At 47.0% G+C, this 69,686-nt stretch overlaps 3 protein-coding genes, 1 long non-coding RNA gene and 1 other non-coding gene across 5 annotated transcripts in view; 3 read left to right on the forward strand and 2 right to left on the reverse strand.

The window, feature by feature from the left end:
* Nucleotides 1-16,118: 16,118 nt before the first annotated feature.
* LOC108639989 (ly6/PLAUR domain-containing protein 1-like) lies at nt 16,119-18,318 on the reverse strand. The gene is made up of 3 exons (XM_018074196.1): nt 17,798-18,318; nt 16,479-16,619; nt 16,119-16,315 (listed from the first exon to the last, which is right to left on the reverse strand). Exons 1-3 carry the CDS (start codon nt 17,871-17,873, stop codon nt 16,119-16,121), a joined length of 414 nt encoding a protein of 137 aa, XP_017929685.1. The 5' UTR covers nt 17,874-18,318.
* A 2,376-nt stretch (nt 18,319-20,694) lies between these two features.
* LOC112841138 lies at nt 20,695-20,822 on the forward strand. Its single transcript, XR_003212769.1, has one exon. It is a non-coding gene; the product is annotated as a U6atac minor spliceosomal RNA (small nuclear RNA).
* A 1,317-nt stretch (nt 20,823-22,139) lies between these two features.
* WDR5 (WD repeat domain 5) lies at nt 22,140-31,929 on the reverse strand. The gene is made up of 13 exons (XM_008927214.2): nt 31,739-31,929; nt 30,827-30,935; nt 29,454-29,527; nt 28,496-28,585; nt 28,005-28,094; nt 27,220-27,303; nt 26,262-26,317; nt 26,063-26,109; nt 25,828-25,903; nt 25,459-25,492; nt 24,655-24,729; nt 24,309-24,396; nt 22,140-23,293 (listed from the first exon to the last, which is right to left on the reverse strand). The coding sequence occupies exons 1-13, from the start codon at nt 31,817-31,819 to the stop codon at nt 23,193-23,195; spliced, it is 1,005 nt and encodes a 334-aa protein (XP_008925462.1). The 5' UTR covers nt 31,820-31,929; the 3' UTR covers nt 22,140-23,192.
* A 2,000-nt stretch (nt 31,930-33,929) lies between these two features.
* LOC115307568 lies at nt 33,930-40,159 on the forward strand. Its single transcript, XR_003915874.1, has 3 exons — nt 33,930-34,273; nt 36,104-36,253; nt 40,093-40,159. It is a non-coding gene; the product is annotated as an uncharacterized LOC115307568 (long non-coding RNA).
* Nucleotides 40,160-59,383: 19,224 nt separating this feature from the next.
* BRD3 (bromodomain containing 3) overlaps nt 59,384-69,686 on the forward strand; it is a 16,539-nt gene continuing 6,236 nt past the window's right edge. Inside the window, 7 exon segments of the mRNA XM_018074280.2 lie at nt 59,384-59,584; nt 60,211-60,348; nt 61,306-61,453; nt 62,928-63,060; nt 63,062-63,140; nt 64,841-65,212; nt 69,396-69,524. Coding sequence (XP_017929769.2) covers nt 59,384-59,584; nt 60,211-60,348; nt 61,306-61,453; nt 62,928-63,060; nt 63,062-63,140; nt 64,841-65,212; nt 69,396-69,524 — 1,200 coding nt within the window.

Consider the following 69,686-nt stretch of genomic DNA (forward strand, 5'->3'; position numbering starts at 1 on the left):
ACTGAAGACAAAGCACAGCCAGATTCACAGCAGTTCCTCCTTTCTCCAGCCCAATTCCCACCACCGGGAGCATGGATTTGGGGCGGATACCCCTTCCAGGCACACGCACTGGTTTCCTCCCCCAACAAATTGAAGCTGTAAATATTGATAGCCTTCTCTTTCCAGGGCTTTTTAATGCCCTCTGATACTTAGAAACTATTAAGTACACCCATCATTACTAACCTGCGAAGTAAATGCGTCCTAATGGGCAGGCGAGCCACGCTGGCCCCAACAAATCATTCCTAATGAATAGTACCTGGCACATCCATCACCCTTAAATGCCAAAGCAAATCCATCTGCGTTAGCCGCTGAAAAGAGCCAGGCAGATCTCGCCCTCCCTTTCTTCCCAAGGTAGGGGAGGGTTTGCCTTGTAACACGTAAGTGTGACTGTTTCCAATCTTCTCCCATTCCTGCAGTCAGGACCTTCAAGGCGCATTTCTCAATCGCCGGGCTGCTCCCGCACACAATGCCGAGAGGGCTCTGGCAGAGGCATGAAAGGCTTTAAATAGAAACCAGCGTTTCTCCCTCGCGCACACACAATGCTTCCCTGACCCTTTCCCGACCTCACCCTCAAATCTGGGGTTCACAGCCCCAGCCTTGAACCCGGCTCTGTTTTTTCATGTTTGGCCTCTCTATTTCCTGAGGTCAGGCAGCCCACCGCTCCATTAGCATGAAGCAACTCAGGGCTCATTTGCCAAAACTGACATCCTGGGAAAGTCCTGATGAATTTATGAATTAGAGGCTACAGATGCCAGTAAAAGAATTAAGGGCTTATTTATTTATATATGTATTTATTATTACTATTTGCAGGAAATCAGCTGGGGTGCTGCTGTTTGCTTTTTCTGAAAAGCGCCATCAGCCTTGAACGCTGTGTCAGCAGTAGTTTTCTTTTGAGGAGGAAAAAACACATTTTTTAAGGTCTGTTGTTTTCCTTTCGTTGTTGCTTTTTATTTTGCTTTTTAAAGGAAGGGCCTGAGGAAGAAAGTTCTGTGAGCAGGAGGCCGAGGGAGCCAGCACGGCATCCCGGCGGGGCGAGGTGCTCTCACCTTGCGGAATGCAGCGATTGCGACACCGAAGCAAGGAGGTAAAATTTATATCCCATAAATCACATGTCAAGTGCCTGCAAGGAGAGGTCATTAAACAGATGTATGAGGCAAGAGGCAAAGTCCATCCATTTCAGAAGACGCTCCCAGTGTCAGCAGCTCTCCAGAAGTCTCGAGAGGCAGAGGGATCCAACCGGTGCAGCAGAAGCTTCCCTGATAGTCTTATTTATTTCCTCCTCTATTTATTTGATCTCATTTGCTTTACTGGAATAACTTCCCAGGCTTTCCCCTGTCAGAGCTGCCTGGTGTGGGGGTTCCTGGATGGGAGGGCAGAGGGGGGCACATCAAACAGCTCAGGAGGCACAGAAGGGATGGAGTGATGGATGGAGGCCGCCCTGTGATTAATAATCAAACCAAGAGCTTTTACTGGGTGTCATGTGGAAAATGTGGCTTTGGAAACATTTGTCTTCATCCCACAAACAACAAGTGGTGTTTCTTTCCCTTTCTTTGTTTCTCCCCCCTCCCGCCCCTTTCCTCCCTCCCTCTCCCTCTTTTGGCTTTTCTTGCCCAGATTCACTGATTAAAATCTTTTCCATCCTTTACCTGCTCCAAGTGGCTCCTGTTCTGGTTTGATTTATGCTTTGCTTATCTCAGGCTTCAGTGGAAAAATAATGACCAGATAATAAAGAGCACTAAGTAGCTTTTCAAGTGACATGGCACCCACTGCACGGGACTGGGTTCTGCAGGAGCAGGGAGGGAAATGCTGCCATGGCCTCGGGCCAAAGCAGAGGGAGGATAACAGAGGATAACGGGAGGACAGCCACAGCCATGGTCCAGTGGTTCCCTGACGGGTGAAAGCTCTGAGCACCCTCCAGTGGGTGCCTCAGCCAGCCCCTCCGTGACCTGCTGAGGGGCAGGAAATTTCACTTGGCAAATTGATCTCGTGATTTTCCCAGGGCTTTTGGCCAGTATTCCGGTGGCTGTTGGTCCTGCCGGGTACACACAGTCCAGGACAACTGCTTCCCTCAAGCAGGATGCTTCTTCCCACCTCCTTGTTTTTTTCCTGCTACTGAGAGAGGAGACCACCAGCTCCATCGTTCAGCTGACCAGGAGTGCCCAAACCCCACTACCTCCTGCAACCTCTGAGTCTTGCTGCTCCCAGTGGATCTGCAACAGCTCCAGATCTGTCTGGCTTCACCCACAGCATTAGGAATCAGGCTTTACTATAGGGCTGGGACCTATAGCTTTCCCTGCCTTATTCCTTACTGTCTGCAGGGACACACAGCTTCACTATTCCAGCTTTCCCCAGCCCCTTCCCCAGTGTCATCTGGTTAAGGAATCGCCATTAATTTTAGGGTAGGAAGGACCCATTGTTTACTGTATGCTTGGGGAAAACGGAATGGTTTTGTTGCCAAGAAATTATTTTTAATTGTAATGTGGATCCAGTATGGCCCACAAGGTAGCTGCTGCGTGGGAATAGCAGGTTGTTGGCAGTAAAAGTGGGATGGAAGGCTGTAGGGACAACTGCTGGTCATCGTCCCACGGAAAACCTGGAGACGTGGGGTGACACGCAGCAGTGCTCCCTCAGACTGGGAGGCAGCAGTAGCCAGCCCTGTCCCTTCCAGTACACATTTCCAACAAATCATCCCCAAAATATGCTGCTCCCTTCAATTTAAACAGGAGAAGAGACACAAGCCAGCGCAGGACTCGCAGCGTGAAATTATTACAGAGGAGGGATAGCAGAGGTCCCTTCTGGCTTTAAATAATCCTGGAAAAAAAAACAAAAAAACAAAAAAAAATAGGGGCCTGTGGATTGCCTCCTGGGTTTTTCCAAGGGGTAAAGGGTGTGAGTTTGTCAGGAAAGGGGGGGATGCCCGTTTATTCACACACACACCCCCCGTCCCTGGCAGGGAGCCAGCACCTTGCACCTACGGCAGCGCCGGAGCCGCTCCGCCGGGCGCACATTCCCCGCACCGAGTGCTCTATAAATACGTGTGCACGACAGAGCTGGCACCGCGCGTTCCTGTAAGTGATGTAATCTTTGGGAAGTTACTTAGCAACCGTGGAAAATGTTTTGGAGGCTCTAATTTTTCAGTATGGTAAAAAAAAAAAAAAAAAAAAAAAAAAAGTGTATTTATGCAGCTCGGCTAATCAGCTCGCTGGCGAGTCAGCGCCGATGAGCTCATTTTCTTCATCATTATTTTATGTGAATTGGGCTTTTAGCACTAAAGAGACCACAAAGATTTAATTCAAAAATGTGATTGCTTTATGTTTCCAGGGTATCATTAACATGGCATCTACGCAAATAACCATGGTAACAAACTGGTAATTAGTACATATATGGCACTTATTATTAATACAGAAACAGGACAAGTTCCAAATCAGCACAGATTACAGTACATTATTACCATAGTAATTACCTGCAGTAACACACACAAATTGAACTAAATGGCCAATTGAACAAGAGTGAATGGCTTTTTATTCCAGTCCCTAAATAATGTGCATTCTTGGCTGAGTAGTTCAAGGTAAATAAAACTGTTTTAAATTTATTGCCAAGGGGGATGGGGGGGTTCCCCTTTGGTGGGAAGGGCTGGGAATGGCAGGAGTCAAGAACTTTTTTTGCCATGCTTACAGTATAATTATTGTACAGACTAAGCCAGTCCTGATTCCCATAGAAAGACAAAGAGGGTAAAAGTTATTAGTTTATTTTATTAGCGGGTTTATTTCTGTAATTTCAGCCATGAAGTAATGTTCAATGTATCTAAAAGAGTCGATGCCAAATAAAGTAGGTTGAAAATCCAGTCTTTTGGTCTCTGGGTTTAGCTTTTTTTTATTGACAGAGAAGGATTTTCTGCATTTGGAGCAGGCTAGAAAACTAAACTTTCTTGAGATGATCACATTTATTAAAATAATGGAAAAACAAGGGTTTGGCCTAATCCTTCCCCCATGGGTTTGAGGTCTATAAAAGCACCGAACCCACAAACCCTGAGTCAAACGCAAGAGGCCAAATGCACTGGTTGGAGCCAACAGTGATGAAGCCAAGTACCAAAAAAGAGAAAAACTCAAAATTTCTTCTTATTCTCCCCATTTTTCTATGTTGCATTTGGTGCCTGTCACAGCCCAGGGAGGGCTGGAAAGCTTCTCTTTCTGGGGTGTCAAGATGCTGAAGACTCCGGGCTCAGAGGAGCCGAGGCAGCAGAGCCACGGGGAGGAACCCTTGAAAGGTGAAAGCCATCTATCCATCCTAAGGGTTTTTTTTCCTATCTAAATGGAAATAACATTTAGAGAGACACACTTTCAAAAGAAATCTCTGTCTGGCCTCTAAGTCTACAATTTGTGCTGGTCTGGGAGCAGGAGGCACGGGCAGCCCGTCCTGCAGGTGCATGGTTCAAGGCCTCTTTTTCCCCCCCCCCCCCCTTTTTTTTTTTTCCCAACTTTGCCTCCTGAAACAATTCTCCTGGGTTGTTTGCATGATGATGATGATATTACCATTCACTTCTTACTTGGAAGGGTTTTCTTCCAGCTGACATTTTTTCCTGTCCAGAGCCCCGCTGAGCAAGTTCTCCTCGTGCAGGAATGGCCTCAGATGAGGTGCCTCCCGTCTCCCCAGCACCAGCAAGCAAAAGCAGGATGAAAATTGCAGCCATTCCCAGACTTTTTTCCCCCATTTCCTTCCCTTTCCTCTAGACAAGCATTTATATTTCCACTTGCTGTCGGTAATTCAGACAACACCATTCCTTGAGCTGTTGAGCAGCACAGGATTGTATGTTCATGGTTTGGGATGGAGACAGGCAGTTCGTGGGGGCTTCAGCAGCTGGCACGGACATGGAAAGCATCCTACACATGGATCTGCATGAGGGAAAAGTGGAGAACCTTCCCCACCAACAAACCTGCTTTACTGTGCTCTTTACCCGTGTGCTTCTGCCAGGCTCACTGGGGAATCATCCTTCCTTTATCAGGACCATCTCTCATTGTATTTTACCCTCCTCAATTCATAAGAAAATTATTATTTTAGCAGGCAGGCATTTAATTAAGTTTCACTGTGTTTGCTTTGGCTCTCACAGCATGGAAAATCCCCTTTTAACAATGATCCTTTGAACGTGGGTTCTGATAAAGCCAAGTTGCAATCCCCTCTCCCAGCAACTCCCTTTCTCCCTCCAAACCCCAAGCCCTCCCTCCAAACCTACCCTCCTCACTGGAGTACTCTCAACCTGCCCAGCCATGCCAGGAGCACACATAACCCCTCTCAGCATGCAACAGAAGCTCAGCACTCCTCATCCCAGCATCATGCTGCCTGCCCACTCCTCCCCTGCACCCCTGCCTGACTCACAAACTTCCCACTTCAAATTAACACCCATTAGGGCTTATTTCCATCATGCTCTTCCTACACACCCACAGCAGAGCACTGCCTGGGTTCCAAACAGGGTTTGAGCCTTTGATGCTGAGTTTATGCCAGTTTTGCTTCCTGAAGGGGTGTTGCCCTCATCAGAGCTGAAAGCATCCTTTTGGGAGGTGGGAGCACAGCTTTGCTCCTGGGCTGGGTTATTTAATCCAGCAAGTCCATGGCACATCAGTCCTGAGGAGTAAAAGGCTCTCTTTCCTCTGCAGTGCCAACAGCTCATCTTTGTGAAGTGACTGTGAGCTGCTGCTGAGGTTTTTGTTTAATTTATAAAAAAAACCCACAAATTGGATTTGGTATCCTCAGCTCCCTGCCCTGCCCTGCTGGCAGTCATCAGGACCTGGGACCTTTCTCAGCCTGAGCAGAGGGTCAGGAACCCCCAGAGAGCCCCAGCAGCCAGACCTGCCCCAAGTACAGCCTGGGAAATGCTGTCAATGCAGCCTCAGGCCACAGCCCCTGCCTCACTGCAGCCCCTTCCAAGCTCCAAAAGCCAGACTAGTCATTTCAGGATCCTCCAGGACCCCAGGACTGGAGGAGAGCTGTGCAGGGATCGATACAGGACCACACAGCCAGCCTGGTATCAGCACCCAGACTATGTTCTGACTCCCCCACCTGGGGTGCAACATCCCACTCGACCTTAAAAACCCCCGGAGGCCAGAGCAGGGCTTTATTTTCTCTCTCCCCTCCTCTCCTCTTGTTACTGTTTTGTTTTGCAGCAGTTGCTGCTGTTGCCATGCCATCTCCTTTTGTTGCTATGGATTAATAGTGTTTTTTACTTATTTTTATGTATGTCCTGGGAACATGATTGCTTAATTTGCCCTGCAGGTTTGTAGGCCTGACAGGCATTTCCACATCATCCCAGCAGTTACCTTGTCTTAATCCAGTTCTGGGCTGCTTGGAGGATAAATACCTGCAGAAATACCTGTTCACACAGAGGCTTGGGACAGGTATTTGCCCCAGCAAGAGACCAGGGGGTGTGTGCTGGGGACACGCTGTTCCTACAGCCTGTGCTGAACCCTCTCTGATGTCATGGAGCTGTTTTTTATCTAACCCAGAATAACATCTCAGAAGCCACCAAGCCTGGGTGGAAGGATGGGCTACAGCTGTCCTCCAAGGACCCCCAGAGCCCAAAGATGATACAACGAGGGATTGCATAAAATATGTTCATTTATTTTATTATAATGGGCATTACATCAGGATTTTGCCTCCAGCTCTTTCTGTCCCTGGAAAATCCAGATCACCAGAAGGGGGGCCAGGAGTCCCCTGGGAGCATCTAAGCTGTGCTGTGGGAGAGCCTTTAGTGTCCAGCATGGAACATGGTAGTGGGAGTCAGGGTGTCAGAAAGAGAACAGGAACAAAGTGCTTTCCAGTGAATTTAGGAGGGTGGTTTGTGTGCTGAGGCAGAAGATTCATCAGATCCCAGTTCATTTATGTCCCTGCAAGCCCCAAGGTCTGGTCCACCACTAGCCCTGGCCACCCCTGCAGCTTTACTTGCTCTCAGCCAGTCCAAAGAAGGACTGTCATAAGGAAACCAGTGCAAATCTGTGGTTTGGTTGTGTTGTACAAATGGGACAGCACACAGGGGGGATCAGGAGGGATCTGCTCTGGGTCCTGCTCCACGCACACCCCTTTGGGACAGCCCGTGTTATTTTGTCAAGGCAAACCTTTAATTGCCCTGTGTCTCCATCCTCCCCACAAGAAATGAGGAAAACAATCCATCCTTTTGTCCCATTATTGAAATCTTCTGGGCAGTGACTTTGTCTTATTTGTTCATTTGGCTCACCACAGCAGCCACCAACCCTAATGTGCTAACGAGTATGGATACAGGGATACAGGGATCAATCTCTTCCCTTCAGCAATTAATCTTGCCTCCATCCTACTGGGTCATCTAATGAGCAGTACTCAGACAAATATGCCCCCAGAGTAGTGAGCCTCAGAGGTCCCTCAGTTGCACACATCAAAGGGGAGGTGGTGACATCACGGAGATCACAGAAAACATCCAGTCTGTCTGTCTGGGGGGCGAAAAAATAGCTTCTCGTGGATCCACAGCTGGTGGGGCTTTTAATTACACAAGGGCCGAGGAACATTCCAACCATAACATCCTGCAGCCTCTCAGCCACCAGACAACGCGCCTTTTATTAGAGTAGGAATGTATTTTTAATAAACTGGAGGTTTTTAACTTGTCAGAGGGTGCCGGGGACAGGATCCACCACAATCTTTTTTGGCTGTCCCAGGGCTGCCCTGGTCCCCTGCCTGTGCTGGTGCCGGGCTGGTGGGACTCTCACTGCTCTCTGTGCACCCTCCAGCCCCAGCACCTCACTCTTACAAGAGGGTGAATCACCAGGCCTTCCATGGGCACCTCACAGCATCTTCCCTGTGGTCCCACTGAAATCCATCCTTGTCCCTGCCAGGAGAGGGGCTGGCAGCACGTGTGAGCCCCATCCCTGGAAGTGTTCTAGGCCAGGTTGGACAGGGCTTGGAGCAGCCTGGTCTGGTGGAAGGTGTCCCTGCCCGTGGCATGGGGGTGGAATGAGATGACCTTTAAGGTCCCTTCCAATCCAAACCATTCCATGATTCTATCATCATCATCGTGGCTGGGCTTCGCAAACGAAAATTTGGGAAGGACTCTACCCACATTTGCTACAAGATTCTGTGATTCTATGGTAAATGAGGCTGAAGTCCTCGTGGCACAGGAGCAAGTCCATTCTGCAATTTAATTATCTCAGCCCTTATCAATACTCACGTGTTTGCACAAACTGTGGTTTGGGGGGGGAGTTCCGTGCAAATAAATATGTTTTCTCTGATTCCAAATCTATTGTCACCATCTTCCTCACCACTGACTGTGTGTTTGTATGTGCAGATGTATGATCCCATGGAGTTCAGCAGGGTTTGGGGCTTTATTGGGGTTTTTCAAGGTTTTCCTTCACCCTGCTTAAAGCAGCACTGGAGGGAAGGTGATGCTGAGTGATTGCTCCACCGAGTAACAAATCTCCCATATTGTTCCCTTTATTTATCCTTACTCAGAGCTGTGCAGCCCTGGGAAGGGCTGTTTGCTGTAATCAATCCTGGAGGAGCCCGTGGGGGCCGGGAGAGGTGCAGCACCGGAGATTTGTCCTATTGATTAACCCAGGAAAGGAAGAATCAAACACCAGGAGAGAATAAACACCTGGGAGGAGAATAGAGCCATTGTCAGGTTTGTTTTGCAGGTTATTGGGTTTTGAGGATTTTATTTTACTTTTCCTACCTGGAGGCTGAGACAAAGCAGTAAAACTTTTCTAAATCCCTCCCCACTTCCCTGTTTCAAGTTCCCCAGTTAACTCCACACGCCAGAGAGAACCCCCCCTCCGCCTGCCAGCCACGAGTGAGATCTCACATTATTGCCTCTGACAGCTCTCATTCCTCAGGCACTTTCTTTTTCCTTCCTCAAAGGAGGGGGGAAAAAATATCAAAGGTTTCCAAACCTGAGCACCTTCCAAGACTGCCAAATGCAGCCCTGTGGCAGGAGGGATGCTCCAAGCAGGAGGGAGGATGGATGCGATCCTTGGGAAGAGTTACATGTGTTTGCCACTACATTTGCCTTGGGCCCTTGGAAAATGTTTGTAGTTTTCAATTAATCTCATTAGTTTGGAAGTAGACGGAGGGGCGGGAAATCAAAATAATTTCATGGGGAATTCTCTTTAATGACTTTTTAAAAACATGTAATTGAAATTGGTGCTGGTGGAAAAGATTTTAATAGTGCAGAAATCAGCTGAGGGGAAGCAGCAAAGAATGTTCAGAAAGATCCTTGTACAAGGGGTCTGTTGGGACACGACTGAGCTGTGGGGGCACAGGGCTGCCAGGGGGGGCTGGCACAGGGTCAGCAGCAGGATTGGGACCCTCAGCCGGGTTCCCTTGTCCTGGGCTCTGCCAGCGAGCTGCCCCAGCTGCTGCAAAGCCCCTGGAGATCCCTACTTGCCATCATCAAGTGAGCTTTTAATTTCCTTTTGCTGCTCTCCTGAGGTTGAATTTGCAAGTCTGGAAAGAGTCAGGGATTCCTGCAGCTCGGCTTTGCCTCTGCCTCACTCACCAATAGACCCCAGGGGTGCTGTGGCCACTCCTGACCCGCTGTGGTGACCCTGGGATGACTTGGAGGGTGGCCTGGGGTGAGGACAGGGCATGGTCTGGATGGGCTCCAGCCCCTCCATCCCTGGAGGGATGGCCAGAGAAGGGATAGAGCCTGCCCACGCACTCAGGGCATAGAAACCTCTCTGCCCCTCAGTAACCACCTCCTGCCCGTCAGAGCTGAGTCCAATGCAGTTTGGGGGACAGGGGACACACTGAGCATCCATCCCACCCACCTGCATCCCAATTAACCACGTGTTCTCCAGAGAGGGAGAACTGCCCCCCTGAGAGAGCTTGGTTTTCAAGGAGCATCCTATGGCAAAGACCCCCAGCATCCCCCGCTATCCCCCCACATCCCCGGAGCCGTCCCAAGCCCAACACTGTGTCCCCGCCCGGCCACCTCTCCGGCAGAGGTGTGCGTGCCCTCCTCTGCAGGCTGAGCACTTAATTGATCGGATTATCCCTTATTTACTAATTAGCAGCCGAGTGCCCAGACGGCGGGAGGGGGGCCAGCGGCGCGTTCCCTTTATCCCCGAGCAGTTGGTGTTTGACGGCGGCCGAGGCTCCGTCGGCAGTTTGCCGTGATTCATTTCTGCCCTGTAAAACTGAAACTTGGCACGGTGCTTTCCCCGGAGCCACCGCCGGGAAGAGGCAATGCCAGGCTCTGCCCACCTTTTAACTTGCCTTATTTTTTTTTTTCCTTTTTCCACACTGCGTTTGTTTTCCTGTGTTTAACGAGGCTCAGTAATTACCGTCAGAGATCAAGTCTGCTGCTCCGTGGAGGCAGCACTAACAGAGAAGACAACTTAAGGGGAGGGACATGACTCTGACACCCAGAAGACCTGGCTTTTTTCCCAAAAGAGTTACCCACTGCGAGGACACATCCTCTTGTCCATCACTTGGCTCTCTCCATGTGCTGATGCCAGTGCTGTGGTCTCTCCCTCTGGGTGTTCATCCATCCTCCCCCAGACCAGCACTCACTGGCTAAAGCCACCAGCAGTCAGATGAGGGAGTGTGTCCACATGCCTGGGGAGAGGCAGACTGCAGGATTAGGCCCACTGTGTCACAGGATGGTATTTTTATTCCCCCCTAGCTCTTAATTAATAAGAATTTGGGGAGTCAGAGTGGGGGGAAAATCACCTGGCACCACAGTGTCTTCCCTTTCCTCCTGTTGTTTGCTGTCGTATTCCTGTCATGCTCCCAGCCACTCTACTGAAGGACATCAAAGAGCAAACTGTGACAGACACATCCATCCTTTGCACCAGAGCCTGTGAGGTCAGCGAGAGTGGCCCAAGGGTGTGAGATGCTCAAACCACCGAGTCGAAGGAAAAGGCTTAAGGGTGTGATTCCAAGCTGGAAAAACCAGACACCTGCGAGGAAGGACACTCAAATCCACTGATGATCCATTAGCAGGCTCCACAAGGAGATGTGAATCGAGTTTCTGAGTCAAAGAGCACACCTTTTGACTTCTTAGCAGCCAAATCCTTGTGTGCACTGCTTAGAGGTGTCCCAAGGGCACGTACGACCCAATTCTTCTCCCTCCCAGAAGCCCATTGCAGGTCTGCCAGAGGAGAACATCCCAAAATATGTGTCCATTGGGGCAGGTTGCTCTGTGCAAGGGCTGTTGAGCATGCAGGGTGCAAGGGAGGGATGCTGCAGCTGTGGGATGCACACGGTGTCCAGCAAGGAGGACAAAATGCTGCCGTGCTTAGACACCACAACATGGCCATGGTTCCACCAGCTCCCATCTGACCAGGGGGCCATGCTGGTTGGATGCAGTGGGACAGGCCCTCCCCCACACTGTGGTTTCTCTCTTTCCAATGGATCAATTGTGCTTGGAGGGCTCTGGGCTGTATGTAGGTCAGGCACATCGCTGGCTCCGGCACTGCCACCGATTGAACAAGGATCCCCCCTTCTCCCTCCATCCAGCCCCCTCAATGCCCAGCCCTTGGCAGAGGGCAACCTTGGCTGTCATCCTAGAGAAGAAGAGCATTGCTTTGAGGCTTTGGGCTCATTTGAGCACAGCCAGTGTGTGTGTGCAGCTCCCAGACCAGTACGGACACGGTGCCCGGTACATCCCCCTGAGCAACACTCTCCCTGTGTGTCCGTGCATGAGGAGAGCCTGGTGCTGGGAGGGGAGATGAGCAGCATGACCCAGTTCATGGCCTTCTGTCAATAAAGCTGGCACTGGTCCCACTCATCTTTATGGAATGGATGGGGCTGGACCAGCTCTCAGAGCAGGGGATTTCTCTGTGGGGCCCCACTGCAGCATCGGGGGAGCTGTGGATCTCCCACACATGATTGCTCTGCTGCTTGTCTCTCCATGGGAGTGGAGTAGATAAGAGGCATCCTAACTTTCAGCCTTGGAAGCTGGTTTGGCCACCCAGCTTAAATTCCTCCTAGAAGCCCTTATCACTCAAGGAGGAAACCCAAATCCTCTGGCACCTTGGGCTCCCCCCGAGCTGGCGAGCTGAAGGGAGGGGGAGGCCTGGAAAGGGAGAGAGAGCAGAGGAAAAACTTTCTCAAATAAAAAAAATATTCAGTAGTTCAGGGCAAACTTTGCACTAGTTGAAGATTTGACCTTGTGTTCTCTACTAAGAACAAACAAGAGAAAAGGGAGGATCATATTATTTTGCCTGAAATTTGGAGTGGATCAAACCCCTGCTGTTCCGAGCCCCTGCAATGAATGGCTATAAACAAGATGCATTTCCGGAGGATGAATTAAACAGTGAGCCTGAGTACTGACTGTGTTTTGAGAGATGTTTATTTGTCCTTGCTGCCTCTCCATAAAGAGTTGCACAAGGACTTACTAAATTTTAACCCCACATTGTTCTTAAGTAAACACTGCCCTTTATCCAACATGAGCAGCACTTGGAGCTGAGATAAGCTCAGGTTAGCTCACGTTCTCTGGAGCATCCAGCCTCTTGGAAGCATTCCTGAAGCAGCCCTGGGCACCAGCTTCATGCAGACCCCAGGGCAGCCTCAAAGTTCTCGATTGCCTGCAGAGCTCTGGCAGTTTTCTGCACTTTTCTGCCAGAAAGTTGTTTGCAAGAAGGTGGGGAGCAGCCTTGGCAGAAGCATAAGTTACATCTCAGCTCCTCTCCTCATTTTACGTGATGGAAAAGGGAAGGGTGATAAACCATGAACACTGGCCAAGGAGCTGTGTTGTGACTTCCCACCAAGTCATTGTCCTGGGGTCCTCCCACCACCACATGGAGCAAGTGCATGCCCATGGCAGGGAGGTTGGAATGAGATGATCTTTAAGGTCCCTTCCAAACCAAACTATTCCATGGTTCCGTGTACCATGGTCCATCCCTTTCATGTCCTTCCACAGAGATAGCGAAGCACTGAGATCTTCCTGCTCCCAAATCCACACTCTGTCACTCCCAGCATCACTGGTGAACACACAAAAAAAGGCTAAAGGGGGATGAATATCACCACAAACTTTCCGTCTTCTTTGATTTCCAGAGTCTACACAGCCTGCACTTTTGGACCATCTGCTGGCATCCAGCAGAATGGGGAGTTAGGTCTGCACAGCCATCGGCATTCAAGCATTTTCTGGGGAAAAAACAGTGCTTTTGATGCTCATGTGGGAAAGGCTGAGTAAAAAAGCACAAAAAATAAACCCCAGCACCTTGGTGTGAAAGCCAGCCCAGCTCTCCCTGCCTTACGGGGAGCCTCAAGAAATTCCCCCCTCTTTGCTTTCGGGGGTGTTTTGTGGTGTTTCCTCCACTTTGGGGAGATGTAGCCACAGGATGTAAGATGCTGAACGCGATTCTCCAAAAAGAAGAAGGATCTGTGCCTTGTAGAAACATTTCTGAACTCGTGTTTGTTCCCTCTCATGGGTCTGGGCAGAATGTCAAAGCCTGCTCTGAGCTGGAAATATTTTAAGACTAGCACTCACTGGAGACCGAAACAATGGCAATTCTTCAGCTACTGAGGCTTTTATAAAAGGGCTTTTGACACAGAGGCTGCTTAGGGTTGGGTTTTTGGGGTTTATTTTTTAGTTGGTTTTCCTCCCAGCAAACACTGTGCCAGTGTCCGTGTGCGCGCTCGTGCGCACGCTTTTGCGTGTGCAAAATAATCCCTCAGCTTCTGGGGGGAATGGCAGTCGGTGGGAATGCCCAGGAGGATGCCTCCAGCCCTGCTCCAGCAAGGAGAAGGCAGAGGCTCACACGGGATGCCACGCAGCGATGCAGGAAGAAAAAGACATTTTAGAGTAAATGTCAGCTTTTGCGTTTCTGGGTTTGGGGCTTTTTTTAAACATGTGGGTGGGACTTTTAATGCCCAGATGAAGCTGAGACGGTTTCAGTCTCCAGGGCTTATCCAGAAGATTCACACAAACACTATGGAAAGTGTCTCTTTGCTTAGGAGGATGAAATTTGACACTGCAGAGATTTTAACCCAGTATTTCAGCAAGGAGCCTCAGTGGTTAGCGTGTCATATCTGATAAAGGCTAATCAGCCCTCCTTCAGGCACCATTCAATTCTTATTTCCATCTGCTTCCCATGCAGATTGCATTATCCATGATATGTACTCACATGCAGGCAAACCAGTGCGAGTTCTGCTCAGCTCTGGTCTTCCCTGGACACAGGATCAACGGTGAAGGATGGACACGATGGATCACACAACCAGAGCCCTTGCAACCAGCCCAGGCAGTCCCTAACCAGGTCTTCAGCACTGTTGGGAAACCAGCATTATCCAGCACCAGTTTGCACTGGTGTGGGGATGGGATCCCAATGGGGACCGGGTTTCCTGCACAGCCCTGCTGCTGCCTGCCTGCCCCAAGCTCAGCATTCCCTGGCCCCAGTGCCGTCCCACCCAGGCTCCTCTCCCTGCTCCGTGTCTGAAGCCTCCTCAACAATTATCCCCGGTCACTGTTTGTTCAGGCGATGTGGATTTAGCTCTCCAGCCTCATGTGCAGTGTGTGTATAGGGAAAGATAGATTGCCACTACTTTCCAGTATAAATCACATTCCTTACAACACTCCAAAGTAGCATTTTCAACCTCAGGGTGCTAATAGGATCCAGCAGGAGAAAGAAATGTCAGCTAAGTAGCAGGCGCTGTTTGGAGAGTGCAATGGAGCTGATCCACAGCCCCGGGGCAAAAGGAGCAATCCCAGGGCAAAGGTTAAAGAGTTCAGGAGCACTTCAGCCTACTTAATTGCAACAGGGCTCTTACACGGTGCAAGATGGATGGCTCGAGCCGGGCAAGGGGGGCAGAGCGGGGGCAGCAGCATCACCCGCCGGAGGCACACGGACCGGGATGGAGGGACGGAGGGACGGAGGGATGGAGGGACCACAGCCACCCCTCGCTCCTCCCCAAAATGCTGCTGCGTGGCAAAGTGGCCCGTGCCACAGCAGGACCCCCCCGGCCACCACCTCCACTGGGAGCCCATCCCAATCCTCGCCCGATAAATGGGAATTTATATTGGAGCAGGCTGGTGCTGCGGAGGTTTTGCAACAGCTCAGCACAGCACTCGCCCAGGCAGATAAATAACCAGTAGCGAGAATAACTCCAGCTGCCAAGGAAATGTTTCCTGCTCCCCTGAAAATCATAAGGAACGTTTTAAGGGTGGAAAAAAAGGAGGAATTGGTTAGCGTTGCAGATCTTGTCATTTTTCTTACAGGATTTGTTTTCTTATTTCCTTTTATTTTGAATCTTCAGAATTTGAACATGTTTTCTATCAATCCCAAAGTGCTTCTGCTGGGAAGGTGCCTCAGATAATATTTTTAGAAGAGTTTTGGCTTGTTTTCTGACACATCTGAGAAATGTCATCAAAAGCTGATGTTTTGCATGGAAAAGCTCTTCTGCATTATTTTTTTTTTTAATCTAAAGAAAAAAATAGAATAAAAACATTTCATCCATTTCTCACAGGGAGGTTTATGCTGTTTCCCTGGTGATAAAAGCACAGGGCTGGCTCTTGAGACACACGCGTTTAATTCCCAGCTCTGCCTCAAACCCCCGCGATGACCTTGGACGAGCCACTTGGGCTCCGATCCGTACGGGATGGGATTTTTCCCTTAAAACTCCCGTTTGGCCTCTTCGACCGGGATAATGTCTGAAAAAAAACAACTCATTTCACTCGGGCCCCTGTTCTCCCACCCCATCGCCCACCCATCCCGCTGGGGATGCTGCCCTGCGTGGGTGCTCCATCCCCGCATCCCGAAGCCCCCGCGGCGGCCGGGATGAGGAGCGAGGGCCGCGGATGCCCTCTCGTGGGAAGAGCCGGGCTCGGCTGCGCTCTCGATCCCGGCGGGAACATGGATATACCCCCATGACCCTGCTGCCCAACCCCAGGCTGCTGCGGGTACCCCGATCCCCCCGAGCCCGCAGGACAACCCCCGATCCTCCCCGGGATGCAGCGCTGCCGCCGGGCATCACCGAAACCTTCCCAGGGCAAAACATTGGGCACATTTTATTGAGGAAAGGGGAGAGGAGGGCGTCCTGCCCGCCCGCCGGAGCAGCGATGGGGACATCCCTGCTCCCAGCACCCATCCCACCAGGATCCCGCATCCCCTCAAGCCCCGGGGGGCTCAGGAGAGGAGCAGGGCAGCAAGGACGCAGGGCAGCAGGAGGTGGCCGCCCGCGAGGCCGGGGGGAGGCCGGGGGGCTCTGGGGGAGCCGTTGCAGAGGTCGGTGTCGCAGCAGTGGATGCGGACGCCCGGCAGCTCCTGCTGCTGGCAGTGGCGGGAGGTGGCACAGCCGCTGGTCAGCAGGATGCCCAGGACCACTGCAAAGCAAGCAACAGGGCGGGACGTCAGGGCGACGAGCAGGGTGGAGGGGGGTGCTCTGCCAGCTTTCCACCGGGGGCAGGCCCTGCTTGGGGGCTGCGAGGGTGGATTTGGGGTGTGAGCATCACCAGCTCCACCCTGCTGCCCCACGGGTGGACTCACCGCTCTCTGTCTTAATGCAGAACCGGTGCTTGAAGCCCTGGTGGGACTGGGAGCAGGTGATCACCTCGGGGTTAGAGCACCCCATGTCCACGTTTTTGGTGCCAACCACGATGTTGCAGCCATAGCACTGGAGTCCAGACACTAAACAAGAACCGTAAGAAACACAGCTGGATTTTTCCGGGGGGGGGGGGAAATGCTTTCAACTCGTTCTGAGCTGCTCTCTAACGACGGCTTCGCAGCGCTCCCTGCCTTGCCAAGTCGCATTAAGCGCTGAGCCAAGAGCCCGGAGCTGCCCGTCACTTGTTTACCCGGTGGGCTCAAAAATACGGAATCATCTCCCACTAGAGGTCAGTGCAAATTCAGAGATTAGCCGGAGATTTGCGCTGGGATCAAACAGTGGGAACAAGGGAGCTTTGAAACAGGGGGTGTTAAGAGTAGGTGAAACCTCACAACGAACACCACTGTGTCAGGGCTCGGTTGCACTCAGAAACGGCTTTTCCCTTTTTCACCAAATTTCTCCAGTTTAGCTGTGCCCATGCCGGAGGCACTCGCTCCAGAGGGATGGTTTCATCAGAATGGTTTGGTTTTCTCCCTGAACACAGTCCTGATTTTATCACAGGTTCTATCAGGGAGGCAAACCAGCTCGGAAACAGAAGAGAAATCCTCATTCAGAGCACTGTGACCCCGGGACAGCGGCCTCAGTGTGTCCCCAGGGCTTTGCACACTTGCACTGGCGGCAGCTCAGTCCTTCCCTGCAGGGTCAGCAACTGTGCCTGAGATTTGCTAGACTGGGAATTAAGCCATTTCTCAGGTTTCTCAAAAAAAGAAAAAAACAGGAGAAAAAAAAGGGAAAAAAAAAAGGCCTCCAACAATATTAATTTACACTGACCACAGAGTTTAAGGCAACCTCTGTGTTGATGGATCAGGTTGCACTTATTGCTGCCATTACCTCTCCTCACCTCCAAAGGCTGACCCAGAGCCCTTCCCAATCCCAGCCTCCTCTGCTCCCACAAGGTTTTTGGGAGGTGGGTGAGACCCTCACACCACCAGACATGGTGAGGGGAGTCCCTGCCCTGGCCAGACCAGGGAAGGAGAGTCCAGGAGATCCCAAATTCTGCCACACTGCCCTTTTGTACAAATCATGATGATTTCAGCTCTGTCCTAAAACCACCAACACACAGCTGTACCGCTTAGGGCAGTAACACCCCCAAATTCATCCCGAGGATAAAACACACCTGAACAACCAGGCTTTAGGGAGGATGCAAACCAGACTCCAAAGCGTGGGGTACACACCACACCCCGGGAACAGCAGCACTTACCCTCTGGAAGGACGAACACCACAGTCATCAGAGACAGGATCCCATGGGCACCTCCAGGCATGTGTCTGCAGAGCATGGGGGGCAGCTCCTGGAGTCCACCCAGGGCTCAGAGGACGAACACCGGGGTCTGGGGGAGCGGGCAGAGGTTTCCTCTCCTCCGAGCTCTTTTTCCCAGCCGTGCTCGTCGCCTCCTCTTCACCTGCAAACCTCTCCGCCGGGATAGAGGGAAATGCCGTCGGTGCAGCAGGGCTCTGGCTGCTCCAAGCTTCTCCAGCCAGCCCCGTGGCACCCAGTCTCCTTATGTCGATGCTTAATTTCTCCCTTTTCCTCTTGAGAAATTCTCTGATTCTTTCAGTTCATGCACAGACCTGAGTGCGTATGTGCTACCCTCAGTTATTTCTGTCCTATTTCCTCTGTCCACGATCACTTCCCATTAATACCACCGTGCAGCAGCTCTTGGAGAGAAATTCTCCCTAATCAAGATTTAGTTTTAAATCCACTTCGAAATCCTCTAATTCAGTTGGATTAGGCAGAAGGGGTTTGGGGAGATGTATGGTTTTACTTTTTTTTTTTTTTTCCATCTCTTTTTCCTCTCTGAGCTGCCTCATCTTCATGAACGGACCCACCGGCTTTCTGTGACATATTGTGCTATTTAAAGAGGGCAGGAATAATTTTATTAAAGAGAAGCAGTCAACTAATTTTAAATCCGAGACTTGAGATCCTCTAACAAAGTACAGCCCTGGGGATGGCCGTGGGGTCAAAGGGAAAACCTGGAGGAGAGAGAAGGTTTGAATGTAGTGTGTGTATTTACAGACAAAAAAACAGTTGCCTTAATAAAGCAGGGAGAGACCAAATAGAGCCAGCCCCAGGCTTGGATTGGCTCTGGAGGGAGCTGGGGCTGCCAGGGGCTTGGGAAGGGGATGGGGGTGCAGTGGAGGAGAGGACTGAGCTGTGACAGCTCTATGGGGCCAGGGTTGGACCCACATCCACATGGGACACCACGGATGTCACCAGCTGCAGGATCAGGCCCCCAGACCCCTGTTGGCTCCTCCACCACTGTCCCCACAGGCAAAGCCTCAGCTCTCAGCGGAGCTAATGAGACTTGGAGAGCTAATGCTTACTAATAAGAGAGCGCGACCGAACGCAGGGGATTAAAAAATTAAAATGACAAAATAAGCTGCTTATGTAGCTCATCCAGCAACTGCCTGCTAGCAGCACCTGAAATCCCCCACCCTGGGCACCCCAGCCCACCGGGCACCTCCTCTGCCAGACACAGCTCCCAGACAGGCAGGCTTGGACGTAATCTCCGACAGCATCTTCATTAGCACGCATCCTTATCAATATTTCACCAAGAAATAGCACAAACTGGTCCAAGTAGGGGCATCTACAGCTCAGGAAGGGCAATTGGCACCTGGGAGATGCACCCAAGTAATGCAGCTCATGTATTCAAATCTCCTAAACCACCCACCGTGTCTCGCTTGCCTCAAAACAATGTGATTGTAACAAATGTCTGACACAGTAAAGCCTGAAAGCCTGGAGGAGAAGGGATAAAACGCAGGAAATGGGATTGATTTAAACGCATGCATAAATCAGAGCATTCAATAAGGAAGGGAAACTAACTTTTAATCCCTTAATAAACTCATCAGTATCTGGAAGGGGCGGCCAGGAACAGCCTGGGGTCTGCAGCAGCAATGTAGCATCCGTGGAAGTGTCCAAGGCCAGCTTGGACTGGGCTCGGAGCAACCTGGTCTAGTGGAAGGTATCCCTGCCCATGGCAGGGGGCGGGAATGGGATGAGCTGTAAAGTCCCTTCCAACCCAAACCACTCTGTGACGCTGTAATGCGGCAGATGTTGCACAGCTGGCGGGGCCGGGGCCGCGCACACCTCTGGGCACTGCACCTGGCTCCGCAGCCTCACCCGGCAAAGCGGCTCCTCTGCCAGCGGCACAGGGCACCGGCTGGTCCTTCCTGCCGGGAACCGAGCGGGAGGGTCTGCGGGACGCGGTGGGGCCGAGGGATGTCACGGTGCAGTGAACCTGGGGTCGGTGGGACCGGCAGTGGGATGCTGAGGGGGGGGTAATCCCAGTAGGAACATCAACTCCCAGCGCCGGTTGGAGGAGATGCAGCGCTGATTTAGCCAGATGTAGATGTTTGTCTCGTTTTATTCCTCTGGGATGCAGAGGAGAAAGGCCTTGAGAAAAGGGAAAAAAAACCCCAACCCAACCTCTTCGACCGCTTCCACGTCTGGAACCTGTAACTCGTCATTAGCTCTGATGGAATTCGGAGAGATTTAACTTCCCGGGGTGGCGGGAACACGCCGGGAACAGGCCTCCTTCCCTCGGCTCCGGGAGATTCTATCAGCAAATCTCGCGGGACACTCCTGCTCCCCATTTAAACCTGCGGGGCAGCTGAACCCTGCGCAGATTAGGCGGGTCCGCCGGCAAATCCCTCTGGGAGTTCATCCCGCGGCCGGGCGGCCGGGAGCGCTCAGCGGCACCGCCCCGCATTCCGCCCCCTCCGAGGCGGGACTCGAACCTGCGCACCCCGGGCCCGCCCACCCTCCGGAAGCAGAAGTGCCGCCCCCCAAACGGGCCCGGTGACTGGGAGCACGCCCGCCCGCCAGGGGGCAGTCAAAGAGACTCGATCGGCTGCTGCGCTCTGATTGGCTGGAAGCGATGAATACATTAAGAAGGCAGGAGAACGCGCGCGTTTGTGAGGTTTTCCCGGGGGTTTTAGGGGATTTTTAGCCGCAGTTGGAATCAGACTAAATCTATAATATGGAGAACAGTAAGGAGTGTCAAACTGACGTGAAAGAGAAGAAAATTATTTCCTCACTCTGTTCTATGTAGAAGTGGCTTTCTGAAGGTTTAAATAGCCTTCGGCAAAAGAGTCGCAGACGTGTTGTATGAAAGGAGAGAAGGTTAGCACTCCCCTTGATAAGGATGGAAGAGGTCCTAGTGGCCTATACAACACACATACGGTTAAGGCACTGCCACCTACTTCGTGGCATCTAACCATGTTTTTCGGTTTTCTCTTTTTGGAGGGGCGGACCTTAAAAAACCCGCCAACAGCTTTTGTCACCCAGCTTCTCCTTTTCCCTCGGCCCAAACGCACCCAGAAAACCAGAGAGCCAAAGAAAGAACTGGCCCTCCCTCAGCACGCTGCAATGTGCTCCGAACACCTCCCCTACTACAGCCCGTCCACAAACCTTTTCAGTGCTCTGCTTTAGGTGATCCCAGCCCTCAAACCACCACGGCCATGCCAGGCTGCATATAATTATAGCTAAGTAGAGCTCATGCCAATAGGCCCCAGCATTAATCCCAGGTGGGATATTAAGGATTTAAACATAACCCTTACAAAGAACAGCTTTCCAGCAGATCCTTTACATCAGGGCTCCATTAGCCCTGCTGTTCAAGAGATTTCCTCCTGATAGCAGAAAAATCATCTCCCTTCTCCATAGCTCTTTGGCTCAGAGGGCAGAGAAAGCCATAGCACAGCTGGGCAAAGCCACTCACACACAGAGACACGAGAAGTACTGTGCCAGAAAATATTTCTGAATCTACATTAAAATGCTCTGCTGGAGTAAAATACCCTCTTCTCCACACTGCAAAGCAGCACAGCCCCACCTTGCATTGAAAAGTTTCATTGGCCTGCAAGAAGACTGAAAAAAAATCATGGATCAATTATTTTAGCAGTGACGCTCACAAAGTCTAGACACACAGTGTCCCTTCCTGGTGGTAATGAAAAGCTTCAAAAGCCAGTGATATTATTAATAGCCATTTTAGCACCAGCTCAACATGAACTCTATTTTTATATTTTTAAAAGAAAAGCTATACCTCATGTCTCACAGCTCTTTTTCTCTGAGGGCAAAGCCAGGCAGCCTCGGGGCAGCACTACAGAGGTCTGTACTGTAATTGATTTTGTGTTATTACCAAGCATGAGGTCAATACCAAAAAAATTGGTCTTTGCTTCACCAGGAACAAAACATCCTCTTCCAGCAGAACCCTTTGGGTGCAATAAACTTGTGCCTCCATGCATTTCTTAACCAGCACAAGCTAAATCCTGGATCCCTGCTCAGCCTGCAAGGAGAGGGCAGCCAGATTCCTTTCCCCTTGGCTAAAGCTCTCTGTGAGGGGTTGTACTCATGTCTCTGCTGAGGACACCCTCACTTGAATCCTCTTAATAAACAAATTTTGACCTGTGTTCCTCTTTTTCTCCACAACTGATGTAAAACACCATGTTGCTGTTCCTCCTCCTCCCTCACTGGAGCTGCTACAGAAACACTTCCCTCAAAAGGTGGACACAGACACTTCACATTAGCACACTTACCACAAACGTACACATAAAATCCCACCTTTTTATTATGGCATATGGTATTTTTGTTTTGTTTTGAATGTGTAAATACCACATGGGTATGACAAAAAGGGAAAGAAATACCAACGCTGCGATAGATACAGAGTCATGCCATTAGCAATACAGCTTCATACGATGGATTTCCAAGATACAAAAGTCTGGGGTTTGTTTCTTTTTACATTGAAATAACTTTACAGTGTCCTGTGAGCATTGCTTTAGAACCAGAAGAGGAAAAAAAAATAATTAAGGTATGCTGAGAACAACTACAAGCAGGATTCATTTTAATGGTTAACAGAAGAACTGTAACTTTGCTCTAGAACAGCATCTATTAAACACACGTAACAAGAGGTAAGCAACTATACAGAAGGTAAGAGATTCCACCACAGGAGTCAAGTCAGGGGCAGGAAGAGGGAAATCTGGAACTGCATGGTTTTATTTGGTCACAAAGTTTGAGCTGAGTGTTTAAAATGAAGCACCCTTAAAGATGCAGTACTCCTATTTAAAACAATACAGAAACTTCCCAAGAGACTAGAACCTACATTCTGGAAAAAAAAAAAATTAAAAAAAAAAAATTTTAAAAAAATTAGACATTTTAAAAAAATTCCACACATCTCTAGGCTCGTGACTTAACTTACTGGTACAAAGTAGGCTGGCAGGTCTTCCTGAAGCAGCATCAGTGCCCAGAAGCAATGCCACCATAAAGTACAGTATCTTTGGGGTGTCCAAGACAAGGCTGACACTTCTGACCCGACGTCAGAATAATCCATTTGTCTGCCAAAACATTAGGCAACAAAAGGAGACACTGCATCTTTATTTTTATTTTTTTTTCCCACCACGTTGCCCGGCTCTAGCAGAGCTGAGACCTTCTCTTTGGGCCAAGACTAACAGAAACCACTTTGTCAGATATTCTTCAGGTTTCCTGCCAAACTGGATTTATGGGTGGCTTGTTTGGTTGTTTTTTTTTTTAAGTAATTTTTTTTTTTTAAAAACACTTTTTTTTTTTTTTTAATTTCCTGACAGTCTCTAAAGCAATCCTGGAACGTTTAACAGTCACTCTTCCACAGTTTAATTGTTTTGTCGTTTTCTAGTGCCGCCGACGCGATGATGTTTTCTGTTGGGTGACAGGCTGTCGAGATGACAACATCTAAGCAAGAAAGAAAAAGATATAAAACCACAATTACTTGCAGCAACAAAGCCTGGTTCGTGGCAGGCACTTCTGAAAATTAACATGTGCTGCTGCTGTGTTTTTAAAACAGCAAAGCCAAGTTATTATTAAAGCAGCAAAGCCAGGTTGTTATTTCCTTGTAGCGGAATTCAACGCATTATTTGTAAATATTTTACAACTGTTGCTCTTCTGTGAGAGAAAATACAAGTAAGAAAGAATTAAGAGCAGTAGTTGGAAAGCGTCTGACAGGTTTCAAAATGTAAGAACTCTTTAGATTCTAGTTCCTGCTTATATCTTATGTCTCACACAGCTCATCAAAACCCAGGTCAGTCTTTTCTTGCCATGTAAAGTATTTCCAACGTGCCAGTCAATGCTCAGGCAGCACTTCAGAGCCTTGCACTGGCCTGAAAATGAAAACCTGCTGCCACTGCCCCCACTTACAGTCTAAATCAATGGAATACAGCCCAAAGCAAAGGACTGAGCACACTGAGATGCCACAGCACAGCCTCTTTTATTTGGTACAGTTAAAACTCTGCTCTTTCTTAAGACTCAGACTTAAGTGTCCATCAGGTGACATCTCACCTCTGCCTTCAAGACCAGGCAGAGTCTGTCTGTCTGAAAAGTACAGACATTTACAGTCCACATCAGCCCTTATCCTTGACAGCTGCAGCTCTGGAAGGTGTTAACAGGCAATTCAAAGCCACTAACATTATGAGTCACTTAAATATCTTGACCAGGTCTGTCCTCAAGGAAATCTCTTTTGCAAGCTGATGTCAAAGTTCTCACAGTGAAAGAATAAAACATTTTCAATGCCCATAAAACCCCTTCATAAAAAGGAGCAAACTCCCAGGGTTCAATTAAGCTTCAGCCAGTCAAAAATTTACGGGTCTGACAGTCAAAACTAAACATCAGAGAGAAAATGCTCAAGCTAAGCCCTCATTACAGGCTGACATGAGGGACATCCCATCAATAAACACAAAATCCCCTTCCACACCTGTGTGTCCTTGTAATTTCTGTACAATCTCTTTTGTCTGAAGGTTCCAAATATAAACCAGGTTGTCTTCTGACCCAGACACGATCCACTGGAGGGGCAGAGAGAAAACACAGTTATTTTAATCTTTCTGATCTGTAACAATAAACATTTCATTGTCATCATATGAAAGGGAAAAAGAGGAAAAGTCAGGGAGCCTGCAATGGGAGAGAGGGCCCACCTAGAGACACAGATAACTGTGAACCAGCACCCCCCAAAGGAGGTTTCCAGCCCCAAACTTGTTTCATCTACAGAGAAGAGCAGTAAAAATGGCACACTGGTAAAAATAAAGAAACAAATAACCACCAACCTTTCCACCAGTAACAGAGAAATTGGCAAATATGCAGTACTTCTCATTTTTGTGTCCTGTGTATGTCTTCAGGCACTGGAAGTGAAGAGTCACAAGTCATTAATGCAGCTGGGAGGGAGTTTTCTCAGTCAAGGACAAACTCTTGGCAGAAAAGACTAAACATATCTGCCTTGTTTCCCACCCTGCCACTTATCTAGAGGATGCAGAGGGCATCTCTGCCCTAGAACACAAAAAAAATAAAGCTCTAAATTTGTCCCATTACCACAGTGAAAGAGATCAAAGGCAATGTATTGTTCATAAAGAGAAAAATGCAGAAATATTGCTGTACTTAATGTCCCAGGTCTATGTGGGAGCCAAATATTTTAATTTCTTTTCTTTTCAAAGGCATCTTTAGCCAGAGAATCATGGAATGGTTTGAGTTTGAAGGGACCTTTAAAGGTCTGCCATGGACAGGGACACCTTCCACTATCCCAGGTTGCTCCAAGCCCTGTCCAACCTGGCCTTGGACACTTCCAGGGATGGGGCAGCCACAGCTTCTCTGGGCAACCTGTGCCAGGGCCTCCCCACCCTCACAGTAAAATATTTCTTCCTTAAATCTAGTCTAAATCCACCCTCTTCCAGTTTAAAACCATCCCCCCTAGTCCTATTGCAACAGGCCCTGCTAAAATCATGTCCTCTCTAAGAAAGAAGTACTAACACTTTTTTCTATAGCACTCATAAAATGTTAAACAAGTTCAAAAAGCACAAATGAAATCCAAGTTTTCCTATAAGCATAGCCAAGTCTACATAGTGAGACAGAATTACCTTTCCTTTGCTGTAGTCCCAAAGTTTAAGAGTGCTAAAAAAAAAAAAAATAAGAGAAAAACCAAAGATTTTAGTTCTTAGGGATTTTTTTAATCTGACAGTTTCTTACCAGCAGAAAAAAATTTCTCCACACCAGATTTCTTAAAGTCTACATGGATCATATTAGCCTGGTTTCAGAATGCAGGGTTAGTTAACCCCAAAGTATCAATTTTACTGCCATACCATTCATATTCTCCACTATGAAATCCAGTATATATAAAGTCATGTAGTAGCATTACTATGGTAGCCAAAGAGGGGCAAAATAAAGTATTATCTGCTACCCAATACTCAAAGTTTGTGTGTTTTTCTCTTTTTTTTTTTAATACTTACTTGTCCAAAGTTGCAGCTAATATGTATTTGCCATTTGGTGAGAATTTCACAAAAGACACAGGAGGGTTGTCATCATCTACAGCAAAATTAAAAGCATTGTTAGTGCACAGCTGTATTGTCTCACTGGCAGAGAACTTCTTTTGACATTAATTTGTTGTTAAGAGTTTCATTGAAACAGAATATCTGTGTCACAACAGCAAAAAATAGAGCACAGACAGGAAATATTTCTACTTACCAATCAGTGTTTTCAAGCACTGGCCTGATGCTGTATCCCAGATTCGACTATTAAAAACACACAACAGCCATTACTATTGGTTTTCAAATCTTTGTTCCAATTTCAACATTACAAATACAAAGGCTTTTTTTTAAAAAAAAGTCTTTTTTTGAAATGCAAAAGGTTTGAAGAGTGATGCAGACAAGAAATAATCACTTACCACAGTCCATCGTAGCTACTTGACACTATCAGGGATCCATCACGATTGAAATGCACCTGTAATGTTATTAATACTAAATATTAATTATTAAAATCAGTAACTTTACTGGTGTTCATAAACATTTGATCTTTAAGTTCCACTGAAGTCCTTATCCTCCATCACTGACATGGAATACATGTTTCTTCAGAGGCTAAGAACACATGACCACACAGATACTCTGTTCAGACAGCATCAGCAGGTTCCAGCCTGGGGATTGTACCTTATCATTTTAAGGGTGTGGTATTTAACCTCTTATGTAGCCACTTGTATGTTTTATGGCCAATTTATTGCCTTTATACACCTCAAAATGCAGTTATTTTAAAGAATTACCACTACTAAGGTATATTTTTGAGCGTGAAATATCTTCTATGCAAGGCAGAATGATCACGTTACTGTAGCCGCGATTCAACACATCTAAAGCTCAATTTTTTTCCAGTTTTCTCCACTTCAAAAGCATTTAAGAAATGAACACCTTTTGTTTTCTTTCATTTGAATGGCCAGTGTTGTATTCTGAGTTTATTTCACCTGTTAAATGAATGAGATTTCAAACAAGAGTGTAGGGAACAACCCCGCTCTGGACTTTGGTAATAGGTTGAAACACGAAGGCAAGAGACATCCAGGTTGTTCTCTTGAGCATCAAGAGACCACAAATCTGTGTGCCAGCATGACTGCCAGCCTCAGGTATGACTGGCACACCTCTGGTCTATTCACATTAACACCCAGGACCAAAATCCATACAGATCTCAGAGAAAACACTGTTCATTTCATCCCCACTGAGCAATGAGCACAGCCCAGCCTCTCCGCTGTGTAAGGGTTTGGTAACAGTCAGAACACAACCCCCTCCTCTGGAGAGGCAGGACAGGAGCTCTGCTGAACAACATAAGCATGTTAGTGTGTTCATTTATTGTGAGGCACTTACAGCTGAAACTGGGTCAGAATGAGCAGGCAACGTCTTGAGGCACTTCCCTGTTTTCACATCCCATATCCTCACGCTCTCGTCAAACTGGAGGTGGAAGAAAGGCACAAGGTGGTTTTAGTGAAGCACCTACTCAAGGCATGCAAGATGTTACAGCTTGGCTATGGCACGTGCCTCCCTCCAGCTGGATCAGAAAGCCCAGGACACAGGCACTGCACAGAGCAGGAATGACAGACTGGGAACAGCTCCCTGAACTCCTCTCCGTGTAGGAAACCCGCACGTTCAGGATGGTTGAGGGCTTGAGTATGTCCCCAGGCAAAAGCAGCAGTTCATCTAACTACAAGATGTGCATGTGGGGGAAGACAGAATTTAAATGGGTTGGATGACTCATATTCTTTCATTTTATATTACTTTCAAACCATGTACTAAGGTCTGACCTGCTCTGCAGAGGGTCCAGGTGATTAGAAGTCACACTTGAGTTAAATTAGGGTCTAGGTGATTAGAAACTATAAGTACAGTTGTATTATAAATTCTGTATTCACTATTTATAAATTATAGTACATTGATTCAGCTTGTAGAAATCCTGTGCCATTCTAATCATAAATGTGTGCTGTATTAATCATAATAACATGTTAAGAAAAATAAAGGTGTAATTGTAACTATCATTTAGTGCTGCCATCATTCTGCCAAGGATCCCTAAAGAACCTGTCTGTCCCTTTAGTGACAGGTGACAGAGTGTGCAGTACTTGCTTTCCACAAAGGGAAAAAAAGACAAATAAATCACTCACTGAGCCAGAAACGATGAGGTTTGACTGAGGGTTGAAGTTGCAGCAGAAAACGTAGTTACTGTGCCCTTTCAATGTCTTTAAGCACTTACCCTGTAATAAAATTTCAGTTAAATGTACAGCACCCTCCAACACCACAAATGCATTCAGGTAAGCCACATTAAGGTTAATCACTGTGCAAGACATAAAGAAACCACCTCTATCCCCAGATTTAGATGGGAAGAGCACCAGCTACAACTAAACAGGAAAGAAAAATTTCAACATATTTTTAATTATTGCAGATAATGTGCAATAATTAAATTGGGTCTCCTTTGGGCTACTAAGGAGACCAAGCAGTTTAACAGACCTAACCATCCCCCTCTTTCCAAGAGCAGAGGAGCCAGAGCTTAAAACTCTACCTCTCATCAAAGCACATCAGGCTGTCTCTCAGAAAAACATGAGTAAAGAAGCCAGTGTTGGAGAAAATGAAGGTAAATAACAATTCCTGCTCTTACCGAGCTTACATCCCATATTTTGAGAGTTTTATCATCGGAGGCAGAGACAAGAAGGTTGGAATCTGATGACCAAGCAACATCAGAGATTCCCTAAAACAAAGGAAAACAATTCTCAGCTCTGTTTGTTCAGCGATACAGAAAAATGGAAAACACAGACTGCATATTACACTCACAGCTGAAGCCTGAATGAAAACTCAGCCCTGAGAGTCAGGAATTCAGTGATTACACTGGGTTAAGGGCTCCTTTAACATATGTTCATTTTAAGCTGAGCCATATACTCTGAAAACACCAATGACTTGTTCACACAGTTCTTGCTGTGGCCACAAACCCCTTTGTTGGAATTCATAAACAGAATGCTATGAAAATTAATCTGAGTAAGTGGCATGCTCTTTATGGTCTGAGTCCCAAAAGGCTGGGGAAGAAGATTCTAGTGGTTTTTCTATTGGTAAATCTTCATTTCTGCTCATAAAACTTTAGTGCTTGAGAAACTTTAAGAAACAACACCAAAGGGTTTGGGAGTTTGTGTTTTCTTTAGAACTTTGCAGAATGAGTAAGTGTTGTGTTTATGTAGGCAAACCCACAAGAAAAATTCAGTCTCCTTAAAAGGCAAGTCATTTTGTTCCATACACAAAGGAAAGATGGAACAGGACACAGTGTTACATGGATTTTCACCCAGGAATGCCCTGCCCCGTGTCTGAGGTGGGTTCTCCTTAAATTCAGGGACAGAAGGAGCTGCCTGGGCAGGGAGCAAGCAGGTACTCCATCATCAGCCTGCACTTCACCCATATTCCCAACATTACTCCAGCAATTCCAGGACTGTATAAACAAAGAACTACAAAGCAAGACTGAAGAACAAGCCTTTTACACGAGTCAAACTAACACAGAATAGAAACTTCTGGAGGAGGAGAAAGCAAAATTCTTTAGAAGTAAATTCACATAGCAACCCCTTTACACTTACCAGTTTATGACCAGATATTGTTTTCTCAAACTTGCCATCGTACGCTCCCCAAATTTTAATGAGTTTGTCAGCAGCTGGAAAACAATGTGGCAGTTCAGAGATTAACAGCACGGGCAGAGCTGCCCCTTCCAGGTGGGAGGAAATACAGTAACTCCATCTCTGCAGACACTGGGCAGTTCTCCCTCCCCGAGTAGACCTCCATGAATAAGGTGATATGGAATTGGTAAAGAACAGCTTCCTACAGGCCAGGCTGCAGCAGCTGAGGTTACATAAGCTGCCTGGAATGCAGAGAGTCTCCAGCAGCTTTAGTTTCTCTCATGACAACTTGGGTTTCTACTTTTGTTTTAGATTGCCTCTAGTAAAACAGTGCTGGTCCATGGGAATGCTGAAAGGCTTTTGCCCCAAAAAGAGCTAAAATCACACCACAAGCTGGAATGAATTAATGCCTGCAGAAACCCAAACATATTATCCATGCTAACTTGCAAAACGTACTCCGGAGAAAAAAGTTGATATTTGCCAGATGTAGAGGTTGGAAAACCTGGGCAGGGGAGAGAGGGGGACTCTTATGAGGACACTTGAACATAAGAATGATTTATATGTGGCACACTGCACTGGTCTTATCGAGGCTGTCTGCAGTTAAGTCAAAGCCCCAAGTCATTCCCATGTCTGGAAGATGTTCCAGGGGCCCTTTTCAACTGCCCTTTTCCTTATACATGGATCCTCTCTGGATCACTGAGGGTCATCTAAACACATTTTCAAGGGAAAGCTGTCAAATGCTGAACACCAAAAAAAAAAATATTATGAAATACCAAAGCTAACAGGAAGAGGACTCGTTCTATCACTTAGGAGAGCAAGAAGTGAAATACTATTTATAACAACCTTCTGCATTTCACTGGGGTAACCAAAGGCTCTGACTACCAAACACCACAGGCACACAGGACAGAAGCACGTGGCCAGTCCTCTGTATCACACTTACAGCCCAGAAGCACCTTCCTTATTTCCCAGAGCTCAGCTTTGCCTGGAGATACTGGACACAAAGTTTAAATTAAAAGCTTAAGCAATACAGAAGAGCCCAAGGGTTTCCTTTGCACAGGGAAAGAACCCTGCCTGGTTTTGCCCATTTGCTCAATAAAGCAAGCTGAATGGGATTCTCCAACCTGGCAATGCAGAGAAGATCCAGTGTTCAAAGTAACAGAACTTAAACAGCTCAAATCAGATTATTTCAAAGACTGACAGCTTTGGTATCACTCCTTTGAGAAAAACCATGACACTACACCCCTTCTCTACCTGATGGAGGCAACACTAAAGGCAGGCCCTTCTCCAAGGCTTATGTTTGCATGTTTGAGATGAGTTAAAAAGCAAGCAATACTTACAGGAGCTGGCAAGCCACTCTCCATTAGGACTAAACTTGACTGATGACACTGCCTTTGTATGTCCTGCTAATGTGAACTTCAGAGCATAGTTTGGTTTTACTGGAGCAGGCTGTAAGAAAAATGCATGTGAATGAGTTAAATTCCAAATTTAGCATCTCAGTGACCAGCTCTGGTCAGCACACAGGAATGGATCATGGGGATATTCACCACAACAGAGATCCCAGCATTTACATTCCTCTTCCCTTCTTATTCCAAGCTCCCTTTCTGTCTAGGGCCTTAATGATTCAAGTACAACACCAACTCATCCTTGATATGAATTCCATCCAAGCCAATAACAAACAGCTGAGAATAATCCAGCAGTGCAACCACAAAGTGCTTGGCAGTTCAAAATAACACTCTTGGTTATTGATCCTTGCAGCGCTTTTAAGTGTTTGCAGTTTTCACCTCTACCATGAATTAAATCACAGGCCAACTTCTCCGTGCCCCTGAAATCCCACTTTTACCCTTTCCACCCTTTGCAAAGGCTTCATGGTAAGAGAATAGCATCTCCTTTGAGCATCTGCAGGCTTCAAAGAACCTGAATAACTGTTTCCCCACGCTGCAACTATGATCACACATTCACTGATTCTCCAGTCACCTCCAGGCATTCCAAGGATACAAACAACCTGTCTTTGTCACACTCAGAGTGACAAGAGGCAAGAACTTCCTTAGGACCAAAAAGACCCCGAGCACTACAGGAGAGCCTACACTCCATCCACTTTTCCCATAAAATCCTCAGCACAACAGCAGGAGCAGAGACATGGAGATCTTAATCTACATGACAATTCAAATCCTCAATTGTGGCCTGGCTGTTCAATATGCAGGTAGTTCCATGTGTATTTACAGGGATATTGTTTGGAGCCCCACACACACCTTGCTCTGATTGGTGGAGGAGGAAGGAGTAGATTGTGTTTTGGTGGATTCAGCATCTGGCTTCTTTTCTTCTGTTGCCATGGTTCTGGAGCTGGCAAATGAGACTTATGGGTGCTTGAAGGGGAGAATGAATGTGCTGCTTCAAAAGGCAGCTCTTGCCACGGAGAGGAGAACCGCACTGAAAGGAAAACCTGGAAGGAAAACAAAATATTCTCATTAGCTGTCAAAAAGATACTCAGCAGCCAGAAGAGTGAGAATGGTCTAAGTGCAGATTGCCAGAAACAAGTATGAAAACCCTGTTTATTATCTGTTGAGCAACACAGCAGTATTTTAGGCCTTCAGACCTACTCATGCACAAGGCCAAGAACCCAAGCCATGTCCTTTGATCGCTCCTTGGAAAGCTTTTTCCCACTCTGCCCCACTCCAAACAGAAATAACGCACAATAGCTTTGAGGTGTGGCAGGGTTTCTGTATCACATAACCCAAAACACTTTTAGCAAGCACTTAGTACACAGTAAATACAAAAGTCTGCATGAAAGATGGAAGGAACAGTCCAAGGCCTTTTTATTTTATTAAGGTAGAGAACACAGGACCACAACGAAGACAAAAAATAGCCATCACTTCCAAAGCTTAAGACCCTGCTAGATTCCTTTCACCTCAAAATGCAAATATTTTGGTCTCATGTTTCCCTCCTCAACAGTTTGACCATCAAGCTATGCCCTTCTACACCCAAGACTTCCCCCTGACTGGAAGCAGCCTTGGATCAGTCCCTCCACACTCGCTTTCTGTAACAAAACCTGACGGAGTGCAGTGCCAGGATTTGGTAATCAGGGCTGACGCTGCAGAGGGAACAAATCTCCACTGCAGCTCAGCTACATTTCAGCTCAGGATCAGAATCACCCCCAGCTCACACTGTCAGGATTTGCCTTCCAAGTGCGCTCACAATATCCCAGCACTGCTGCCTCTCCTTTTGCTGGTGGCAGCACATTTGGGAGCAAGAGCATTTGCTCTCAGGATCCACTGGCATTCCAAGCATCTCCTTCCCGGGAGGGCGCAGACCAGGGTGCTACCAGTTGCCTGCGGGCACTACCCAGCCTTGTGCACGACAGGGGAGACCAGAGAACCCCAGGATGGGCGAGGTTGGGTCATCTGCTCCCACCTCCCTGCCTAAGCAGGGCCATCCCAGAGCACATGGCACAGGATTGCGTCCAGAGTATCTCCACTGAGGGAGACCCCACACCCTCCCCGGGCAAATCTGGGAGGGGGGGCCAGACGAGAAATTAAACTTTCCTAACGCGGATCTGCTCCTTTTCACATGGAGCTAATCTGGGCGCTGGGGAGAGCGTGGACACCGACTGCCTGGCCCTGCGGGAGGAGGGCTCCACTCCCAGGACGGTCTCTCCATTCCCGTGGGAAGCAGCTCCATTCCCGGGAGGGGGGCTCCATTCCCGGGGGAAGGGGGGGGTTCTCCCAGCACATCCCAGCGCATCCCCCGCCACCAGGCACGCGGTACCGATAACACCCCTGGGCCCCTCCTCTCCTCCCAGGCCCCCGAACGCCCCTTCCCTGCCCGCCCTCGCTCTGGAAAGGGGGTGTGGGGATGCCCAAATTCTGGAAGGCGGGGGGGGGTCTGCAGGCGGGGGTATCGGGGGGGGCGGGCGGGCTTCCGCGCGCCGCCTGCGGGAAGGGGAAGGGGAGCGGAGGGAAAGGGAGGGGAGGGAGGCGGCGGCGCCCGCGCGCGGGGCGCAAACGGCCGTGAGGGGAGAAACCCCCCCCGGGGCGGTGGCGGGAAAGATGGAGAGGCCGGTGAGAGAGGAGCCCGGAGAGGAGCCCGCGGGCTGCTCGGTGACTTACCTCGGGGGGGATGGGGAAGGGGAGGAGGACGAGGAGGAAGGAAAGAGGAGGAGGAGGAGGGGGGCGGCCGCCGCCTCCTCCGCGGCTGAGGGAAGGAGCGCGGCCGCGGAGGGGAGAGGGGGGACGCGGCGGGCGGGGGTCCCGGGTCGCCCACAGGCGGGGAATGGCGGGCAAGGGCGCCCTGCGCGGGGCGGCGGGAGCCGCACAATGCCGCTCTCTCCCGGGAGCGCTACGGCGCGGCCCGAGAGCCAAAAAGAGCGCACGGGCGGGGCCCCGGCCCGCCCCTGCCCTCCCTCCCTCCTTCCTTTCTTTTCCCTCCCCTCCTTTCCTTTCCCTCCCTTCCCTCCCTTTTCTCCTCGGTTTTCCCTCCCTTCGCTCCCTTCGCTCCCGGCGCCCGCTGCTGCCTGTGCCGCGTGGCCCCCGTGGGTGCGGGTCACGTCCAGCCCGTGCGGGGAAACCGGGCACAGGCGGACACGCAGACAGACAGACAGACAGGGAATGGGCGGGCACGGCTCTGCGGTCGTTGGAGCTCCGTTGAGCCCGGCTGGGAGAGGGTTGGGTGTCGTTGGGGTGCATGAGTGCAGGTTGGATGCACACAGCCAGCAACCTCCGATGAAAGCTGCTGCGGTATGAGCAAGCAAATTCACACGGCAGCAGTGTCTCCATAATGCCTGTAATAAGGTCTATAATGTCCGTATAATGCTTATAATAATGTCTATATGATGTCTGTAATAACCTCTGTAAGGTAGGAATCAGCCTCTCTTCTCCCAGGGAACACGGGTCGGGACGAGAGGACACGGCCTCAATCTGTGCCAGGGGAGGTTGGGGCTGGACACCAGGAGGAATTTCCTCATGGAAAGGGTTGTTAAACACTGGAATGTGAGGAACTGCCGTTAAACATTGGAGGGAGTGGAATCACCAGTGCCCAGGGAGGTGGTGGAATCACCACGCCTGGAGGTGTCCAAGGAACAGCTGGATGTGGCACTCAGTGCTCTGGTCTGGTTGACAAAGCGACGGTCAGAGGTTGGAGCTGATGATCTTGGAGATATTTTCCAACCTTAATGATTCTGTAATGCACGAGCCTGATGTGTGAGCCATTTAACACTGTAATCTTTGCCTGGGTGAGAAGATATCTAAGGCAAGAGTATGTAAGATGTTTTCTCAGTGTATCGGCACACAAAAGTCCTGACTCAGAAAAGTGTTTAATTCATTAAGCCCAAACAGCCAACTTACAACTAAAGATGTGTTTAAGCACTTTTCTGGAGAGCAGTAGGTTTTTCTGAACCCACACAGCACACATTGCAGTCTGCTTTCATTTAAGAGGGAAGAAAAAGAGACGCGTGTCATCTACTGGCCCTTTAACACAGGAAGATATTTAGGTTCCAAAAATTCTAGTGGCAGTCGAGAAAGGAAAAGAAAAGCTGAAAAAATCCTGTGGTAGAGTGAAGCCAAGGCCCTTCTTCTTCAGGCTGGAATCCCACAGCAGAAGTCTGGAAAATTAGCCCTGCCTTCTAAATTCAGGGAGGTAAAACAATTAGAAGATACTGCAAAGTCACCAGAAGAATATTAAGAAATAAATCCAGTTTGGTTTCTGCTGGTGATTCTTCCACATGGTTTTAACTTAAAGTTTTCAGTTTTTTAAAAAATAAATATGAAGTCAAATGAGAGAACACAAATCAAATCAGCAGTATAATGCTATTTATAGAACTTTCTTGTGACAGAGTGTTTTTGTTTCTTTCATATTGGAGATAAAAGTTTGTATTTTGCCTCTCAGTGTCTGCTTTGGAAATTTTTGCCTGATATATTTATGTATATGGATAATAAAGATATATGCATGTATAAAACCCCTCACCTATGATGAATAATATCTCTCTGGAACCTGAAAAATTACAAATTAATTGTAGTCCTAAACAACCCTTTAGCTTCTAAGTGTAATAGAGATATTTTTAAACAAGTTTCAAGTGTGATAAACTCCCATTTGGCCAAGTACCTGATCCCATGCCAGGCTGGGTTTTTGACAGCATGGAGCTCGCAGAGAAAGACAACTCGGAGAGCAGGGACATTGCTTTGGGACTGCAGAAAGTGAGGACCCAGGGCTTTGCATGGACAGGAATTTGGATGAAATTTAACTTGATGGTTATGAGTCATCTGTGAGGGTCTTTCTTGCTCCTCCAGCCAGGCTGCCACAGCTGGGATCAGCAGGATGTGACATCTGTCCAAATTCCCTCTCTGGAAAAGAGTGGGGCTTGGCAGGCTTCTCCCTCACAAAACCTTCCATTCCATTTGGTTCAAAATAGCCTGAACTTGGTGACCTGCCAAGTGCACTGGAAAAGACACCTGTCTGAGGTTTTTTGGGGGAGAGCAGCTTCCCATAATGATGAAAGGGAAAGAACAGTCCACGAGTGGCTCAGATTGGAAGGAAGTACCTGCTTTTGGGATGGCTTTAGGGTGTCAGGAACAGAGCTGGGGTCGTGGCTCCTGCTATGACTAACGTATATGATTTTGTCACAGGTTCTGCCAAGACCAGAACTAACCCAGTCCTGCAGATTTGATTCAAAGGACATTATTGTTTGTGGAAAAGCTCCCAGTAAATTCAGTACACGCTGGACCTGCTCTTTAGACCTGCCTGCTGCAAACCAGCTCGTGCTTACGTTTGTAGTGGTGAGTAATAAGGCACTAAGCTCACAAGCTGTGTGAGTCCATGTTTATGTTTTGGCACAATTGGTAATCTCAGCTCAGAGTTTTGTTTGCTTGGGCCTCTCAGCAGACAGAGGAGGCGCAGAACAGACTTGCAGTGTGTTACACTCTACTCAAGAAACAGGGAGGAAGAAGTCACGAGAGACCTGCTGCATCTTTTAGGCTTCTAAAGAGCAGCTGATCCCTGACACAGAGCTGTTTCTGGGTGGTTCCTAACATGCTGCTACGTGTTTTTTTTTCTAAATCCCAGATACATCACATTCATATGTTTCTTCTGGGATTTAAAAACAAACACTGAACCTTTTCCAGGATGATATTTCTACCTCCCCCACTACACTACGAGCTCTGCTTGCATCACTGCCAACATTTGTTCATTTAAAACTAGGAAATCTTACCCCAGTGGAGAGCAGGTGGGATTGGATTCATTCTGGCCTGGGAGGGATGTGTAGACACACTTAGTCTGGGCATGAGGGGCCTATGGAAGTTGAAGAAATGCTTTCAATGTAATATCATTGAACACTGCATGTATCAAACTCCCCATTAGTAAAGACCTGTTAAGAAACAGCCCATGACTTTGAAGAGCAGGTAGGACTTCCCAGAGGACTGGAGTTCCTGCAGTGTGCTGCACTCTATCATTCAGTGCAAATTCCCCCCGGTGGAAGTCACAGCCAAGCTAATGCATAAAGGCTGCTGATTTGAGAGCCCCAGACTGAGTCACACACGGTCTCACTGCCAGACGTGATGACAGCCTGCCTCTCCCAGCCACTTCAACTGGAGCAGCAGGTTCTCAGCACTTGTGTGAATCAGGAGCTCCGTTCTTGGCTGGTGCAAATGGCTGCAACCACAGCGAGCGGGCAGTTCTGTACAATGGACTCACACCCCTGAAACAGTTCTAGTGAAATCTATTTGTTATTCATTGTAATCTACAAATCAAGATGTTTGAAAGAGTCACCATTTGTTTAGAGCATCTCTGCAGTGTTCTCTCCAGTCTTTGTAGGAAGGCAGGAGGAAAAGTAAGGAAACACACAGGAATCCTTTAGGGCTTTGGCCAGCTGAAATCTGGCATGTTCTAGAGTCTGTTGGTTTAAACTGCCAACACAGTAGCACCCACTATTCACAGGCTTGCTTACCTGTGCAAACCACTGTGCTACCAGCAGGTGCTGGGTTCATTCATCCCACTGAATGTCTAACAAAACCATTTAGATACAGGTAATTTCCAAAGAAACATATTTACTGTGGCCAAAGATACATAGCCCTGTTGGCTGGGCATTTTCTCTTCCATTCCCAAACTCTGTGGTCATGTCCCTTTCTTCTCTCCCACAATAGTTTAGGCCTTTGCTCTGCTTCTTTCCATACATATACACCTTAGCCCACAGTAGCCCAGTCTCCAGCTCCTCCAAGTAAAGCTACATCCTGATAAGACTCACCAAGGTCAGACAGAATATTCTGTGGGCTCTTCATGCCCTTCCTGTCCTTTGCAGTGGAAGCCATTCACCTCTGTTTCTCTGGTTTGAGAACTTCCAGTCTGGAAGAACATTATTTAAATCCACTCTGGACCCTTCATTAGATATTGTCTGTCTCCAGGCCACCGTTCAGATCATAATCAAAACTGCTCTTTGCAGGTGAACACTTACAAGATCCTTTGGGTCTTGGATCACTCAATTCTTTCCTATCTTCCCTTCAAATAGCACAGTGCTGTACCTTTGGGGGATTGTAGACATCCTGGCTCCTGGGGTCCCAGTCTGGGGGCTCTGCTCATCCTTTTCCAGATGAAGAGTGAACACCAAAGAGACAAAGGTTCTACAGGGACTGTCGCATTCCCAGGCATAAGTAACCAGGGTGGCCTCACCAACTGGTGTGTCCAGGCTCTCAGAATTACAAAGAATGAGTCAGAAGAGCTGAGTCCCAATTCTGACTCTGCCCATGATTCTCTGCATCATCATATTCCCTCTCAGCTTTCTCAGCTGAAAAACAGGAGTCATAATATTTCCTTACCTACAAAAGCTGTTAGGAGGATTATTGCATTGTTGTGAATTCCTCAGATGAAAGGTACTACAGAAGAACAAACTGCAATTATTGTTTCAAACCTCTGCCCTAGTCCTGTCATCCTTAACTTACTGAATAGCACTTACTCAATCGAGGAAATCCTGCCACTACAGTGAAGATGATCATTGGAAAAGATGACTCTCTTGTTGCAATAAGAGCATTTATCCCCTTGTGTTCAACACCCTTCTCCCTGCCACTGGGATGATCAGAATCACATAATCCCAGATATTTACCACACGTTTTTAAGCAATCTTCTATTTGGGCACTATTATGTCTTTGTCCCGAACATGGCTGTTATTGAATAAATTACCTTTATATAATATTTAACATCCACTCTAGAGATAAGCAGCTGCTGTGAGTCTGATGCTGTGTGAGGTCTCTTGGAGCCCATGGTGGCTGATGGCTGACAAAATAGTCAGAATGGCCAAATTGGGCTGCCTGGAGGCGTGTGGAGCTCAAATCAGCCTTTCATGTGCATGTACAGCGTGCCTAGGGATGTGCCCAGAGATGGAGGGCCAGAATGCAATGCCAGTTTGGTATTCATACCCCTTCAGCACCCTTCTCCACTTGGAAATCCCAAGTGCAAATACTAACAAAGAGCTCCCCTGCAGTGGGGAACTGTGGTTTTGATGGTGAAACAGGTGCTGAATGGTGAGGTAAAAATCAGAAGCTTGCAGTTAGTACCTACAGCAAAGGTCAGAAAATTGGTGCTCTAGGTTAGTGTTCCCAGCAGCCCTTGATTCCTGTTAAATACTGTTGGGTGCAGTCACACCGGGCACTGTGTGTGGCCAATCCTCACAAAACTCATCTCAGAAACAAATATCTCCCTTTTTCTGCTTCCATCCCCTCTTGTTTTGAAAAGAATCAAGACTCGGAGGGCAGAGAAGCAAAAACTGCCAGTGTTTAACAGCCCTGAAAACCACGTGGGTTTGCACAAATAACAGTTTTCTTGTTGAAGCCTGTGCACAAAGCTTTTGAGAAGCATGTTGGTACCACTGTTCATTATGGGTTAAAAATACTGCAACAGGAGGAATAAATACATGGCAGGTGTTCGTTAACAAGGTACTAATTGGGTAACTGGAGGTGCAACATAAGAGACCACAGAGGCCAATCAAAAGGCTCTGGGTGAATCTTGGATGCTCCTCTGAGCTCGGGGAGCAGGAGGAGGTAAAAAGCTGCTGCTGTAGTCTTGCATTTTTTGGAAAAGCTGATGTTAAGGTGTTTCAGAAGCAGCAGACTGTTATATCTCGTGTGTGAAACTGTGTGACAAAATCAGTTCAGAATTTAATTTAGAGATTGCAACTATCTTTTCCTTGGCTGAAGTTCTTTTACTTTGGGCTAGGTAATTTGAGCTTGAATTGTTCTGATTTGATTCACTGTACCTCCTATGGGGTTTATTCAAACTGAGTCAGCCTGTGCCTGTTTGGCTAAACCATTATCTAAACTCACTGCCTTGCATAAAGAAGGCTTTAGGGATCCCAAAATATGTTTGCTTTCCTAATCCCTTGGAGGATGCAGTGGAGTTCTTCAAGCACAAGTTTGCAGATCTGCAGGTAGGTGTGTGAGTGACTCGTGTGTTCCAGGTTGAAAGCTGATAGTGGTGAAACCTCTGGGGACAGTTTCCCATGTGAACTGTTTTGCCTGTTCAGCCTGATGCATAATGAACATTACAATTTGGTATGAAACTTGTCTTACACCCACCCTGGGTGAGATAAGGAAGGATAAGGTGTAATTGGAGACTGCTTTTTGGGTTGCAGTTAGGATACACCCTTCATTGACAAGCTGGTCTTGCATGTGGATTTGCAGTGAGGATCAAACTCCAATTTAACTTGTGCATGTTCCTCCGTGAGGTGAGTGCCCTGCCAGCTTGGAGGGCTTTGTGCTCTCACATGTTTATGCTCTCTGGCTTTTCTTTTCTCTGCCTTTCTGCCTGCACTCCCCAGTTTCACTCTGCTCTCCTGTTGCACTCTTTGCACGTTGCTGGGGTTGCTGAACACTTTGCATTAGGAGACCCCTGTTCAGCTCCTTATGGCTCTGCCAAGTCTTACGTTGCAGCCAACACATTTTTGTTGCAGGAGTTTGCCTCAAACTAAAATATAAGTGCATTTAAAAACCAAGCTTTCAGATTATGGCTCAGCTGAAAACGAGCCTTTAGAGTGCCCGGAGTACGTTTTTCCGAGTGTTCATAATGAACACTCAGCCGATTGTTCCCTGCCCCCTCCCTTGGAAAGCTTCAGCCTGCCAATTTTTCCCAGCCCCCAAGCCCAGAGCGGCAGCAGTTTTCATTTAGGGACTCTTTGGTCATGCTCACGATTTGGTGTCTGTGTATGTTATGGCATTCATGAATTCATACTCTGGTTATCCATGTGGATCAGGCGTGTACTGGAGCAGGACAGTGCATTCAAAAGATCTGACCTGGTTCTCTTCAGCTCTCGGATGCTTTGATATACTCTGCTCTTTTAGAATTGCCTTGACAATGGGCATAGAGCAGAACAGTGGTAAGTGCCTTGTGTTCAAAATCCAGTCCTTCCCTGGATCCCTGGTATCTGGTATTCAGGACACTTGTAGGCAGGGCAGAGTTCAGGTGGTGTTTCAAAGGGGTTTCCTCGCTCAGCCTGGCAGTGTGGAACATTCAACCAGACACAGGGCGGGTTTGTGAACACCAGTGTGATGGTGCCCCTTGAGAAGACCCAGATTTTACCTTTTTCTGGCTGTTTGCAGGCTGTGTGTTCCCACAGAGGCCACGTGCTCTGGGTGTGGAGGGCAGCGAAGCGATTTTTGGGTACCTGAAGTTAAAAAGAGCAGTTGGCAGGAGGGAAGTCCAAGTCACAAACTAACCTAGAGTGGGGTTTGGGTGTTGATGTAGATGTAACTTCACACACTGCCTTACAAAGGAAATATATCCAAGAGCAGCATGGCTGTGAGCGAGTTTCTGGTTCCTGAGTTTGCAAAGCCTTGAAGCTGAGTGGAAAAAAGCTCTTTTTCTTGGGTTTGGTTAAGGCATATGCACAACTTTGGTTCCATCCTCAGGCAGCCACAAGCACGGCTAAGTGGAATTTTCTTAAACATCTGTCCTCTTGCCTGTACAAACCCCAGTCTTTCTGATGATATCATACCTCTGGAGAAATTTCAGTTCCGTTGCTCGTGTTTTTCAAAAGCTAATCTTCTGGAAATGAGACTTTTTAGTAAAACTGCCTTCACCTTATGGTTACAATAAACTGACTTATTAATTGGCATGGGTGTGTGGCTGTCTGTACCAGCAGCATGGCAGCCTCTGTTGGCACGTGTCCACAGAAAAACCCCTAACTCTGTCTTGTTTCGTGTTGGCACTCAAATGTTTCCCCTCGTTTATTTTCCAATGGTTCTACTCTTTTTTTTTTTTTTTTTTTTTTTTTTTTTTTTTTTTTCCCCTGCAGCAATTCAATCATAGTTTGGGTTATAACTATTTTTTTTAAACTTCTGTTTGCATTTGTGGATTTGCTTCAGGACATGGGCTGTGTTGCTCTGTTGCTTGGAAGCGTCTGTAACAGTGCTCGTGTTTGTTGATGTTTTTATGGTGTTGTGTTGGTAAAATTCACATTGTTTTTATTGCATACATTAGATTAATTTCTGTTGTTTTCAGCAGTTGACAATATTATGAAATGCATCAACCAGTGCGAACTACGTCGGGTTGTGGGTTTTCTTGATGGATTTTTTTTTTTTTTTTGGCCAGCTACTACTCCAGCGTGCATCGGCGGCGGGCTATTTTTATTGCAGCTCGTATTAGTTGTTGCGTAATAAATGTGAGAGCGCATTACCCAATGCAAGCCGCGATTTAAAAAAAAAAAAAAAAAAGAAACAACACAAAAAAAGAGGGGAGCGAGAGCAAGCCAAGCTCCCCGCAGTTGTGATTTAAAACTCGGTCCCCGCGTGGGTCCCGCGTTTCCAGCCGCACTTTTTAAGGGTCTTGCCGTACCTTCAGAGCGGCGGAGGCGCGACGGCGGGGAGGGAGGGAGGGAGGGAGGGGGAAGAGGGATTTTCCCCGGCCATGTTCTGCCGGGGACACCCTCCAGCCGCCGCCTCCCGCGGGTTCCTCCCCGCGGTCCCCGCCCGCACCGAGCCGGGGGTTCTCCCGGCGCGGGGCACCGCGTTTCGCGGCCCGCCGTCCCGCTGACCGAGGCATCACCCTGCCGTCCCTCTCCCCTGCCCCGCCGGCCCGGGAAGGGCGGGAGGGGGCCGGGGGGGGACCCGCCGGCTGCTGGGTACTTGTAGTCCCGGCTGCGGCCACCGCTTCTCCCCTGTCCTTGCCCGGGACTACGGTCCCCACATGGCCTTGCGCCCCCGGCGCATGAGCGCTCGGGCGCTGTAGCGCATCTATTATACTGCCTTGCCGAGGATAAAAAGAAGAGCAACTGGAGGGACTATAAGGCAAACGTTGCTGGAGCTGCCGGGGCAAAGTAATCTATTTAATCTTTCCCTTTATTTGTCGGATGCTTGGGTGTGCGTTGCTAGCACTGGGCCATGGTTTCTGGAGGGAGGGGGGGCCGGGGAAGAAGGGGGAGGAAAAGCAAAACCCACTTGGGAAAGGCCAATGCCGATTTTTATTTTTTTTTTAATTTTTTTTTTTTCTCCCTCCTCTCTTCTCTTAGCTCCCTTCTTCTTCGCGGGAGCCCCGCGTCGCTCCCCGCGGCCGCCGCAAGCCTTTGTGCGCCGCCACAATGCATACAAAGCGCGGCGGGGCTGGCTGGCAGCCCTGCCATTGATTTCCTCCCCGGCCCGCCGCTCCTGCCCACCCTTTTCTTACTTCTTCTTCTTTGCCGCTTCTTCTCCATCTTCTGCTCCCCCCTCCCCTTCTCGGCCGAGCGCCCGGAGGCCGGCCAGGGCGACAGCCGCGGCCGCCGAGCCCAGCGCCCCACGATGTCAATCGGGCTTTCCTTTTCTTCCCCATCCGGATCGAATATGGCGTCTTCCCCCCCTTTTTTTTTTTCTTTTTTTATTTTTTTTTTTTTTGCTTTCGTTTTGGGTTTATTTGTTTTGGTATTTTTCAATTACTTCTTCTTCTTCCATATCCAAACCCCAGAAAACATAAAATCACGCCCAATGCTTCCCTCCTCTCTAGCTCTCTTCATCAAATACTACTCTCATGCCCAGAGCATCTTTGAGGAGGAATATAAGGGGGCGAGGAAAAGGGGCATAGCGAGAGCAGCATCGAAATTAAAAGAAAAGGGGGGGAAAGGGAGTGAAAAAAAGAGAGGGAAGAAAAGGGGCGAAAAAAAAAAGAGGGAGAAGGGTGGGGGAAAGGAGCGTGGAGCGTGGCGGCGCGAACTTACAGTCAGAGCTGGCAGACCGGTAGCCGGCGGGTGCCAGTTGGCCGGACTCGGGTGGCGGGCTCAGGCGGATCGCTCCCGCGACTGGGGCCAGCGCCCAGCCGCACCCGGCACCATTTCCCGGCCCCGCGCTGGCTTGGGAGCTGGAAAAAGGTCCGAGCAGGCAGCGTAGGATGGGCTGGAAAGTGCGCGTTTCGCGTGTTGTCCGCCGTCCGCATGCATTTATTTGTGTGTGTGTGTGTTTGTGTATCCAGCTGCTTCGCTCGCGTAAATATCCGGTGTTTACCAAACTTCTGCGAATAAATGGAAACCCGAGGGTTCGTTGCCTAAACTTGATACGCTTTCTAGGTGTAAAAAGAAACGCAGGTCGCGGATTTATATGTAGAAGTGTCGTGCTATAAATAATGCTGCCGATAATAAAATGTAAAACTTCAAAACTCAGCCGTCCTTCTCCTCCGTTTATGCTTCTTGTTTGGGTTTGGCACCTCCCTGGGCGCTGGGGATAGAGCATTATTTGTAGGCTGCTTGGTTTCACTTTCAAACAAAGCTGTAGTGTTCAGGTCGCAGGGTCTGCGAGCGTCCTTAAGCTGCGTGGTTGGGTCTTGCAGGGTGTTAATTCAGAACGTATTTCCTGCGGAATTGACTTTTGACAACGTGGAGAATGCATTCTGTAAGCTTCGTGATAAATGTTCTGTGACAATCCCATAGTGTGGATATTCCTTCCTGTTCATGTCTTCAGGAGCTAAAAGTTACTAAAATAAACTTGTCTGGATGAGCAAATGTGATGGCTTCACTAATATTTCAAACTTTTACGTGTACGGGGTTTTTTGTTTGTTTGTGGGTTTTGGTTTGGTTTGTTGGGTTTTTTTGTTTGTTTGGGGTTTTTTTAATATCTTGAGTGTCTGACACTGGTAAATAATAGTAGGTTAGGAGTTGACATAATTAGCAGAGCACACCTGCTGTTCTTTGCTGGGAATGGAGAAGCATTTTTTTTAATATGCTTGTTAGTATTTTTAATGTGTTCAGTGTACGTGAGTGGGCTGAGGGGGTGTGTCTACACGAAACTGGAAGTTTAGTTTTAAAGCTGAAACTGTTGTCTTTAATTCACACAGTGCCAAGTCAAGGTATTAGAGAGGGCTTGGCGACTGCCATATGTGCTGCAGTGTTTGGGTGAGAAGTGCAGAATAAATATGCATCGATCAAAACAAACAAGAAATCCCCAAAGCAGTTTGGTTGCTTTACAAGCAAAAAAGCCACGATCTGTATTGCTTACAACTACCCAACTGCTTGAGTGTGCTGTGAATCCAAGTCCTGCCTCCTGATCTGCAGATCACAGCGCTTTCAGGCTGCCGGGTGTCTCATTTTGTTAGTGCAGAAGTTTGGGGAGTTTTTAATAATACACTGGGAGGCTCCTGCTGAAACAAAATAACTCCTGACCTCAAAGCCTTCCTTTCTGGAAAGAATAAATGCTAAGATTGTGTATTTCTTTCTCTTCAGCCCACACTGGATAAAAATATTCACTCATGAATGTATTTGGTGTTTTGAGACAATGTTTAATAAAAAGGTTGAGCAGGGGGTAACAGTCTTATACAATGCTCAGCATAAGCTTGATTGCAATATTGTCTTCAGTGCTGAGACAGTAGCTATTCCAGTGAAAGGCTTTTCAGTTGAAGCGACCTATGCATGCAGAGTTTAAATTAGGAAAGAATGCACGTGCAATGTGAAGTGTCTGAGGTTTGTTTTCAAAACTGACTTTGGAGTGTTGATTCTGTTATCTCCAAATAAAAACCAGGCTTCTGGAAATAAAACTTGCACCATTTAAGCACCGAAGCGCTTACAAAAACTTTAGTTCTTGTCATTAAAAAAATATTTAGAGGGAAAGCATATTGAAGTCTGATGTTCCAGCTCAGTAAGCATGCTAGGGCAGCAATGCTGTTTCAGTGTCTATCTCCAAAGAAAGCTGGTGGGGGGTTTTTTGGGGGTTTTTTGTTGTGGTTTTTTTTGTTTTGTTTTGTTTGTTTGTTTAGTGTCTGCAAATGCAAGTATTTTAGCAGATTTCATAGCTGGTTGTTTCTTTGCACAGGGTACAATGACTTAAATCACAGTTTTTAATAATCTTTCAAAACGCTTCTTTCTTGAGTTAAGAACCATGTGTTTAAAATTCCTTCAGCTCTCCCCTAAGATGGAGGGAGTCTAAGAGAGGTTCTTGGTATCCTCAAACCTTTCCTGCAGGCCTGGGATCCAGCCTGCCTGACCCGAGGGTCTCTTCCCCATGAGGCTGAGGGCAATACACACGGATAAACCAGTTTGCTCTGGTGAAGGCTGGGGCTTCCCACAGTTTTTACAGACACATTTTTTTACTCGGTACAAGTTCTGAAAGATGCTGTTTAATATTTACCTCTTCACTTTGAGGGGGGGGCACTTGTGCAGTGGGCTGTGGGTTTCCAGCCAAGCCCTGCTGCACTCCTAGAATCTCACTCCTCCCTGGAGTAATCTGGGAGCCTGATCGCTCTTGTTGACAGCACAAACAACTCGGGAGTCAAATCCCTCTCCTCGGCAGCAGCTGAGTGATGTAGTGAGGTCTCATGTTTCAAAGGCTTAATTACTTTTACAAAATATATTACTCTGTCTGCTTTGGTAAGCTATCAGGTGCGCTCAGCACAGACAGAACTACACTTTGCCAAATAAATGAACAAAGAGTGTTTTGCATCTGAGCGTTGTTGATTGTTTCTCTTTAATCCTGGTTGCTCCTTCTTTGCTAATTTGCAAAATTCATTAATCCTCAGTGGGTTTTCCAATCATTACCATGAGCCATATGTTTTGTTTTGTTGTGTGTGGTGTTGGTGTGTTTTTTTGGTTTTGTTTTGTTTCTTTTTAAATTGCCACATTATTCTTCAGCAATAACCCAGAGCACCGTTGTAAGCGATGGAGTTCTGGGAATTAGGAGGGAGCCATTGTGTGCTGTGCTGCTCAGTGAGCTGTCAGGACATTTTGGAAGGATCTGTGGTGCACCTCGAGCTTTTCATTCCACAGGATCTTCCTGCGACATTCGTGTGTTTTTGTCAGTCATTAGTGCTTGTTGGACGTGAACAACTTTCTTTGGGGCACACTAACTCTTTAACCCACTTGTTGCTAAAGCTGGTATTGGGAGGATGTAAATTCTTCTGGAGAGCAGTGTGGAAATTCACTGCTTTTTCTAGTAGTTCTTTTCCAATTCTTCTTGATAAGATACTGTCTGAAAAAACACTGGCTTCTATTTTGGATTCCTTTTGTGCCTTTCCAGGCCTCAACCTCTTTTCAGCAGACGCTGTCATGTTTGGAAATACTTCAGCAACATAGATAACCTGGGCAGAGGAGTCTTTTCTCCTTTCTTGGGACCAGGGCTTCACTTTCTCCTCTCCACCAGCAATGCAACAGGTGTAGCAAAGACAATCTGAGGTGAAATTTTTGTGCTTGGAGGACCAACCTGGAACAAAATGCCCTGGCTGAACTGATTCCATTTAGCTTCAAACTTTGAGTTTTAGACTCAGACGTGATTGACACTGGTTTACTTTGGGAATTATCCTTGTTTGCTTCTGCCTTTCCTTTAAAAAGAGAGAGGCAGGGACAGGAAAGGATTGCAGTTTTCCTTGAGAGCTGTTCCACTCTTGAAGTTGGAGCACTTCACTGACACAGTTGCACTGATATCTGTGCAGAGGACTCGTGCCCTGACACTGATGTAGAGGCCAAATACAACATGTACTGAAGAAAAAGCATATTTTTCCTTCTGTAACTTTATCTTTTCAACTGCTCCACTTATCCTTGTGTAACACCACAGAGGGTGCCTGGTTGGGGACCCGCTGGTATGACCGTGCCAAGATAAATCTATTTTCTAAAACTGCCCTGGTCAATCGGTTTGGCCATAGGCAAGTGCAGAGTTTGCAGTCCAGAGCTTTTTGCTGGGAGGGGATGTAGGATGTAGCTGCCTTTTTGCTTACCAAGGCTGGTTTAGGAACTGTGTTGTGCTGTGAGCTGTAGTGAAAGTGATAAGCTGAGCACGTGTGTGTGTGTGTGTGTGTGTGTTCTGAACTGTCTGTGCAAGAATTGTGTCTGGGTTTAGTGGAGAATGCTGTTCCTTATTGGAAAGCATTGCTTTTTTGCAACTTTTCTGTTAGTTAGAGTCTGAAATAGTGTTGAAGTGCAGGTCTTCAAGATGCCATGTGAAAGAGGGAATGCTCCCCTAAGTTTCCCCTGGAGTAAGAGCTTTATGGATCAGCCTGTGTGCCCAAAGTGTGTTCCTCTCCTAGGCAGGAATAAGCCATATAGGAATAAACTGGGATACTTGTGTCCACACTGTAATGGTCATACTTGCTTTGACTTGAACTTCATCCATATGCAGGAGCTTTGAGAGGCTTAGGGCTTATCTGTCCTAAGCTGTGGGTGCTCTCAGCAGGACTGTGCTGGGAAAGCTGAGCTCCTCCTGTGAGGAGTCTGTCCTTCTGCCCAGAGCAGCGTTCCCTGGGTGTCTGAGGCAGTAGGGAGCACCTTCTCTTCTCTTCCTGAAACAGCACCCTCTATTCCCTGTGTAGGGAGGGGTAATAGACTTTAAGATCCAAATTTTTCCCTTCCCCGCAGACTGTTTGAGGGTTTAAATCAGATGCATAAACTCAAGACAGCAAAAGTTGCTTTGATACTCTCTGAGGGTATGACAGCAGCTTAGCTACCACAGTTTGTTCACACCTCAGCTGACCTGGAACTTCCTTGCATAGCTGAGCAAGTTTGTGGATCTACCCAAGCTTAGCAAAACCACTTTTCATCGGAAATAGTAGACCCCGTACAGCCTTTTGCACTTGTGTGACTATGTTTGCTTTGAGTTAACACATTGAGTTATTCTGGGACAACATGCTTGTTCAAACACAAGGCACTTCAGTTGGTTTGGAAGCAGATTAAGCCGAGTTGGAGGGAGCATGCACAGGGGACAAGTGGGGGGCCCTAAATTTTCGTGGCAAGTGGCTGCTGCTCTGTCAGCAAAGCTGCAATAACTACCTTGGTGGGTGGGTGCACTTGCTCTGCCCCATTACCAGAGATAATGTTACTGTGGCTCAGCTAACAAGCAGTATATTTATGTCATGGTAATTCAATCACTTTCATTTCATTCTTCATCCCCGTAAACTGACTTGATTGTCATATATTGATTTTTATGGGAGAGATGCAGTGCTGTAGTTGTAAACCCAGAGCATGATCTTAACCAGTGGCAGCTCATCCATTCTTACCACACTTGTGATGCTTCTCCTCCTGAAATGAATCTGTTCTTCTACAGAAGAGTAGCTTTAATCATTTAAATATGTAAAAAGAAATTTAAAAGCGAAGTAGGAGAAAGTGGCACAAGAAGAGGGTAAAGGAGGTCTGTTGATGAAGGTGTTTTCTCTAATGAATCACTTTGGTTCTGCTGTGTGTAGTGGAATGCTTCTAACAAGTTAACAGACGGATGTGTGTCTGTTTATTGGAAGTCTGTTGATGTTTGCAGGGAGCTGCCCCTAAGGATAACATCTGTAGCACTTGTAAATGATATTAATAATGCTGATATATGGCCTTGCAGTAGTGGTGGTGTAAGGGAGAATTGCAGTGTCAGTTATTAGGCACACAGAGCAGAAAACAACCCTTTAAATGGGTAATACAGAGGAATTAAGTGCTATTTGCAAGGGCTCTGTATTTTATACTTTGCTCAGAGTGCTTTTTGTCCTTAGTTTGATTAAGAGGAGGCAATCTTCCTGTTCCATGTAGCCTTTTAAACTCAGTTGGAAGTGGAATTTGACTGTATCTAAACCCCCCCCTCCCTAAAGGTGTCACAAAGGGCCTCTTGGGTGTTGTGGTTTATCTTTTAGAAACGTATTTAAAGAGCACTGGACTGTGGGGAAAGGGATAAAGCAGATGGCAGTTTGAGCTTTGCACTTTCTTTTGGTGACTGTTAGTGTTGTACTTAGTAAAGAAGTTGTTTCCAGAATCCCAAGTGATGCTATTTGAACACCTTGTAAATACAGGTTCTTCTGTGTGTTTGCTTTTTATTTTCCCTTAATATTTAGTACAACCCTAACGCTGAGAAAGGATTAATCTATAAATGCATGGGAAAAGGCTAATTACTTTAATTGTAGATGGCAGTGGAAATATTCACATCCCCATTTTACAAGTGGGGAACTGACAATTGCAGTGTGGGGTGCCAGAACTGAGCTGAGGTGTCAGCAGGCTGGTTTGTAGCTGGTTTTTTTTTTGTAATTCTGTGCAGGTACAGCAGATGCTTGGAGATGCTCTGCCCAGCAGGGAAGCAGTCAAGCTCTTGTGGCTTTTTCTTTTCTTTTTTAGCCTTTTCTTCAGAAAGCTTTGTGTCCAATAATTTCTCCTTTTGAAAATCAAAGTGCAGAAAAAGAAACAATCAGGGCAAAACCTGTTGTGGAAAGACTGTGTGTAATTTATTCACTATATGCTGAATCAAACAGAAGGAGCTTGAGGTTTTTTCCTTACACTGTGAAAGTACACAGAGCACCATATGCTGATTATAAAGGGGAAGGGCTGACTTTTTCAGAACACAAATGTTTACCTGTGCAGATCACAGCCTTTAAAAAGCAGAAAACGAGGGCCCTGTGAGGGTGCAGACATCCAACAATCCCATCAGCTCTGGAGGCTGCGCGGGTGTTGCCACGTTTTGCTTTACTGGGTGTACCTAAATGCTTCTGCTGTGCACGTATCAGCTTAAACTTGGGTCAGTGCCAGAGCGTGGGGGTTTCTCTGCTCTTTTATTTTGTTTGTGTTTTTAATCATTTCACTGAAATATGGTTTGCTGACCTGAAGTTGGCAGAACGGTTTTCAGGAGTCACAGGATGAATCGTCAGCGGTAACACTCGTTGAAGTAGGAGGGTTATGGTGCTCTTAGTCTGCAGTTAGAGAAGTAGGCTGGTTGTGTATGATCCAGCATTTAACAGCAGCCTGTGGTCAATCACATTTTCAAATTACATGAAATGGGAAGCTTTAGCTTCTATCTCCTCACTCAGTTCATTCCTCCTCACTTCTAACTTCCTCTGTGTTTTGGTTTCTCCCAGAGGGTGTAGATTAGCTCCCTGTTTCCTCGTGCAGTTTATCTGCTCAGTATATTTGTATCTGTGTCTTTCCAGTATCTGTATTTGTATCTGTTTCAGTTTCGTTTCCTAAAGGAATGTAAGCAGCAGGAGCCCAAGGCTGACTTCTGCTGAAGCCACTGAGTATCAGGTTGAGACTATTCAGCATTATCATCCAGCACTGAAATGATTAACAGCCTCAACCTGCTGCTTCACTTAGATGGTGTGTCCAGGATGGACCTGTTGCTCCTGGACTTTTAGCTCTGTGGTTTCTTCTTAGCAGCTCTCAACAAGGGAGATTTTCCTCTGTTGCTCTGTGTGCTGTATTGCTGTATTGCCTGATGAGTGGTGGGCAAGCAGGAATTCAGAGATTCCCTGCCACTGAGATCTGTTGCAAGCAAGTTCACAGTGAAGGAACATCATCCTGACACACAGTTTCAGTCTCCTACTTTCAGAGCAGTTGATGATGCTGAGATGAAGGATTGCTCAGGAAGGGTGACTGTGGTTCAAACCCAGGTAACAAATGGATTTGTGGTTCTGGTTGGTCCTGAAGTATGGATTTGAATGCATAGGCGAGGGTAAGCAGAGGTGGAACAGTAGATTGTGTCCATCTGTGAAGTTTAAAGTGATAATATGAGAAACATGGAGAGGTGGAATAACAGAGAAGGCATCTATCAGGCAGCATTTGAGCCAGTTCTGAATTTGCACAACTGACCAGTTGAAGAAGTTGTGACTGATTCAGTGGAGGCTTTTGCTGTGCCCATCAGCAAGGCTTGAGTTTGGGATGACCAAACCTTTTTTCTCCTCCTTGGCTGACTCTGATGGTGATTCCTTTTCTTGACTAGGCTGCATTTCTTTTTGTGCTCTTTTAGCAAATGTGATGGAAGAGAACAACATCTCCATGCTTCTGCACACCTTGTGCTTGTGTGGTGGGACTTCTCTAGCAGGGTTCTCCTGCAGGGAGAGGAGGCATCTTCAGGGCATTGATTAGATCAGTTCTCATTGCTATTGTAACTGAGACAGTGGGAACATCCACACATCTGATCAGTCTGATGAGACTCTCCAGCCCCAGATACCCAGCACTGAACTCCCTTTGTTATTTTACCTGTCTGTAACAGACAGCTGGAGAAGGGGTTGACCCAGGTAAAGAAGCCAGAAAGTGCAGAGAGCTTGAGTAAGTCTTCCTTAGAAAGAGATTTATCTTGATTGGCCAATTAGTTGTATCTTGTAGGTGATAAATCTGCAAAACCCACTGTGGTGAGGTGCTGAGCCACAGGGACCATGCAGCTTATCGAGGGGCAGAGTTCCTTAGCACTTTGCAGGATCAGGCTTGAAGTGGTTCCTGAATCACAGAGGACTGAGCTGCTGCCTGTGTTGTGGTTTGTACTGTGCTTCCAATGTGCTCTCAACCACGTTCCTGTTCCTGCCTCCATGAGGTCCCCTATCCCCCCATCCTGCTCCTGACATGTTGAGAGCTTGTATGGTATGTGGCCATGTGCCAGCACCTTCCCAGCACTTCCTTTTTGCCTGATGTCCAGGGCTGCAGGGCTTCTGCTGCACGTGGGCTTTTGGGAAGCTGCAGTAACCCCTGCAAGTGCTAGAAGTTGTCAAATAGGAGTGCAGTGGGTTGCACTGCACTGGAAAAGAGAGAAAATATGCTCTGAAGCAGGTTCTCCTCTTTCCCTCTAAATCATGACTCCCTGCTGTCTGGCTTTTCTCTGGCTCTGCCCCCAGTTAGGTGTTGTGGGTTCAGCCCTGTGGGTCACACAAGGTAATTTCATTGCATCTCCACCTTTCCCCTCTGGGAAGAAATGGCACGAGCAGACTCTGCCCAGACATGTGGTTATCCCAAACATTTCCCTTTTTATGCCAAATCTCTCTTATGAAACAGCCCAATGTTTTTTTTTTTTCCCACTGCCATAAAGATAATTGGTGTATCTTGTGAGAGGCACAACCACCAGCATTTTCCTGTAAAGAACCCACCCATTCCCATCCTGTTGGTTTGACTCTGCCTTCCCAGAGTGTGGATGTGCAAGCCACCAGCTGCTCCAAGGACTTTGAAACCTGTTCATAGAGGCTTATTTATTACAACTAAGCATTTGTTAACTTTTTCATTATATGTGTCACCCAGTTAATTTGCTGAAGTGTCTCCTGGCAGATTTTTGCAAGTCCAGTTCAGTTTATCTCACACATCTCAGTCCAGTCCTTACTGCAGAGTCAGGTCTCGAATCTGGCTGAACTCTTTCAATCAGGAATCCAACACAGAGTAAGCTCTGTAACCACTCACACTTTTCCTTCCTCCTGTAGCCTTGTTAACTGTGTAACTCAGGAGCTTGCACAAAACCAACATATGTTGGAGTTAAAATTTGTCTCCAGTGTTTTCAGAGGACCACAAAAAGCAGGGCTGGAAGAGATGTCCAGAGGTCATCCTGTCCTCCCTAATGCAAAGCAAGGTCAACCATACCTAATCCATTACTGAGGCTGGTCACTTAGAACTGTTCTCAAAAGCCAGTTCAAAGCTATGAAAATGAACTTGTTTTAGTGTGAAACATCACCCCCTGCACTTGAACCTGCAGCCTTTAGAAAGCAGTTGAGCCCCATATGATTTGTGTGTTGCAGGAAGTATGTGACCTGCATTTAAATTCTTGCTCTGACTTGATCAGAAGTGCTTCCCATGGAATTGGCAACTGGAGGGAGAGAAATACTCTGGCCTGTGATTATCAGAAAGACCATCCCTTTATTTGAGATACCTAATAGTGTTTATAAAAGTCTCCAGTGCTTTTATTAAAGTGACTTTTGGGTGCCATTGAGTTTGGAGGCACAATGTGAGACATCTTAAAGTAGCATGATTTTCAGGGAGCATTGAGTGTGTAGCAGAACTGGAGGCCCTTGAAATTACCAGTTCTGGCTGATTCCTACCTACTGGTTAGGAACCCACAGGCTGCTTACTGAGGAAACACCTGCTCTTATAATAGCCAAGGAGAGACCAAGGGTGGGAAATCCATCTGCATAATCTGATGAGCATTAAACTAACCAAGTCAAAAGCCAAGCAATTGACTTAATCTGCTGTTGATCTTTTTTCCTTCCCTCATGCAGAGGTAAGTTCAGGACACTGCATCTCCCAGTCTCAGGATGTTATTAGGGCGGTGCTCAAAATAATATGCATGAAAAGCAAATCTCTGATGTGTGGAATTAATGATTTGGGAGACAACAAGGACAGCTTTCAGAGTGCAGAGCTGCAGTGTGCCATGGGGGCACTCACAAGCCAAACTCCCAGATCCTGCAGTGAAGCCAAGTGTAAATGCTTCATCCCCGAGTCCTGAAGGGGTGGCACATTGTGTGTATCATGTGTGTGTGTGTCTGCCAGGGCTGTGCTGGCTGATAAAGCAACTCGTCTGTCTTTAAGTCTTGGTCTCAAATTGCAGATCCCTTGAGTTTGAAGGGGACATCCCTGTTAACATGGGGTTAGTAGGTAGTGAAAGCTGCCTGAAGCTCAGTTCCTATATGGGACTGTGAAGGGAAAGGAAAGCAGAGGAGAGGAGGAAAAGGATATCTGCCAGCTTTGTTTCCTTATGGAGGACCCTGGAGGAATGATGTAGCCCTTACTTTCTACAGCCATAGAATGAAATAGGTGCAACCTTTAAATAATAATGTTATCTGACATAAAGGTCATGTTGAGGTTTAGTAGTATTGCTAAACCTCTCCTGCAGAGAAAGTCTGGGCAAGATGATCGTGGTTGAGCTGCTTCTTTGAGATGGGGAGTTGCATATGGTGGCAAATCTGACCAAACTTCCAACTATTGCTGCTGTCAGGGGAAAAGGGACCAAGCATCTCCTTCGGTGGCTGCAAGGAGCCAGTGTGGGGGAACAGTGCTTGGGGGAGCAGTGCTTGGAGCAGCAGCACGAGGATGCCTGCTCCGAATGCCCTGCTGAGTCCCTGTGGGTCTGGCTGCTGGCTCCATCCTACCTTAGAAAGGCTCAGTTGCTGCCTTTTGTGTCTGTGGGAGCAGTGCTGTTTCCCTGACACAGGGAATGAACACAGGGCCAGGCACCAGCTGGGTTCAGGACTCTGCTCTCAGCTCTGCCACTCGCTGGGTGGCCGTGGACAGGTCACCTCACTGTGGTGTAACGTTGTGAGCACCAGCTCTTTGAGGCTGGAACAGGGTCTTGTGTCTGCAGAGTGCAAAGTGCCAAGGGACCTTAGTCTCTGCCCAGCTTCCATGTGCTACTGTAATGTAAATAATAGTGTGGAGATAACGATGAGGTCAAGGAACATCTCTTAAACTCGATAATTTTCCCCGATGGGAAGATTTATGTCGCTGCTTCTGTCAAGGGCTGGAACTGCGCCAGATTTTGATCAGTGTCCAAGTAACCACACAGAAATACCAGACCAAGGAGGGGGGGGGAAAAAAAAAAAGGAGTTGTTGGGCTCTCCTGCTAACATAAAGATTGCTACCTCCTAATTTTGCAATCACAACAAATGCCATCCGGTCCTGCACGAACGGCAGCTCGGGAGGAGCCGTCCGTTAAACGCCGGGCACTGCCAGAGGAAGTGCAGGGCCGTTGGCTGGGGCAGCAGGAGTGCTGGCACACTGCACACTTCACAGGGCTTTATAGCTGCTTTTAAAATAGTCCCCACCACTGCAGACAGCCTGTGGGCTGCATCAGCCGAGTGAAATGTTCTCCTGCTAGTACAGGGAATTATTAACATGTTTTCTCCACGCCAACTGTCTCTCCGCTGACTGACCCATGCAAGCAACTCAATGAAAGAAAAGTCGGTTTTGTTTTTTTTTTTTTTTTTTTTTTTAAAATCCTCCCAACCCAGCTGGGTTTTTTTGATGACTGGTTTGGCCGAGGGTTGTGCCAAAGCCCACGGCCTTGCTGGATGCCACGCTGAGGTTGCAACTTAGCACAAAAGGACAGACTGAAACTTCAGAGAAGCAAGATTTATTTGAGGGTTTGGGTTTTGCTTTTAATTATCGTCTCAGACTGAATAAGAAGGAGGAGAAATGCTCAGTGTGGGAAGCAGTGTTCACTCTTCGTGTGTGACAGCACTTTAGGGTGTACTTTACATTTATAATATCAAAACTGTACTTGTGCAGCCAGAAAAATCAAGAACGGCTTCTGCTACTTGAACATTACAGGTCTGAGGAACAGGATAAGTAGTGACTTAAAAGTTAAAATTTAAGAAGCTATTACTCCAGGGCTAAAAGAAGTCCAACCTTAGCCCCTCATTGGAAAGTGCACATGATGCCTGTGCCAAGGCTGGTTTTGGCAGTCTTTGCTCCAGGCTTGTACAGTACCTTGTACAGTGGTGTCCTGGATCACAGCAGGGCTCCCTAATAGTTTAAATATTTATTGATACTAGTGCAGTTTCAGTAGGTGCTGAAGTGCTTGGGCTAGAGCTGTGTATTTCAATTCTACTTGTAGTTACAGGACAATTTGGGTAAATTGCTTGGTTTGTGTGTTTGAGTCTACTTAAGTGTCCTCTTGGATGATTTGTGTGGTAAGCTGGGATGTCAGATGGTTGTGACTCTCACTTTCCTCATTTAATAAATGATGTCTCACAACCAGCAGATTTCTCAGGCAGGGCCATGACCTCTCAAATGCAGTATCACTGACTTTTGGACATTTTCAAAGCATTTTAACCCTCAGCTTGCAGAATCCTCATAGTGCTGCTTTTTGCTTTCTAAATTAATACCATTTTGAAACTTTAAAGGTGAAAGAATGGCTGTAGAAACAAACTTTTAAAGATTACAGAGTGATCCAGTATCAAAGCAGCTTCCCCAGCAAATGATGAGGAAAGCTGATGGACCGAGGGTTAAAGGGTCAGTGAGGCACATGCACATTAAAGCTGTATTTATGGCAGAACAGAAACTTCCAGTGCTGCCAAGATAGCCCAGGTAGCTTTTCCTCTCTTTCAGCTGCAGGATCCAGCATTTTAGTGCCAGTGCTGTTAAGAGGTTTGTAGCTACTTTTGGGTGTAATAACCAGTGAGTTGGAACGTGCAAATTAAAGAGGATCAGCTGTCCAGGGACTGCCTGACTTGGCTGTCGTGGTTCTGCCCCTCCTTCTTTTGGTAATGTTCTTAATTAAAATCCTTTCTGAGTTGTGTCACTGATGACTGTTACATCCTTCTTTTATGTGAACTGTACCAGCCTTGTTTAAGCTTGAGGATCAAAATGGGCATGTGGAGAGGCAGTGCCTGTCCCAGAGAGTTAACAGGCTGCTGGGTGGAGACAGAGAGGAGCAAAGGAGCTCCCACTATCTCCATGACACAGATGAGGAGCTGTGGTGTGAAGATACTGAACACCTTGGCTAAGGTCAGAGAGAAAGTCTGAGAGAGGCAGCAGCTAGATCTGTGGTTTTTTGAATTACAGTTCTGGGATTTAATAAAAATTAATTAAATACCCTTATCAAATGGAATATGAGAGGTAAGAGGGCATCAGGAACTTCAAGTGAAAAGAGAATCATATTTAGCCATAGGTTATTTAAAGGGAAGACTTAAGTTACACTGAGTAGTTTCAAACTTGTGACTGAAATGCTCTCTAGCAGTAGGAATTGCTCTCTGTGGGTGTTTTATTTCTCCTCAGTCCTTGCATTGGATTCAGTTTGTTAATCAAGAAGACAGCAAACAGAATGCTTCACTGGTGGTCACCAGGGGCCTGCAGCCAGTGTTGAGTGTTCTTGGATGATGGATGTTGCTCACAGACCTTGGGGTCTGAAATCCATGCAGGGAGCTCCCCAGAAGGAGGCTGAGGGCAATTTCCTAATTATCTTTTTTGTTCTTAATTCTTTGTCTATTCCCCCCCCACCCCGATCTGAAGATTGAATTTTGCAATAATTTTGCTGCTGCTTTGACTTGATGGAACACCAGGAGAAAATGCTTCCTGAGTTTTATTCCAAATGCAAAATCCCAAGGAACAGCCTAGTTTTGAAATTCCTTGCCCAGGGGATGCCAGCATCCCTCTTGGCTGCTTGGTGATCACCATGACTCTCACCAGTACCATGATCAGATGAGGAACTAGTCCTTTTTGAGCTAAGCTGGGCTCTTGAGTTATCAAAGAACAGGGTCCAGGGGCTTGATTTCATGGCACAAGGAAGTCCCTGCTTTTTCTGCATCTTTGGAATATGGTGGGGCTCATGGACAAATGTTGGCAGTATCATAACCAGACTTGTCTGTTCCCTGCACATATCAGCACGTGTACTCACACAGGGGTTTATTTTAGGTTTTTAACAACTTCCTCCCTCTCTGCTGCAGATCTGTTTGTGTTTGTACACATCTATTTTTGTAAAGCTCCCCCCCCCAGTTAGGTATGTGTTTACTTTTTGCCTTCATCTAATCAGCAACTCAAAGGGTAAGTTGATGTTCTATATTTAGTCCAGATGTTCAGCAGAGATGATAAAGGCTGTATCAAAGCAGAGGTTTCTGGGTTTTTCCTGGGATGTCTCTCCTTCCTGTGTTACTGCAGGTTCTGTCTCTGCTCGTGTTTCTCAATGCAACCCAGAAGCATATGTCAGTGAGAGTATTTGTATGGCTTTCTGAACTCATTTGAAATAATTTGCCTCTAGAAAGTGCTTGTGGTCTGTTTGCCATGAGAAGAGTAGCTGCAGTCCTGATGTGAGTTGAAATATCCAATGTTTATGGAAGATGACATAGAAAAGCTGTTTACCATATGGTACACAAGGCACGGTGATACTGGGCTATTTTTACCCCTGCAGTTTGCTGGGGGAAAACCAGAATACAATAATGCAATTTATGTATTCTACTGTATTTCATATGTGCTTTTAAGAGAGAACATGACAGTGTTCTCTTAGCCAGGGATATAACATCAATTATTATTTATATTGAGCCTGTATCTTGAAACTTTGGTACAAAACTAGGGTCAAAACCAGCCAGGTACATGCAGTAAGAGACATACTAAGACATTTATGAGATTCAGATCACTTCAAGTTAAGCTGTTTCTGGTGACACCTCTCATTCACAGCATTTCCCTCTGTCCTTTCTTTTCATTTCCCTGGATCGAGGTCCTCTGGCAGCTGTTGTCTGCTCTTGATTATGGGACTTTAGACTAAGCATTGCACCAGAGTAGAGACTTGTAAGCTGACTCAGTGCCAGGCAGCGTGGGTCTAGAGACAATGCAGTTCAGTTTACACGGAGCTGGAAGCTATGGATTTAGTATCTTGGATCAGTGCATTCATGGGAGTCTGCATTACATCCTAACTGTACTCCCTAACTGCATCCTTAGGTTGCCCCAAGTGTTTTCTTGACATGAAAATGCTCTCTGAGCCAGATAAAGCAAGGACTAGTCCCATGAAGCTTTCTGTCTCTCTGCAGGCTTTGAATTTGGGAATTGCTGTTCTGCTGTCTCTGGGGTCTTGACCTGTGCCCATCATCAAGATAAACTGTGTCACAGGGAATGAATCCGCCGGGGTGAAGAGCCCGAGTTCAAACACTCTTAACAGCAGAATTGTCTCTAAGGTGCCTACTTCAAGTGTCTGCATTTACACATTGCCCTCTTCCTCTAGTTTGCTCTAGGTTGTATGGTTGGACCCTGGAAATGGGATGTCAGTCCCGTTCAGGGAGCATAAAGGAAGAAAGAAAATCCCCCCGTTGCTGCTGCCGTAACAGCGAGTGAGAGCCCGAGCGGGAAGATGTCGACAGTCACATCAGCAATCCAGGCTCCTCAGGGCCCTGTGAACCCGCCGCCTCCGGAGGTGACTAATCCTAATAAGCCTGGCCGGAAGACCAACCAACTGCAATATATGCAAAATGTTGTGGTGAAGACCTTGTGGAAGCATCAGTTTGCCTGGCCTTTCTACCAGCCTGTTGATGCAATTAAATTGAATTTGCCGGTAGGTTTCTGTCGCCTTCTGCTCGGTGTTGTGTTCCTGGAAAGCTTTGTGTTGGTGAGGTCGGTTTTCTGATTGCCCTGGCGTGGAAATATTGGTGCCTGACATCGCAGTGGAGGGTTGGGCTCAGAATGTGGCCTTGGTGCCATGATGAGAAAATGACAGTTCATAGCCCCTGTGCCCCTCCAGGCTAATCACAGCCTCTGCAGATGCTTGGGACCAGCCCAGGGAGAAACTGGGTTAAGCCTTTTAAACTGGTGGAAGCCTTTTAAAGGCCAAAATGCTCTTAAAAGAGAGACTGAAACTTTTAGCACAGTTTTAGCCAGGGCTGGCACTGATAAACTTCTGTAAGTGGCAGGGGCAACCTTTTAGAAAGTTTAAAGTGCTGATTCCCAGACTGGTGGTTGTGGAAGGAGCTCAGGTGCTTTGTAGTCAAGTTTGTAATAATGATAGACTAAAACAATAGAAATTAAAAAATAAATTGCTATATATATATTTACATTTACAATTTCCACAAAAATTAGGGTGTGTTTTTTGAGAGGGGGAGTGAGGAGAAAGCAGGTATTGGAGGAAGATGTGATCAACCCTCTGTATCAGGAGATGTAACATCTTCCCTGTTTCTCCAACAGGATTATCACAAAATAATAAAAAACCCCATGGACATGGGGACGATCAAGAAGCGCCTGGAACACAACTACTACTGGAGTGCCAGTGAATGTATGCAGGATTTCAACACCATGTTTACAAACTGTTACATTTATAACAAGGTAAAGAGCCTAAAGAGCCCAGACAGACCCAGCTACCACTGTTACTCTGCAGGTTTTGAGCAGGGCCGGCTCCGGGCCCTCCTTGCAAGGGTTTGAAGTGCCACTAATTGCAACCACATTACTTGAAATGCACAAAGCTGTCTTTGTGCTTCGCCTTTCTTCCCCCAGACTAGTTAAAATGGCAAATATGCCTTTCAATTATAGGTAGATTTCTGATCTGGGGTCATGTAGCGAGTTTTTGCTCCTTTTATTTTCAGTTAAGAATTCTTTGAGGTGAGCTGCAGTTCATGCAGTGCTCTGCAGGTGTTTTGTGATGCTTTAGTGCTGTGCTACACTGACTGGCAGTAAATAGTGTCTGCAGCAGAGAACAGTTCAGGAAACATAACTCTGTTCTTTGACTCTGTCTCCATAAATATGTTCATACTTACACACATTTAGAATGCTTATTATTATTATTTTTGGGTTTGGCTTGTTTGCTGTTTTGTTAGGTTGTTAAAGGCCTCTATTCTTTGTATTATGTTTTCTAGTTGTTTGTCATCATTGACCCAGACTGGAGAACAGCTGAAATAAACAAATTAATTAGTTTGAGCCACAGAATATGTGTTTAGACTCTTCCTTTGGACCTGCTGGCAAGCAGGGGAGGACAGCTCATCTGTTCCAGTTTGCTGCTTCCATGCTGTTGCACAGGATGCTGGTTATCAGGCTCCTACTGGAAGTCCTGATAACTCTCTGGATGCAGTGTACTTAGGGGCTGTAATTATTGCATGCTAGAGCAGAATAGAAGAGCAGGAGGGACGAAAAAAGGCATGCAAGGAGGGGGAAGAGCTAATCTGTTTGTTTTTGGAGTTTGAATACCATAATTTATTTGAAGAGCAGTGTCATCAGGGTTTTCAAAGCCTGATCTTGAATCTCTCTGCTTCAAATATGATACAGCATGGACTCTTCTTCTTTCTGCAGCCCACAGACGACATTGTCCTCATGGCCCAAGCCCTGGAGAAGATATTTCTGCAGAAGGTTGCCCAGATGCCTCAGGAGGAAGTGGAGTTACTACCCCCAATTCCTAAAGGCAAAGGTCGCAAGCCGTCAGCGGGCACCCAGAGTGCAGGTATTGACCCACCCAGGGACAGGAGGTGTCAGGAGCTGTTGCTGAGACCTGGCCCACCTTCCAAGCTGCTTGACTTGCCACCTGTGACTTGCCCATCCACGCACTTCAGTGAGGGAGGACACTGCTGTTGCTTCCTGTGTGCAAAAAAGAAATCAAGGCAAGGAAAGACAAGGTAGTCAGATGTGCCAGTCTGCTGCCAGTGCCAGACCATGGCACAGAAGGCCTGTACAGATTTGAGTTTTTACAACTCACCCTGGTTCTTGGCAGAAATCTGACACAGCAAAGACTTGGACTCAAATCTTGCCACTCCCCTAAACCCTGTATAATGTGGTTTTTTTTTTGCACACACAGTTGCAATATCCTAGAATTTAAGTTTGATCAACAGAAGAGATTTATTAAGCCATTGCAGAGGGCTGTGCAGACCATTACATGTCAGTGGAAACTAAGTTTAGTTCAGCTTACCTAGAGTTGATTTTAAATGGATTTCGGACTAAAATGTCTAAGCATGGTAAAACTGTTCATAAAGGAGCTTGTGTTGCAATTTTTTCTTTCTCTAAACAAGGTCTGATTGTCTCTCTGGGAAAGTCAACTGTTCCTCTGTTTTCCCACATCCCAGGTCCTAAATGGAGCTATAACTTTATCCAAGCTCAGAGAAATTTGTGATGATGTGTCTTTTCAACATCCCTTGATAAAAGCTGCTCTAAAACGTAGAAAAGGTTTGCTTCTTTGGTTATTAGTTACTAGGTTTGTCCCCTTTAACATTACACTAGCAAGCAGTTCTTTAACAGTCCAGGTATAGCTTCAGAGACATTCAGGCTATCAGAAGACTTAAGCTCTTCTTAGAATCACAGAATCGTGGAATATCCTGAGTTTTAAGGGACTCACAAGGATCATTGAGTCCAGCTCCTGTCCCTGCCCAGGGCAATCCCAGGAATCACACCATGTGTACTTGTGGCAAATCTGAAGTGCTTTGGACTCTTGGGTGTTTAGGTGGCTTAGGGGAGTGGTTGCTACTATTTGCATAGCATGAACCACCTCCCTCTGCTCCACCTTCTTGAGCTCCTGCTGTTTGATGAATTCACTGTAGCTGTGAGGGCCTGAGAGGAGTGAGGACTGTCCCAGAGCAACACACACCCCATGTGCAAAGCTGGAAGTATTTTGCTTGCATGTGGCTTGTGGTGCGAGGACTTAGGTCAGAGATTTCTCATTTCTGTTGTGCCCTGGGTAACAGCACTGTGCAAATCAGTGTCCTTTGTGCCCTGAGCCCTTTGCCAAGCCCATGAGTGCACAGTCCAGTGGCACCACACAGAATATGCTGAGCTGGAAGGGGCCCACAAGGGTCATTGAGCCCAGCTCTTAGCCCTGCACAGGACATCCCCAAGAGTCCCACCGTGTTTCACTGTGTACCCAGTTGCCCTGTCAGCACCTGCAACCACCAGTTCGCTGCGGTGAGATTTCTCTTTATCCTCTGAAGGAGCTCAGCAAGCCGTGGCCGTGTCTTCCGTGTCCCCGCCGGCGCCGTTCCAGAACGTCCCTCCAGCCGTGTCTCAGACGCCCGTCATTGCTGCCACCCCCGTGCCAACCATCACCTCCAATGTCCCGCCCGTCACTGCCCCCTACCGCCGCCCCCCCTCCTCCTGCCGCTCCAATCATGCCCGTGGTGCCTCCCACGCCACCGGTGGTCAAGGTAAATGGAGAGCTCTTCCTCTGCTTCACAAGGCGACGTTTCTGGGCAGCGCTTGGGTTTCGTCCCCTCGCTGCTGCCTCTGCGCGTTCCTCCTCTTCACGGGTGCCTCTGCCTCTCTGGACACTGTTGTCCCTTTGGGGTGAGCTCAGACAAGTGGTCACTGTTGAGTTTTAGGGGGTTCAGAAGAGTTTTGGCAGTTTTACCACACACCCCAGTCGAGGTGATGCCAACTGTGATTGCTCCAACTCAGTTCCAGGCTCTCCTTTGACCATGGCCTTCCCCAGTGCTGGTGCTCCAGGAACCAGAAGGCTGTTGGAGGTTCCTCCCATTTTTCACCAAAGCATCTCTTCCCACTGTAACTGAGCCCCTGGTTTTACTGGGACTGTTCCTTTAAGGTTTTTGGGCTCCAGCACTAGGAATGTTCCTCTCTGCTTTAAACCAGTTCAAGACAAGCCTGTCACTCCAGCTGGAGGAGAGTGATGTTGCCTGCAGGTTTTGGGTGCATTAGTTCTGTCTTCCCTACTGAGTAATCTTTTGGGAGTTGTCATTGGTGTTTTGCTATTTATTATGTTAATTTATGGGTAAACGAAAATGTTGCTCTAGATAATTGGAAATTTCTTAGCAAACTGTGTATTGCTTTAAAAATGATGAAAGCATAGCTCAGAGAAAGCTGGTGGGGTTTTTTCTAAACCGGGGAAGGAACTGCAACAGTACTGGTGAGGTCACTTGGACCAGAAAAACCACTTTTTTTTTTTTCCTTCTTTTTTTTTATTTAACCCTATATTTTGGGAATTACTAGAGAAATTTTGGGAATTACTAGAGAAATTTTGGGAATTACTAGAGAAATCAGAGAATTACTAGAGAAATCAGAGAATTACTAGAGAAGTCAGATCTTGCAGCTGAGCTATCCTCCTCAGCAACCTGTCTCATCCTTCAGTTTCTGTCCAAATAACTTGCTTCTGAGAATCAATTTAATTTTAAAACTCCAGGATGAAACCAGAAGTGAGTTTGCCAAATACACGCTGCAAAATTAATTCTGCTTGGGATTTACTTAAGATTTCCCTTAGATTTCTCTAAGGAACTTTTTCCTCCCTTTCTCCCTCTCCAGAGAAATAAATCCTTCGTAGGAGCACAAGAGAGCTGACTGGACAGTCACAGCTTGAATTTATGTGCGAGGGTTTATTTGCTTAAGGCGAAATCTACCTTAGCACACCCACTAAATACAGGGGAGTGAGGGCTTGTGGGTCTTTGGTGATTAATATGCTTTGGTTCAGAACTTATAGCCTGATCCTGCCACTGGGGACTCAGACATGTGGTTAAGTTACTGACACTTGCTAAGTCCCGATGCATCAGCTGAGCTGCAGTAATCGACCGGGCGCGCTCCTTTCCCTTGGCAAACATGAGGTAAGAGTCCTTGGCTTAAGTCTCAGTGAAATACTTAGAGCTAACACGTTTTGCATCGTGGCTGGGGTTGGGTTGGAGACGTGCAAATGGTTGGTTACCGTGGCTCAGGTGATGTGCAGCGATACATCATGTTGTGGTCATGGATTGTGTGTTGAAGCCTCTGCTCACGAGTCCCGTTTACCCCAGTGAAATAACCGTGTTTTCTGTGAGAGGACAGGCAAAAAAATAAGGCAGGGCTGTGCTGGGGTTTCCTGCTGGCCTGAGGGCTCACAGAGCCTGTCCATCTGCTGTTTCAGAAAAAGGGAGTGAAGCGGAAAGCGGACACGACCACCCCCACCACCTCTGCCATCACTGCCAGCCGGAGCGAGTCCCCCACGCCCCTCTCGGACCCCAAACAGGCCAAAATCATCGCGCGGCGGGAGAGCGGCGGCCGGCCCATCAAACCACCAAAGAAAGACCTGGAAGACGGAGAGGTCCCCCAGCACGCAGGGAAGAAGGGCAAACTCTCTGAGCACCTCAAGTACTGTGACAGCATCCTCAAGGAGATGCTCTCCAAGAAACACGCAGCCTATGCGTGGCCCTTTTACAAGCCCGTTGATGCAGAGGCCTTGGAATTACATGACTATCATGATATTATCAAACACCCCATGGATCTCAGTACTGTGAAAGTACGTCCTCATTTGCCACCTCTTTTGCAGGGTGTCACAGCCCTCTGGTTGCAGAGGACTGGCTCCTTCTGGGGGAGGGGGAAGGGACGAGGGTGGAAACTGAACTTGTTTGGATATCAGCTGGATATTTTTATATTTTGTTTCCTTCCCTTCTCCTTTTTTTTTTTTTGTTTCCCCATAACCTGGGGCAGCTTTTTGTTTCTGCCTTGCAAAGCAGATGATGTATGCAAAACAAAGTAAGATGGCATCTTCTCCTCTTTGTGGATAGTCCAGCCATTTAACTGGTGTCCTTGGGATTGTGTTGCACTCTGAGAAGAAGAGGTGCTATATTTCATAGGATTCAATTGATAGTATCCCATTTCCAGAAACTGTTGCCTACCTACTTGTTGGCATGATGTGTGGTCCAGATAGGCTTACACTGAGCAATTCCAGCCAGGGTGTGATGATCTGGTACTCGGGGAGGAATAACATGAGGGTTGCAGGGTTCATGGCTATTTAAGAGTTTAGCTTAGTATGGTTCTATATTCAAAGTATTCTTCCCAGTAGACTGGGAGATTTTCTGAATCCCTTCTGCATATTCATGTAGCAAAGCCATATCTTTCTAGTTCCCATCTTCTGCTTGTGAGCCAGCCATTGGAATCTGTGTTGGTGGAGATGAGACTTCCGTGTGCAGGAGGTTAAAGTGTTTCTGCTGGCTTTCACAGAAGGGTTTTGCTGCCAGTGAGACAATGCCTGGGATTGTCTTAAGTGCCCAGGTAACAGGAGAGCAACTGTGTTCATGATTCCTTTTGTGTTCCTTGGTAAATCCTAGGTAGTATCTGGAACCAGTGTGTCGTGCTCAGATGTGCCCTGCCATTCAGCCATGATGCTGCAGGGGTTCTTACTACAGCTTGACTTCCTAGGGATGCTGTGGGTCTCCAGAGATATCTGCAGCCTGGTAGATCGAGTCCCAGGTGAATGCAGTAAGATTAGAGATGAAGAGAGTGAAATCCTGACTCTCTCAAGGCTGCTACTTCCTAGGTGACTTCTGTGCTGTATTATGCAAAATGTAGGTGCAAAACTGTGATTTCTTGGTGACTTCTTCACACTTAAATCTCTTCATAGTCCTGACTTCATTCTTTTAAAATAGTGCAACTCTGTCCTTTATCTGTAAGTGCAGGTGATAGTCTCCCTCTGTGCCTGACTAGTGTAGGGCAGAAAGCTGGAGACAGGTTAATGACAGACCCAGTGGAGTCTTTTATGCCTAAAGACTCTGGGTTTGTCTTTTCACATGGTAGTATTTCTCTTAATAAACTTGTTTGAAGTGCTGTCTGGTATTGTTTTTTTATGGAGTGTTTTATTATCATTGCTCTTGGCCTGTAGATCACAGTGTGACTTCTCTGAGATGCAGTCCATAATATGTTAACTGTGTGGAACAGAAAGCTGCTATTTACAGGCAGTGTAATTTTCCAGTGTCAGGGACTTTCTTCGTGGTTCTGAAAGGTTTTAGATTTAATTCTGCACAAGTGACAATGGCTGTGATAAAGCAGCACAACTAACGGCCTTCAAACTAATCTGGAAGGAATTATGTGAGAAACTAAAACACAAGCATTGCTGCAGCTATAATATGTCTTTTCACTTCGGTTCTCTGGTCATGTGAGGTTTGGTTTTCCTCAGAGAATATCCTTCATGTCCAGGAGCACTTTTTTCCCAGGCTGTGCACGCAGCAGAGGTGAATTCAGGAGGGTTTGGAGGCTGTTTTCTCTGTGTGTGGTGGAGGAGGCAGCTTGGCTGTCGTGACTGTGCCGGTGGCAGGTGAGATGGAGAGGCTGTAGCTGAGCTTGTTGCAGCCAGGAGCAGAGGGATGTGCTGGAATGCTGTGCTGGAGCTAGGACAGAGTGAGAACAGCTGAAGGGACGGGATCCATGAGCTCATCTCCACCTCAATTCTTTGATGGCCATCACAGAGAGGGAAAGAGCAGAACTGCTTGAAGTAGTGACCTGCTGCTGGGTCACAGCAGCAGCAATGTGGATGTCTCTGCCTTTGGTTTACTCAGTGGTGAACAAGCAACAGTCCTTGCTGTGCAAGAGGATTTCTACTTGTAGTAAAGCACTACCTCCAGGGACCTAACTGTGCTCATGGGTTAATTTTCCTGCAGTGAGTTGCTGTAGTTTCAGAACAGACAAGTTCAGGGTCTTGAAAGTGAGGAGACATTCTTTGCACACTCTGGGCAGGACAAGGCTTACCTTAGAGCAAGAGACACATAAGACATTAGGAAGTAAATAAACATTGAAAAAAAGTTTATGAACATTAACAAGTATTGAACAATTGATTGTTGAGGAAAAATGAGATTGCTGTGGGTAGACATCGTGTGGGACAGAGAATGGCTGAGCTGGCCTGCCTGTACCTCTACCAGTCCTGCTTGTCTGTGGCTCCTGATTTGCAATTGTAAATGTAATCACTTTTTTTTTTAAGCAGCTGGATATCTCAAAGTGTATTTGTAACCACAGATATTCCACCCACCAATTTAAAGTGCCTTTATTACTTTTGTTAAGATAATTATTCTTTACAAGAAAACAAAACAAAAATCCACAGATTAAAAGTGTTGGGCTAGAAAAGTGTTGAGTTTGGATGAAAAGCAGAGCCTCGGACGCTGGAATGTATTTCATAGGCAGTAATCAGGCACTGAATATGCCAAACAAATATAAAAAGGCCTTTCTTACAGTAAGATGTATTTTAAAATAAACAAGCCCTTTTGCCTGAGCATATGTTTTGCTTTGGAATTGGCCCGAGACGCTTTTCAGGCGGGAGCACCACAAACCTATTTCCCTTTCTGCCTTTGTGCTGTGGCTCCCAGGCTGTCTCCTGGTTTATTCACCAAGAGAATGAGTTCTCCTGACAAAAGTTTGACAGATGTCTGGCAGGGGCAGCACAGCAGGGAGCAAGGCTGCAGGAGTGTCACCACCCTGGAGCAGGTCCCTCTGAATCTGCATCCCTGGAGGTGAAATTCTGCCCTGTTCCCAGCAGAAACAGTTCTGGGAGCCATTGCAGTGTTTCCAGATAGTTACAAGGTCTCTCATGTAGATGTGAAATTTCTGTAGCTTTCATTGGACAAATGGTGATTTTGCTTGTGTTTGGGGTGGATGACAGACCCTGAACATCCCAGATTTCTGCTGGGATGGGGAATGTCTGTCTGCACCCTGTCTGCCAGTCAGCCCCTTCCCTTCACTGGGGATACAGGTGCACAGGATATACAAAAGGGAGGCTTGTATGCACTTGGCAAATAGAGAATTTCTTTAAACCCAGGTCTTTTAAATGCAAATGAAATCTAGTGTTAGTTTCTCTTTCCTTTCAGCAGGAGTAATTGGAGCTAAGGTTTTATACATAGTAGTAATATATGCATAAAATCAATTAAGTGCTAGGAATGCTATAAACTGTTCTCTAAACCCACGTCATTCAGTCCCAAACAGCAAGAGAAATGGACAGAAATGAGAGCTGAGAAATAAGAGAAAGGAACAAGGTGCAAATATTTAGCTCCTGATACTTTTTCTCACTACACTAGGAAGTAACATTATGAACAGGTTCGTAAAGGGGGAATTCTGTATCAATTGGGCTTTTAAATCAGAAATAGGTGGTGTAGTTTAACTGTAAATACCTATTTTGCTGTAGGAATTGCCAAGCAATCTTCCTGCCTGTGTTAGCAGGAAGTCAGAGCCAGATTTTCATCATCTTTTCTGCCCTTTCAGATTTACAGGGCAAATATACCCAAGCAGCACACAGAAATACACACTGAAGGTACTCCTGTAATTGTAACTTGCTCATTGACTCTTGCCCTTTACATCCATTATCTTTGTATTAGTTCCAGCAAACCCTTTTTCTAAATGTTTCCTATTAGAATGTGGACAGATTTATATTTTACTACTTAGAAAACAACCCAAATTTAGAATCTTAGTGTTTAAACTGTTACGGAGCATTATCAACTTCTTTTGGTTGCCTGGTGTTTGTTTGCTTGTTTTATAAAGCAGAAACTCAGTGTTATTTAGGAACCAATAACCCAAATCAAACTACCCTTCTCTTAGACAAATGGGACTTTTCAGGCTGCTCTGTCTCCAAGATGCACGTTGTCCTCCCTGCAGTTGCTACAAATGCCTTTTGCTCATGGCTTTTTTTCTCCCCTTTTTCCCTTTGGCTTGTTTGTTTGCAGAAGAAAATGGACAGTCGGGAATACCAGGATGCACAAGGTTTCGCAGCAGATATTCGGTTAATGTTCTCTAATTGTTACAAGTACAATCCTCCAGACCACGAAGTGGTAGCCATGGCCAGGAAGCTCCAGGTAAAGGTGTTGGCAAATGTGTCTTGCAGAGTTACCTTTAGTTCAGCTACAAGGTGTCAGTTCAGAGGTCCAGGTGTGGATCTGCTCTTGGCACCAGCCAAGGAGAGCCGGTGATTTCTCCAGCCCTTGGAAAGAGCCTTGTGCTCTCCTGCAGAGTTGTGC

The sequence above is a fragment of the Manacus vitellinus genome, unplaced genomic scaffold (assembly GCF_001715985.3).
Source record: "Manacus vitellinus isolate BGI_N305 unplaced genomic scaffold, ASM171598v3 scaffold_27_pilon, whole genome shotgun sequence".
Taxonomy (NCBI): Eukaryota; Metazoa; Chordata; class Aves; order Passeriformes; family Pipridae; genus Manacus; species Manacus vitellinus.

Excerpts from the sequence above, each read along its gene's own strand:
- LOC108639989 (XM_018074196.1), bottom strand. The coding sequence starts at position 17,873 with ATGCTCTGCAGACACATGCCTGGAGGTGCCCATGGGATCCTGTCTCTG. Across the intron at positions 16,620-17,797 it reads GGTGTTCGTCCTTCCAGAGG|TGTCTGGACTCCAGTGCTAT; the intron begins GTAAGTGCTGCT and ends GTTCTTGTTTAG. Across the intron at positions 16,316-16,478 it reads CTGCATTAAGACAGAGAGCG|TGGTCCTGGGCATCCTGCTG; the intron begins GTGAGTCCACCC and ends CTTGCTTTGCAG.
- WDR5 (XM_008927214.2), bottom strand. The coding sequence starts at position 31,819 with ATGGCAACAGAAGAAAAGAAGCCAGATGCTGAATCCACCAAAACACAA. Across the intron at positions 26,318-27,219 it reads ATTCTGACCCAGTTTCAGCT|GTGCATTTCAATCGTGATGG; the intron begins GTAAGTGCCTCA and ends ATAACATTACAG. Across the intron at positions 26,110-26,261 it reads AGTAGCTACGATGGACTGTG|TCGAATCTGGGATACAGCAT; the intron begins GTAAGTGATTAT and ends TGTTTTTAATAG.